General features: G+C 46.1%; 1 protein-coding gene across 2 annotated transcripts; it reads right to left on the minus strand.

The window, feature by feature from the left end:
- Window positions 1-37,261: 37,261 nt before the first annotated feature.
- Window positions 37,262-40,410, minus strand: LOC127342289 (uncharacterized). Of its 2 annotated transcripts, none has more exons than XR_011755352.1 (4): window positions 40,053-40,410; window positions 39,722-39,964; window positions 39,519-39,631; window positions 37,262-39,024 (listed from the first exon to the last, which is right to left on the minus strand). XR_011755352.1 is itself a non-coding variant. In XM_051368224.2 (4 exons), the coding sequence occupies exons 1-4, from the start codon at window positions 40,265-40,267 to the stop codon at window positions 37,552-37,554; spliced, it is 672 nt and encodes a 223-aa protein (XP_051224184.1). In that variant the 5' UTR covers window positions 40,268-40,410; the 3' UTR covers window positions 37,262-37,551. The 2 variants fall into 2 exon arrangements, 1 of the variants encoding a protein (XP_051224184.1); XM_051368224.2 differs by having other exon boundaries at window positions 37,262-37,652.
- Between the last annotated feature and the right edge of the window lie 15,878 nt (window positions 40,411-56,288).

Below are 56,288 nucleotides of genomic sequence, written 5' to 3' on the forward strand. Positions count from 1 at the left end.
TCTACCTCTGGCCAAGGCCAAGTTCTTCAAGAAGGCTTCTGGCAATCCATCCGGAATCCATCCCATATAACCAAAACCCACCCCCGAATCCTCTAGCACACATTCGGCCCCAACTCAAGCCATCCCATGGCATCTGTCTGTTCACCACGACGACAGTTGGCGCCCACCGTGGGGCTAGCAGCCGCGCTTGCTGGAGTTCATATTCGGGCGGGCCTCCTCACCATCTCCGGCGAGCGTGTGGTCACTGCGCTCGTCGACCGCGTCCTCTCGATGGACTTTATCAACGAAAACACTGGCTGCATCGCCTACGGAGGTAAGTTCCCCAAGAACGGCCGCATCATCGAGTTTGGCAGCCTCCGCGTCTACTATGGCACCGTCCCGGAGCGCCAGTGCCTCTCGCCGGTGCTGGTAGCGTCGGACCCGCCAAGATCTACAGTTCGCAGCGGCCACGCCGCCGGAAGCGTCGAGGTGTTGGCTGTTGGCGCGGCTGACGCCGACAAGGAGGTCGCGGCGGAAGGCGCTGGACAGACGAGGTCCACGCACACGGCCAAGCCGCCGACTGAGTGTGACAAAGGGGTTGCGGGTGCATCTGCAGCGCCACTGGAGACTCATCTTCAAGCGGCGATGAACGTGCTGGCCACACCCATCGCGCAGAACATCGACCCGACAGCGGCTCAGGCGGAGCTGGAGGCGCAACGCCAGAAGTTGCTCTCAGGAGGCGCGGACATCATCCGGGCGTAGCGCGAGCTGAACCTAACCCTACGTGAGTATAACGCTGCCCATGGCTTTGCTTCTGTTAGCGCTCAGGCTGCTAGAGTATCGGAAAACTATCTTAGAGCTCGCAATCTAGATCAGGATCTGCGTAAGGAGATTCTTGCCGGAAAAAGTACCTCTGCATCTTTGAGCGTCGTAGAGAAATCTAAGTACAGTATCCCGGATAAAACCATAAAAGCTGCTAGGGCTACAGTGGAGTTGTGTGACTCGCTTACCGGAGATGCTTTAGCAAAACAACAAGATCGTGTTAGGGAGTTGCTTGACATGATTCAGGAGCAAAATGTTGAGCTTGCTAGAGTAAACAAAGCAGCTGCAGCATCGAAATCGGTGCGTTCGGCAAAGAATGCCGGAAGCAAGTCCCATGGGCAGGCATCATTCCCCCATCCGGACAGAAGAAGAGAAAAAGAAGTGAATGCGCAACAAATGACTGTGTATGATCCGGTTCTTGCCGGAAAACAACAAGTCGGGCGACATGAGGCCGGAATAAAAAGCCAAGGGGCAGCTCGTGGCTATGCCGGAAATGGTTATGCCGGAAATGATTATGCCGGTAGAGGTGAAACCGGGCAAAATTATTGTGCACCAAGAGGAGCTTATGTTGAGGAGGAAATGCCACCACCAAGGTACCGGCAGGCAAGAGCCGCGATACCGGAATGTTATGATGAAGCTGATTCAGGAACTGAAAGAATCGCGGCCTACCGGAACCCTTTGGGGGAACGCGTAGGAGAAAGATGTCTGCCAGAGCGGGATGCGAGGCACCGGCTGGACCGGCTGGACATGATCGAGGTAGAAGGTCCTCCGGGTCCAAAGTGCTTTGGCCCTCGAATCATGAAAGAGGAACCACCGGTTTGCAACTTCCAGTTTCCCCGGGACACAAAAACGTATGATGGCACCACTAAGCCGGAAGATTGGCTTGCGGATTACGTAACCGCAGTGTATGTCACTGGCGGCGGAGGAACCGTAACAGGCGGAGGAAACAGGCATTGGGCCGTGAGAATCGTACCGTCCTTCCTGATAGGACCGGCACGCATCTGGCTTAACAACTTGCCAGCAGGAAGCATAAATGGCTGGTTGGACTTTGAGGAAGCTTTCGTAAGTAACTTTAGCAGTATGTATCGGAGGCCAAACAGGCCACAGCAGCTCGCTTTGTGCGTGCAGCACTCCAATGAGACAGACCGGGATTACCTGACCCAGTGGAACTCAACAAGGAACTCCTGTGAGGGGGTGATCGAGTGATCCGTCTCCAACGTATCTATAATTTCTGATGTTCCATGCTAGTTTTATGACAATACCTACATGTTTTGCTCACACTTTATAATGATTTTATGCATTTTCCGGAACTAACCTATTAACAAGATGCCGAAGTGCCAGTTCTTGTTTTCTGCTGTTTTTGGTTCCAGAAAGGCTGTTCGGGCAATATTCTCGGAATTGTACGAAACAAAAGCCCACGATCTTATATTTCACGGAAGGTTCCAGAAGTCCGAAGGGGAGACGAGGAAGGGCAGCAGGGGACCCACACCATAAGGCGGCGCGGGAGGCCCCCTGGCCGCGCCGACCTATGGGGAGGGAGCCCCCTGGCCCCTCCGACTCCGCCTCTTCGCCTATATAATCTCACGTGACGAGAAAACCCTACAACAATTGACGAAACTCCAGAAAGACTCCAGGGACGCCGCCGCCATCGTGAAACTCCGTTTCGGAGGACAGAAGTATCTGTTCCGGCACCCTGCCGGGACGGGGAATTGCCCCCGGAGTCATCTCCATCGACACCACCGCCATCTTCATCGCCATTGCTGTCTCCAATGATGAGGATGGAGTAGTTCTCCCCCGAGGCTAAGGGCTCTACCGGTAGCTATGTGGTTCATCTCTCTCTCCCATGGTGTGATCTTTATGTGATCATGAGCTTTGTATCACTATTAATATATGTGCTACTCTAGTGATGTTATTAAAGTAGTCTATTCCTCCTCCATGATGTAATGTTGATAGTGTGTGCATCATGTAGTACTTGGCGTAGGTTATGATTGTAATCTCTTGTAGATTATGAAGTTAACTATTACTATGATAGTATTGATGCGATCTATTCCCCCTTTCATAGTTATTGTTGACAGTGTGTATGCTTTGTTAGTACTCGGTCTAAATTGCAACGGTCTATTATGCACTCTAGAGGTTACTTTAATATGAACTCCGGATGTTGTGGAGCTTGTTTACTCCGGCTTGAGGTGTGCTTTTATAGCCCTACACAACTAATGGTGTTTGTTATCCAACAAGAGAGTATGAGAAAGTAGCACAAGTGAAGAGAAATTATTTATTTATGTGTTCATTGTTGAGAGTGTCCACTAGTGAAAGTATGATCCATAGGCCTTGTTTCCAAATATCGAATCACCGTTTATTTACTGTTCTGTTACATGTTTGCTTGCTGCCATCTTTATTTCAGATTGCAATTACTACTTACAATCATCCATATTACTTGTATTTTACTATCTCTTCGCCGAACTAGTGCACCTATACATCGGACAAGTGTATTAAGTGTGTTGGGGACACAAGAGACTTCTTGTATCGTAATTGCAGGGTTGCTTGAGAGGGATATCTTTGAGCTCTACCTCCCTGAGTTCGATAAACCTTGGGTGATTCACTTAAGGGAAACATGCTGCTGTTCTACAAACCTCTGCTCTTGGAGGCCCAACACTGTCTACAGGAATAGAAGCGTGCGTAGACATCAAGCTATTTTCTGCCGCCGTTGCCGGGGAGGTAAGTAAAAGGTATTCACATCCTCCGACTACTAAGCTATTTTCTGGCGCCGTTGCCGGGGAGGTAAGGTAAAAGGTATTCACATCCTCCGACTACTAAGCTATTTCCTAGCACTGTTGCCGGTGTGTGAGTGCTCGAAGCTATTTCCTTTAGATCCTGCAATTATATCTTTTTGTTTCTTGTTTTTATTTTCACTAGTTAGGCTTAATGGAAAACAACAAAAAAATTAGAGATCTTTATGAAATTTATATTGAATTAGGACATGATGTGTTTGAAGAGAGAATTAAAAAACCAATGGATCTTTGTTTGCAAAATAGTTGTAGAAATGTTATTAGCATGAACTCTTTGAACACTATTATTGCTAATGCTATGGAAGAATTTAAGCTTGGGGAAGCTGGTTGTGATATTTTTAGTCACCCAAGTTTTGAGGAGAAAATTTTCTTTGATAATACTTTGCCTCCCATTTATGATGATTATAATGATAGTGGTATTTTGGATCCACCTACTATGGGGGATAAAGTTTATTATGATTATACCATGCCTGCAATTTATGATGATTACAGTGATGGTTGTGATAGTTTTACTCCCACTATTTCTAATAAAATTGATTATGCTTATGTGGAGAGTAATGATACTTTAATGCATGTGAATAAGAATGCTTTATGTGATAGTTATATTGTTGAGTTTGTTCATGATGCTATTGGAAATTATTATGAGAGAGGAAAATATGGTTGTAGAAATTTTCATGGTACTAAAACACCTCTCTACATGCTGGAAATTTTGAAGTTACTCGTGTTTTATCTTCCAATGCTTGTCACTTTGATCTTCATGAATTTATTTGTTTACAAGATTGCTATGCATAGGAAGCGGGTTAGGCTTAAATTTGTTTTATACTTGCTTTTTGATTCTCTCTTTGCTTCAATTCTCATCCTTATGTGAGCATCATTAAAATTACTGAGCCCATCTTAATGGCTATAAAGAAAGCACTTCTTGGGAGATAACCCATGTTTTTATTTTACTACTGTTTTGTTGTGTCTTGGAAGTTGTTACTACTGTAGCAACCTCTCCTTATCTTTATTTTATTGCATTGTTGTGCCAAGTAAAGTCTTTGAGAGTAAGGTTGATACTAGATTTGGATTACTGCGCAGAAACAGATTTCTTGCTGTCACGAATTTGAGTAGGTCTCTCTGTAGGTAACTCAGAAAAATCAGCGAAAATTCATGAGTGATCCTCAGATATGTACGCAACTTTCATTCAATTTGAGCTTCTTCATCTGAGCATGTTAAGTGCCTCTAAAAAATTCATCTTTACGGACTGTTCTGTTTTGACAGATTCTGCCTTTTATTTCGCATTGCCTCTTTTGCTATGTCGAATGGATTTCTTTGTTCCATTAACTTTCAGTAGCTTTGGGTAATGTCCAGAAGTGTTGGGAATGATTGTGTCATCTCTGAACATGTGAATTTTTGATTATGCACTAACCCTCTAATGGGTTTGTTTTGAGTTTGGTGTGGAGGAAGTTTTCAAGGGTCAAGAGAGGAGGATGATACAATGTGATCAAGAAGAGTGAAAAGTCTAAGCTTGGGGATACCCCCGTGGTTCATCCCTGCATATTTCAAGAAGACTCAAGCATCTAAGCTTGGGGATGCCCAAGGCATCCCCTTCTTCATCAACAACTTATCAGGTCACCTCTAGTGAAACTATATTTTTATTCCATCACATCTTATGTGCTTTACTTGGAGCGTATGTGTGTTTTTATTTTCGTTTTATTATCTTAGTTCTCTGAATAAATCTGATCCTATCATGCTTGTGTGGGAGAGAGACACGCTCTGCTTTTTCATTTGAACACTTGTGTTCTTCGCTTTACTTTTAATGTTCATGGCGAAGGTTGAAACTGCTTTGTTCATTGTTATTTGGTTGGAAACAGAAAATGCTTCATGTGGTAATTGGTATATTGTCTTGAATAAATTGATACTTGGCAATTGTTTTGCTCAAATAGATCATGTTTAAGCTCTTGCATCATGTAATTTGCACCTATTAATGAAGAACTACCATAGAGCTTGTTGAAATTTGGTTTGCATGATTGGTCTCTCTAAAGTCTAGATATTTTCTGGTGAAGTGTTTGAACAACAAGGAGGACAGTGTAGAGTCTTATAATGCTTGCAATATGTTCTTATGTAAGTTTTGCTGTACCGGTTCATACTTGTGTTTGCTTCAAACAACCTTGCTAGCCAAAGCCTTGTACTGAGAGGGAATTCTTCTCGTGCATCCAAAACCTTGAGCCAAAAACTATGCCATTTGTGTCCACCATGACTACCTAATATGTGATATTTTTTTGCCATTCCAAGTAAATTGCTTGCGTGCTACCTTAAAAAATTTCATTCCTTGTCTTTGCAATACATAGCTCATGGGAAAATAGCCTTAAAAACTATTGTGGTAAAGAATATGTAGCTTATGTATCTTATTTCTTATAAGTTGCTTGTTGAGCGGTAACCATGTTTCTGGGGACGCCATCAACTATCACACTTTTGTTGAATATCATGTGAGTTGCTATGCATGTTCGTCTTGTCTGAAGTAAGGGTGATTTATCATGATCAAATGGTTTGAGTATGCATATTGTTAGAGAAGAACATTGGGCCGCTAACCAAAGCCATGTATCATGGTGGAAGTTTCAGTTTGGACATTAATCCTCAATCTCTTATGAGAATATTATCTGCTGTTGAATGCTTATGCATTAAAGAGGAGTCCATTATCTGTTTTCTATGTTGTCCCGGTATGGATGTCCTGAAGTTGAGATCTATCAAAAACGAGAAATCAAATGTGATCTATCTCCTTGGACCTTTGTACAGGCGGCATAGAGGTACACCTTTGTGACACCTGGTTGAAACATATGTAATGCAATGATAATCCATGGAAATCCAAGATAATTAGGACAAGGTGCGAGCACTTTTCGTATTCTATGCATGAGGCTTGCAACTTATAGGATGTGTTATGCATAACACATATGAATTATTACTACCTTTGAAAAAATTGTTTCTATGTTTTCAAAATAAAAGCTCTAGCACAAAAATAGTAATCCATGCTTCCCTCTGCGAAGGGCCTTTCTTTTACTTTATGTTGAGTCAGTTTACCTACCTCTTTCTATCTTAGAAGCAAACACTTGTGTCAACTATGTGCATTGATTCCGACATACTTGCTTATTTGCATTCATCATATTACTTTGTGTTGACAATTATCCATGAGATATACATGTTGAAGTTGAAAGCAACTGCTGAAACTTATATCTTCCTTTATGTTGCTGCAAAACCTTCTACTAAGAATTTATTGCTTTATGAGTTAACTCCTATGCAAGTCTTATTGATGCTTGTCTTGAAAGTACTATTCATGAAAAGTCTTTGCTATATGATTCAGTTGTTTAGTCATTATCTTTACCATTGCTTTGAATCACTTCATTCATCTCATATGCTTTACTATATGATTCAGAAATTATCCTTTTTATCGTTTACCTACTCGAGGGCGAGTAGGAACTAAGCTTGGGGATGCTTGATACGTTTCCAACGTATCTATAATTTCTGATGTTCCATGCTAGTTTTATGACAATACCTACATGTTTTGCTCACACTTTATAATGACTTTATGCATTTTCCGGAACTAACCTATTAACAAGATGCCGAAGTGCCAGTTCCAGTTTTCAGCTGTGTTTGGTTCCAGAAAGGCTGTTCGGGCAATATTCTCGGAATTGGACGAAACAAAAGCCCACGATCTTATATTTCACGGAAGGTTCCAGAAGTCCGAAGGGGAGACGAGGAAGGGCAGCAGGGGACCCACACCATATGGCGGCGCGGGTGGCCCCCTGGCCGTGCCGACCTATGGGGAGGGAGCCCCCTGGCCCCTCCGACTCCGCCTCTTCGCCTATATAATCTCTCATGACGAGAAAACCCTACAACAATTGATGAAACTCCAGAAAGACTCCAGGGACGCCGCCGCCATCGCGAAACTCTGTTTCGGGGGACAGAAGTCTCTGTTCCGGCACCCTGCCGGGACGGGGAATTGCCCCCGGAGTCATCTCCATCGACACCACCGCCATCTTCATCGCCGTTGTTGTCTCCCATGATGAGGAGGGAGTAGTTCTCCCCCGAGGCTGAGGGCTCTACCGGTAGCTATGTGGTTCATCTCTCTCTCCCATGGTGTGATCTTTATGTGATGATGAGCTTTGTATCACTATTAATATATGTGCTACTCTAGTGATGTTATTAAAGTAGTGTATTCCTCCTCCATGATGTAATGTTGACAGTGTGTGCATCATGTAGTACTTGGCGTAGGTTATGATTGTAATCTCTTGTAGATTATGAAGTTAACTATTACTATGATAGTATTGATGAGATCTATTCCCCCTTTCACAGTTATTGTTGACAGTGTGTATGCTATGTTAGTACTCGGTCTAAATTGCAACAGTCTATTATGCACTCTAGAGGTTACTTTAATATGAACTCCGGATGTTGTGGAGCTTGTTTACTCCGGCTTGAGGTGTGCTTTTATAGCCCTACACAATGAATGGTGTTTGTTATCCAACAAGAGAGTGTTAGAAAGTAGCACAAGTGAAGAGAAGTTATTTATTTATGTGATCACCGTTGAGAGTGTCCACTAGTGAAAGTATGATCCCTAGGCCTTGTTTCCAAATATCGAATCACCATTTATTTACTGTTCTGTTACATGTTTGCTTGCTGCCATCTTTATTTCAGATTGTAATTACTACTTACAATCATCCATATTACTTGTATTTTACTGTCTCTTCGCCGAACTAGTGCACCTATATATCTGACAAGTGTATTAGGTGTGTTGGGGACACAAGAGAATTCTTGTATCGTAATTGCAGGGTTGCTTGAGAGGGATATCTTTGACCTCTACCTCCCTGAGTTTGATAAACCTTGGGTGATTCACTTAAGGGAAACTTGCTGCTGTTCTACAAACCTCTGCTCTTGGAGGCCCAACACTGTCTACAGGAATAGAAATGTGCGTAGACATCATCGAGGCACATGCCATTGCTTGGTTTTGCAATGGGTGCAGAAGAGGTTCTCCGCTGTGGCAAAAGCTGCAGAGAAACATGGCTGTAACTTTGGCAGAGATGATACGTGTGGCAGATAGCTATGCATTGGGAGACCAAATGCAACCGGCGGTTCAAGCTGAACCGGCGCAAACGAGCTAACCGCGCCAAGAGCAATACCGGGATAACCAGCACAACAAAAGAAGGGAGGATTTTGCGGATCGGAGGTATGGTCCGCAGCAAGTAGCCGCGGTGCAGGACAATTCTGGCGCCAGCGGAAGCCAGAGGCAAAAAACCGGATCGCAGCCGTGGGCGGGTCCTAAGAAACAATGAGTTGAAAAGAAACCGTGGCAAAATGATGAGAGATACACCATGGAATCTGCTATGGATCAGCCGTGCCGGTGGCACACACCAAATCCGGCAAGACCGGCAAACCATTTTACAAAAGATTGCACTTGGACCAAGAGGTTAATGGAAAGGGGCATGATGAAAGATGCAAGGGACCAAGGTACCGGAAGGTTACCACCACCACCCCCACTTACTGGATCAAATGCGCTACCGGTACAACCTCAGCCGAACCGGCAGCAACAACAACAAGTTCATCAGGTGGAAGATGGCAATGGACAACCACCACCGCCGGCACCTCTGGGCCGGATCATTTATAAGCATCCACACCTGTGCTGTGTTGTGTTTGTTACTGAGCCAACTGACAAGCAAAGTGTGCATTGTCATTTCATGGAAGTGAACGCGGTGATACCGGCAATTCCGAAATACATGCTGTGGTCAGATCAGGAAATTACCTGGTCATTCAAGGATCACCCAAAGATAATGCCAAACCCGGGTGGCTACGCTCTTGTCGTGGACCTGATACGTCCAAAACGTATCTACTTTCCCGAACACTTTTGCTATTGTTTTGCCTCTAATTTGTGTATTTTGGATGCAACTAACACGGACTAACGCTGTTTTCAGCAGAACTTTTCTGGTGTCTCGTTTTTGTGCAGAAATCCAACTTTCGGGAAAATCCTCGGAATTTATGCAGAAGGCCCTATTTTCCCAGAAAACTGACGGAGCCAGAAGGACAACTCAGGTGGAGGCCCGAGGGCCCCACACCATAGGGCGGCGCGGCCCAGGGGGGGCCCGCGCGGCCATGTGGTGTGGCCCCCTCGGCCGGCCTCCGACGCCCTCCTTCGGACTACTTATTGGCCTCGACCTAAAAACGCACGGGGTGAAGTCGAAGTCGCCAGAAACCCTCCAGAACGCCGCCACATCGCGAAACTCCGTCGCGGGAGCCAGAAGTCTCCGTTCTGGCACTCCGCCGGGACGGGGAATTGGAGGAGATCATCGCCATCATCACCGCCAACGCCTCTACATCAACCAGCCATGTTTCCCCCATCCATGTGTGAGTAATTCCCCCGCTGTAGGCCGAAGGGGATGGTAGGGATTGGATGAGATTGGTCATGTAATAGCATAAGATTGTTAGGGCATAGTGCCTAGTGTCCGTAATTGGTACTATGATTGATGTAGCCCCGGTCACCGACGTCGGTACACCAAGACCAACAAGTCCCCCAAGTGGACCGATGACACGAGCCCGAGTCAAAGCTCTACATGATGAGGTGAACTCGCTCCTCACCACCCTTGATCTTGGCACCCCTTTGGATGGATTGCTACCTCATGCCGACGTGCTATGTGTCATTAGGTACAAGGCGCATCAAGACCCCGGTGAGGAGGACAAGCCAAGGTCAAAGGAGGGAGAGAAGCAACTGGACATGGAGATGATCATGAAGCCGAAGCCGACGTCGCACGAAGCGCTCCAAGGAAGAGACGGACGCTGGCCGGTCCAGGGCCCGGTCCGACCGGACCTACAACCGGACGCCCCGGTCAACCGGGTGCAAACCGGGCCAGCTCCCTCGTACCGGACGACGACCGGACCCAGGACCGGAAACTTCGCAGTTTCCCGGTTTGCGCCCGGTCGACCGGACCCATGACCGGACAGCCCGGTCACAGGCTCGGTCAAACTGGACCCATGACCGGACAGCCCGGTCATAGGCCCGGTCAGACCGGACCCAAACCGGACCTAACGGGAATGCCCCACCAAACTGCCTTAATTTATCCATTCGCGTACCTGTTCGCCCTTGCTGGCCATGTGTGCCTATATAAGTAGCTGGGACCCCTCGTTAGCTCTTTAGACTTGTTTTGAACTCAAACCTACATTTGAGCTTAGTCTCCCTTGGGTATCATCCCTCTGTAATCAAGGCCATCCTTGTTGTTGATTTGGATATTGTTGACTGAGATTCTAGTACAAGCTACTCTCTCTCCCTCACCAATCTCTTCTTCTCCAACACCAATCTCTCACTGGGAATTCTGCCGCGTGCCTCTTCCGGGTGATTCTATTGGCGTGGTCCATCGAGCCACGGGGGTAAGTATCGGGTGTATCGGGTTGGTGTGCGTGCGTGAGTACCGGTGTTCTTCGTGTTCCTCGCGTTCCTCGTGTTCTCCTATCTCCACCCTTGGTTTCGAAGTCAATCCGCGAGATCGGGCCACACACGGGGTCTTAGACCTCATCATATGGTATCAGCAGCTCTTGGTTACCGCGGATTTGACCTTCCACCCACTCGATTTCGTTCCTAGAAATTTTTCAAAAAAATCCCCAAAAATAGCCCCAAATTGCCTCTTGACCGATCTGTGATTTGGTTGCGTTTTGAGTGGTTTTGGTCCGTGGATCTGGTGTTGTTGTGCTTGATCTACTATTTCCCCAACTTTGAGCCTCCGATTCCATCGTTTCCCTTCGTTTTGGTCGATTTGGTTTTGGTTTGGGGAAGAACAGGAGAGAGAAAGCTCCAAATCGTGAAACCCGGTTTCGAACCCGGTCAACCGGGCCACCGACCGGATGACCCAGCACAGAACCCGGTCGACCGGGCGGCAACCGGACAGGCCGGTCCAGGATCCGGTCCAACCGGGCCCCAGACTGGGCGCATCTTCGCGCCCCCTTCGACCTCGACTTCCGGCGATCTACACCACCACCACCACCACCACCATCGCAGGTATAACTTGCAGCTTTCACCTTGTAACCCCTCTTCCTTTTGCGATCTATCCCATCGAGCATTGCTTGTCTAGTGTTGCGAGACATTGCACGTGGCCCCGCATTGTGAGGTGTGTGTGTCGCGTTGAGTAAGGCATCCAAGCAAACACTCGTGTGGCAAGATAGCAAAAGCGAGGCTAACGCTAACATAGTGCGTGAAAAAGCCCCAAAAACACAAAAAGAGTGCGAGTAGCACCATACATCCATACATCGATACATCCATACGCCCATACATACAAAAGTGTCCACGTGCCACCAAAGATACAAACGAGTGCAAGTGCCACCATATACAATAGAGAAAAAGCTTTTAAGCAAAGAGAGATACGAGAAGAGAGGCCGCGTGTGAATCTTGTTGTCTCTTCCTTTGCAACCGAAGCTTTGGCTCTCCTTGTGTTAGTGTGACACCGAGCACTTATACATACACTTTTCCGCTCACTTTTGGTTGCACTAACCCTGCTTATCTCGTGTGTGTGTTCCACAACTTTTTCCGTGTTTATAGTGATCTTCACATTGACATTTGGATTTTTGGACCTCACCCACTTTTGACAACATACTCGATCTTGGATTTGTCATTTGGTTTTCCACAACACTCGCCTAACACCATATTTGCTAGCTTTTGCGTGTGGTTTTGCGTGTGTTCCCGATACACTTGATCTTGCTTTCGGCTTGGTGGATTGCCCCAATACTATCTTACCTTGGTAAGAGTGCGAGGTAGTCTCCTTCCACTAACATACACAACATAGTTCTTGTCTTTCCATCATGGATAGGAACGGAGATACCAATAGGGATGAAGAGATCCTCCGCAACACCGAGAGGTTGGCTACTCAACACAACCTATGGACGCAACGACAAGAGTTCAAGGAGCAACTCACCCTCTTCGAGACGCGCATCGATGAGCAATACGATGAGGTGGCTCACAACTTCTCCGCCGTGAACCAAGACTTGGCTCTTCTTCGTGAAGCTACGGACAACTTGAATGGCCAAATGGCGGCCAATGATGCAAACATGGAGCGGCGCATGGATAGCCTCGAGCGCGCTATCACCAACTTGGGTCGTCATCGTCGACACCGCTCTACTTCCTCTTCATCAAGCTCGCCACAAGATTACTATTCTCATGGTGGCCTTTCGTCCTCAAGCTCCTCTTCAAGGCATGAAGACCATCATCGACCTCATCGCCCACAAGCTCGTCATGAAGACTCCCGCTCCAACTCTAGGCGTGGAGAAATACATCGCCATGCTCGTCCTCATGAGCATCCTCCACAAGACCAAGTCCTACAACAAGATCGTCACCAAGCGGATCGCCATGCCCACCATGGGCGTGATGGCCATCCCCAAGACCAAGGTCCTCAAGATCAACCTCGGCGAGATCTTCGCCGCCACCCTCGCCATGACCAACGTGGACGAGGAGAACCACAACATGATCAAGATGAGAGACCCAACCTTGAGCATCGTCAACAACCACGACAAGATCTTCAACCACATCCTCACCGTGAACCAAGTGAAGCAAGTGTGCACCTCCAACGCCAACCCAATGCTATGGTTGGCCGTAGAAGACCTCCTCTTCCTCCTCAAGCCGCAAGAGAAGAAGTCGCCCCTCCTCGTAGAAGAACCTTGGAGGATGAAGAAAACATGTTTGGAAGACTCAAGTTCACCATGCCAAAGTTCAAGGGAGAAGAAGATGCCGAGGCCTACCTCTCATGGGCACTCAAGGTTGACAAGATATTCCGCATCCACAACTACTCCGGTGCCAAGAAGGTGGCTATGGCGTCTCTTGAGTTCGAGGACTACGCCAACACTTGGTGGGAGCAAGTCCTCACTCTTCGAGAAGAGAAGGGTGAACCTCCAATTGACACTTGGGAAGAGATGAAGAAGGAGATGCACGCTCGCTTTGTCCCAACGCACTACATGACCGACCTCTTCAACAAGCTCCAAAAGTTGAAGCAAGGCACCAAGACCATTGAGGAGTTCTACAAGGAGATGGAGCTCACTATGATGCGAGCCAACATCCAAGAGTCCGAGGAACAAACCATTGCTCGCTTCTTCAATGGCCTTACTTACCCCATCAAGAGGATCGTCGAGTTCCAACCCTACTCCAACATGGTTGAGTTGGTCCACCAAGCATCGAAGGCCGAGCGCCAAGTGATTGAGGACATCAAGTACTCCAAGGCCAAGACCTATTTCTCCACCAAGCTCGCTACATCAACTCCTCCTACTACATCAACTCCGCATGCTACAAGTGCCAAGGCCGACGCATCCTCTACACCATCCAAGAAACCGACTATCCAAAGTCGCATGAAGCAAACGGTCTCCTCCACCGCCTCCTCTAAGGCATCCACGGGACCCTCTAGTGTCACTTGCTTCAAGTGTGGCACCCAAGGTCACAAATCGTTTGAGTGCAAGAACACCAAGGTTATGATCACTATGGAGAATGGTGACATCGAGACACTAGATGAAGAAGAATACGAGGCCCTTGTGCAAGCCGCCGTGGAAAGTGAAGAAGCTTATGAGCAAGAATGTGGAGAAGATCCTCTCTTATGTGAGCATGACCCAAGTCCCTCACTTGTGGTCACTAGGGTGCTAACAACACAACCTCATGCTATGGAAGAACAACGGTGTAACATCTTCCAAACCCGTGCCGGAATTGGTGGCAAGTCGATCAAGGTCATCATAGATAGTGGAAGTTGCCATAACCTTGCAAGCACCGAGTTGTGTGAGAAGCTCAACCTCACCCTCCGCAAGCATCCTCACCCTTACCATATCCAATGGTTGAGCGACAAGGGCAACGTCAAGATACAACATACCGTCACCGTCACTTTCAAGATTGGACCTTATGAGGACACTATCGAGTGTGACGTGGTACCCATGACGGTGTGCCACATGTTGCTTGGCCGCCCTTGGCAATATGACAAGAAGGCTATACATGATGGACTGTCCAACACATACACCTTCAAGGTCAACGACAAGAAGTTCGAGTTGCGCCCGATGACTCCTAGCCAAATCATCGCGGATAATGCGAAGGCTTTAGCGAGGACACAACTCCGTACCCACCATAGTGAGATGAGAGGAGAGGGAGCGACCCACCACAAAGAGAGTGAGCGCCACAAGCCATATATGAGTGAGTCCAAGAGTGTCCTTCTAGCCACCAAGAGTGAGTGGAGAGAGCTCCAAGATAACCCATCCACCATATTGCACTATGTGCTCATATGCAAAGGACCCTCGTCGGCGGCTAACGACTTAACCAACGTTCCTCCGTCTTTGTTGTCTCTTTTGCAGGAATTTCAAGACGTCTTCCCCGATGAGCTCCCTCATGGACTACCACCACTCCGAGGCATAGAACACCGCATCGACCTCATACCCGGCGCTCCGCTCCCAAACCGTGCCGCCTACCACACCAACCCCGAAGAGACAAAGGAGATACAACGCCAAATACAAGATCTCCTCGCCAAAGGGTACGTCCGCGAAAGCCTTAGCCCTTGTGCGGTTCCCGTGATTCTTGTGCCTAAACCGGATGAGACGCAACGGATGTGTATGGATTGTCGCCCCATCAATGCCATTACCGTCCGTTACCGCCATCCCATTCCGCGTTTAGATGACATGCTTGATGAACTTAGTGGTGCCACGATTTTCTCTAAAGTCGATTTGCGTAGTGGTTACCATCAAATCCGCATGGCTATTGGTGATGAATGGAAAACGGCATTCAAGACCAAACTCGGTCTCTATGAATGGCTCGTTATGCCTTTCGGTCTTTCCAATGCTCCATCAACTTTCATGCGCCTCATGAATCACATCTTGCGTCCTCTCATTGGCAAGAGCGTGGTTGTCTACTTCGATGATATTCTTATTTATAGCAAAAACCTCGAGGACCATGTGCAACATGTGAGAGAGGTCTTGTGCATCTTACGACATGAAAAGCTTTATGCTAACCTCCCTAAATGCACATTTGCTCAAAACAAATTGGTTTTCCTTGGCTTTGTGGTTTCCGCTAATGGGATTGAAGTTGATTCTTCCAAGGTGGAGGCCATCCACAATTGGCCTACTCCTACCAATGTTGGTCAAGTCCGAAGCTTCCATGGACTTGCCGGGTTTTACCGCCGCTTTGTGAAAGATTTTAGCACCATTGCTTGCCCTTTGAATGAGCTTACCAAGAAGAATGTTCCTTTTGTTTGGGGCAAGGCCCAACAAAATGCTTTTGATGAGTTGAAGAAACGCCTTACCGAAGCTCCCCTTCTTGTTCTTCCAAATTTTGCAAAAACTTTTGAGATTGAGTGTGATGCAAGTGGGCTTGGTATTGGTGGTGTTCTTATGCAAGAGGGCAAACCCGTGGCATACTATAGTGAGAAGTTAGATGGCGCACGCCTCAACTATCCTATATATGACAAGGAGCTCTACGCTTTGGTTCGTGTTCTTGAAGTTTGGCAACACTATCTTTGGCCAAAAGAGTTTATCATTCATTCCGACCATGAGTCCTTGAAATATTTGAAAAGCCAACACAACTTGAACAAACGACATGCAAAATGGGTCGAGTTCATTGAGTCCTTCCCATATGTGATCAAATACAAGAAGGGCAAGGACAATGTTGTAGCGGATGCTCTTTCCCGCAAAAACACCCTTTTGCTAACTCGTTTGGATTTTCATGTTTTGGGACTTGAAGAGATCAAAGAACTCTATCCTTCCGATTCTTTCTTTGCTCCAATTTTTGAGAAGTGCTCCGTTGAACGAGGAGTGGATGATTTCTATTTGCATGATGGCTACTTGTTCAAAGCTAACAAGATTTGCATTCCCAAGTCTTCGCTTCAAAAATTGCTTTTGCAAGAGTCACATGGAGGAGGTCTTATGGGTCACTTTGGACGTGACAAGACATATGCCATGCTCTCAACCCACTACTATTGGCCAAAGATGAAGCGAGATGTGGAACGCCTTTGCCGCCGGTGCACCACTTGCTTACAAGCTAAGTCTACCTCCAACCCTTATGGTCTTTACACCCCATTGCCTATTCCTTATGCACCATAGACCGATATTAGCATGGATTTCGTTCTAGGCTTGCCTCGCACTAAGCATGGTCATGATTCCATATTTGTCGTAGTGGATAGATTCTCTAAGATGGCTCATTTCATACCTTGCCATAAGAGCGACGATGCTTCACACATTGCTTCATTGTTTTTCAGGGAAATTGTCCGCCTACATGGAGTACCGCAAAGCATTGTGTCGGATCGAGACGTCAAGTTCATGAGTTATCTTTGGAAGTCGCTCATGGCAAAGTTTGGAGTGAAGCTCCTATTCTCATCATCCTCGCACCCGCAAACGGACGGCCAAACGAAAGTGGTCAATCGAAGCCTCTCCACCCTCCTACGCATCCTCGTGAAGAAGAACTTGAAGTCATGGGAGGAGTGCCTTCCCCACGCGGAGTTCGCCTACAACCGCGCCAAGCACAAGACTACGTCAAGGAGCCCCTTCATGGTCGTCTATGGCTTCGAACCTTACACGGCACTCGACATACTTCCGCTTCCCCTCCACGAGCGCATCAACATGGACTTCGACAAGCGCACCGCCGCCGTCAAGAAACTACATGAAGAGACAAGGGCAACCATACAAGAACATGTTCTTCGTCAAGCCAACCGCATCAATGCCAAGAAGAAGGCAAGAATATTCGAAGAAGGAGACCTCGTTTGGATCCACCTCCGGAAGGAACGGTTCCCTCATGAGCGCAACTCCAAGCTCAAGCCAAGAGGAGATGGCCCCTTCAAGGTCCTCAAACGCATCAACAACAACGCTTACATCATCGACATACCGACATCCAAGTACTTGGTGAGCAACACGTTCAACGTCTCGGACTTGTCACCCTATCATGGAGATGAGGAGGTGCAAGAGTCGAGGGCGACTCTTTCCCAAGGGGGGGAGATGATGTAGCCCCGGTCACCGACGTCACTACACCAAGACCAACAAGTCCCCCAAGTGGACCGATGACATGAGCCCGAGTCAAAGCTCTACATGATGAGGTGAACTCGCTCCTCACCACCCTTGATCTTGGCACCCCTTTGGATGGATTGCTACCTCATGCCGACGTGCTATGTGTCATTAGGTACAAGGCGCATCAAGACCCCGGTGAGGAGGACAAGCCAAGGTCAAAGGAGGGAGAGAAGCAACTGGACATGGAGATGATCATGAAGCCGAAGCCGACGTCGCACGAAGCGCTCCAAGGAAGAGACGGACGCTGGCCTGTCCAGGGCCCGGTCAGACCGGACCTACAACCGGACGCCCCGGTCATAGGCCCGGTCAACCGGGCGCAAACCGGGCCAGCTCCCTCGTACCGGATGACGACCGGACCCAGGACCGGAAACTTCGCAGTTTCCCGGTTTGCGCCCGGTCGACCGGACCCATGACCGGACAGCCCGGTCACAGGCCCGGTCAGACCGGACCCATGACCGGACAGCCCGGTCACAGGCCCGGTCAGACCGGACCCAAACCGGACCTGACGGGAATGCCCCACCAAACTGCCTTAACTTATCCATTCGCTGCACTGTTCGCCCTTGCTGGCCATGTGTGCCTATATAAGTAGCTGGGACCCCTCATTAGCTCTTTAGACTTGTTTTGAACTCAAACCTACCTTTGAGCTTAGTCTCCCTTGGGTATCATCCCTCTGTAATCAAGGCCATCCTTGTTGTTGATTTGGATATTGCTGAGTGAGATTCTAGTACAAGCTACTCTCTCTCCCTCACCAATCTCTTCTTCTCCAACACCAATCTCTCACCGGGAATTCTGCCGCGTGCCTCTTCCGGGTGATTCTATTGGCGTGGTCCATCAAGCCACGGGGGTAAGTATCGGGTGTATCGGGTTGGTGTGCGTGCGTGAGTACCGGTGTTCTTCGTGTTCCTCGTGTTCCTCGCGTTCTCCTATCTCCACCCTTGGTTTCGAAGTCAATCCGCGAGATCGGGCCACACACGGGGTCTTAGACCTCATCATTGATGATATTGTTGCAACTTGTTATGCTTAATGCTTGTCACTAGGGCCCGAGTGCCATGATCTCAGATCTGAACATGTTATTGTTTCATCATGATATTCATTGTTTATTGATCTTACCTGCAAGTTGTATACACATGTCGCTGTCCGGAACCGATGGCCCCGAAGTGACAGAAATCGGGACAACCGGAGGGAATGGTAGCGATGTGAGGATCACATGTGTTCACGGAGTGTTAATGCTTTGCTCCGGTACTCTATTAAAAGGAGTACCTTAATATCCAGTAGTTTCCCTTGAGGCCCGGCTGCCACCGGCTGGTAGGACAAAAGATGTTGTGCAAGTTTCTCATTGCGAGCACGTACGACTATAATTGGAACACATGCCTATTGATTGCTTTGTACTTCGACACCGTTTTATTATTATCTGCAAATGCCCTGCTATGATTGTTACATGAGTTTCTCTCATCCATGCAACGTCCGTCATCCGTCCCCGTGCCTACAGTATTTTAATCCTGCTGTTTACTAAAATCACTACTGCTGTCTTTGTTACTCTGCTGCTGTTATTTCACTACTACTACTGCTATAAAACTGTTACTACTGATAAACTCTTGCGAGCAAGTCTGTTTCCAGGTGCAGCTGAATTGACAACTCCGCTGTTAAGGCTTCCAAGTGTTCTTTGTCTCCCCTTGTGTCGAATCAATAAATTGGGTTTTACTTCCCTCGAAGACTGTTGCGATCCCCTATACTTGTGGGTCATCAAGACTATTTTCTGGCGCCGTTGCCGGGGAGCATAGCTTTATTTGGAAGTTCACTTGGATTAATATTGTTCGCTGCAAATTCTCCATCATGGGTAAACCTCGCGATACTAAGGTCGCCATATTACCATCCACTACAAGAAAAGGTACAATTCTGAATACCTCCGCTACACTTGATTCACCATCTGTTATTGATAAACTTGTTTCACCGCCACATGCTTCACATGCGGGTACTTCTGCTGAATCTGAAAACTCTCATAATATTGATAATATTTCTGCTGTGCTTGATGATAGTGGTTCATTGGGATCTTTTCTAGATGCTACAATTGCTAGGTCTAGACAAATTGAAAATACTGAAACTCCTAATGCTACTACACCTGTTAATTCACCTGAACTTGATTATTTTAGTGATGATCCTGATGAAGATTATGTGGAGCTTAATGATGATTTTATTGAAAAATGCAATGCTACTACTGATGCAAGAAAAATTAAAAAGTTGCTTGCAGAACATGCTGTTAGATACAAACTGTATCCTGATCCTAAGTTTGCCACATCTCCTATAAACATTAAGGATAAAGATTATGATTTTTCTCTTGATCTATCTCATATAGCTATTGTTGAGAAAACACCCTTTTGTGGTACTGAAAAAGAGAGTGCTGTTGAACACATGATTGAGTTATCTACTCTAAGTAGCTTGTTTTCTGATGATGTCAAGATGCGTACTTACTTTGTTGCTAAAATTTTTCCATTCTCATTAAAGGATGACGCTAAAACTTGGTATAATAGTTTGCCACCTAATTCTATTAAAAGTCCAAAAGAATTGCTTGATGTTTTCTTCTGTAAATACTTTCCTGCTAGTGCTCAACATATTGCTTTGCAGAGAATTTATAATTTTAACCAGGAAGATGGAGAGAAATTGCCTGAGGCTTGGGCGAGATTTTGCTCTCTTATTAGAGCTCGGCCTGACCATGATTTGGAAAAGCATGATTTACTTGATATATTTTATAGTGGACTAACCATTCAGTCTAGGGCATACCTGGATAGTTGTGCTGGTTGTGTTTTCAGGAAAAGAACTCCAGACGACGCTGAAGAATTATTGGCTAAAATAGGCCGGAATCATGATGATTGGACTACGCCTGAACCAACTTCAACGCCAATATTGAAGAAGAGGGGTATGATTAAATTAAATGATGAAGATATGAGGGAAGCCAAGAAGTCTCTCAAGGAGAAAGGTATTAAATCTGAAGATGTGAAGAATCTTCCTCCCATAGAAGATATATGTGAGATAATTCCCCCTTCATCCATGATTGAGGTAAACTCCCTTCAACGCTTTACTAGGGAAGATATTCCGTATTCGAAACCTCCTGCACAATGCTTAGATGAGTTTGATAATTATATTGTTAAACAAGAAAATTTTAATATGAGAGTAGAGAATCATTTAATGGAAAATTCTCGAGCTATTAGTGAATTGCATGATATTGTAGAGAGAACCTCCAATGATGTTAAGATGCTTGTTAAACATTTTCATATGATTCAAACTCAAATTGATCAACTCACTAAAGTGCAAAATGACTTGTTGGGGAATAATTCTAAAGAGAAACATGCTTATGAAGTAACAACTAGAGGTGGTGTCTCTACCCAGGATCCTCTATATCCTGAAGGGCATCCCAAAAGAATTGAACAAGATTCTCAACGCATTGAACCTAGTGCTCCTTCTAAGAAGAAAAAGAAGAAGAAACATAAAAATGTTGTAGAATCCTCTGAACCTGCTAATGATCCTAATAGTATTTCTATTTCTGATGCTGAAACTGAAAGTGGTAATGAACATAATAAAGATAATGATAAGAATGATGCTTCTGATAAAGAAGAAGTAGAAGATGAACCTGAAAAGCATGCTAAAAATAAAAAGTACACTAAAGAAGATTTTATTGCTGAGAAACATGGTAATGAAAGAGAACCTTGGGTGCAAAAGCAAATGCCTTTTCCTGCTAAGAAACTAAAATCAAAGGAAGAAGAACACTATAATAAATTTTGCGATTGGATGAAACCTTTATTCTTGCAAATCCCTTTGACTGATGCTATTAAATTGTCTCCTTATTCAAAGTATATGAAAGATATTGTTACTAACAAAAGGAAAATCCCCAATGAGGAAATTTCCACTATGCTTGCTAATTACTCTTTCAATGGCAAAGTTCCAAAGAAGTTGGGCGACCCAGGTATACCTACTATTCCTTGTTCTATTAAGAATAATTATGTTAAAACTGCTCTATGTGATTTAGGAGCCGGTGTTAGTGTTATGCCTTTTTCTCTTTATAAGAGACTTTACTTAGATAAGTTGATACCTACTGATATATCTTTGCAAATGGCTGATAAATCTACTGCTATTCCTATTGGTATATGTGAGGATGTTCCTGTTCAAGTTACTACTAACTGCTTGATATTAACTGATTTTGTTGTGTTGGAAATGCCTGAAGATGATAATATGTCTATTATTCTTGGGAGACCTTTTCTTAACACCGCAGGGGCTGTTATTGATTGCAATAAAGGAAAGGTTACTTTCAATGTTGATGATAAAGAGCATACCGTCTATTTCCCCAAGAAGATTGAGAAAGCGTGTGGAGTTAATACTATTTCTAATGTGAGAACTATCAAAGTGGGAACTATTGATTGTCCTATATATGAGCCTAAGGAAGAATATCAAACTCTCGTGATTGGATCCATATCAATACAATTCAAGGTAACATGATTGATTTGAGGTTTATTTCTTCTTATGCTATGTAAAATTTATTTGGTGGCAAGACTTGATCAACCTTGTTAACGAATACTTTTTATATGCATAGAGGAGGTAAACAACATCTCTTTCTTCCTCCATTTGCTCTAGTTGCTGTAGCATTTTTAATTTGCAAAGTTCCTTAGTTAATTGGAGATTTCAAAAATTTTCCTGGCCAGTAATAATAAACTTAATACCCAGAAATGTGTATTTTTCAATGTTTTCAAAAATTCACAAAAATTATACCGTTGGTCCTATTTTTCGACGAGGCACCTGGGAGCACCAGAGGATGACCTGTGGGGCACCACAGGGTGCCACACCACAGGCCGGCGCGGCCAAGGAGGGGGGCGCGCCACCCTGTGGTGTGGGCCCCTCCTTGCCCCACTATCTCATCTCTTTCTCCCAGCATCTTCTCTCTCCCGAAAAAACTCGAACCAGCTTTCTCTCACTCGCGTTTTTGCTCAAGAGCTCAGGATTTTTCGATCTCTTTGCTCAGCCCAGATTTCTGTCTGAAATTTGGCATATTTGCTCTTCGGTATGTGACTCCTCCACCCATCCAAGTAGAATTTTGTTTGGTTGAGTATATCTTGAATATTTTGCTACTGTAGGTAACATGTTTAGTGAGCTTGCATGTTTGTTCTAAGTTGTATAAACTAGTTTTGATGCATGATTAGTACTCTAGCAAGTTCCTATAGTAGTTCCCCTTGATTATATGTCACCAAATCAAATTTTTATATTGTTTATTGAAAATTTCAGAAAATGGAGTGGAATAGATATCAATTGAACCAACAAGAATTGGAGGTCCAACAAGTTATGAGAGTGAACCGTGAAGAGGGAGTATACCCCTCCTACTACCCATGCGCAGATTTCATGAGAAGCGCGGGAATATTTGAAGATGTTCAAAGTCTAATTTCTCGTGCAGGGCTGAGTAATTTTGTTGAGGGAGAGCCAAGACAATATGCAAAATTAACTATGTCTTTTGTGCAGGACTTTAAGTTCAATTGGTCGCGATCTAACCCCACGGTCCAGTATAAAATTTACAATAAAGCTGTCAACTTGCCATTGAGTGATTTTTGTGCAGCAATTAGAGTACCGCAATGGGGATCATGCGAGAAGATAAGGGGATCGCCGCAAGAACTCTTAAACCTCTTCAAGATGATTTGCTATGGAAGGAGTTTCTCAGAGGATAGTGGTAAAATCACTAGCATTCAGCTCCCGGCTATCCGCTACTTTGCCTATTTTATTACTAAATGGGTTCTTGCTAGAAAGATTGGCGGTAAACTATCTATCCCGGATTTAGCTTTTCTAGCTGCGGCACTGCAAGGTAGTAGGACTTATAATTTGGGGGCATTGATAGCTTATAGACTTGCTACTAACCGTGAGAAAGGTGGAATTTGTGGAGGTCTCATCGCCTCTCGTTTACTAGCTTTTCATAATGTAGAACCTCATCATTTTGATATTCCATTTCCCATAGAAAAACTTGACATAGCCTCTATGATTAAACATGAATTTGTTTTTGATTCCTCCAACTTGGGTAACCTGTTTTACAAGATGACATTTTATAAGAAAGTCTGGAGAATAACTAAGAAAACTGAGAAACTAGTAAGATTGCCTGCGCCTGTTCTGTCTAACCTTGATTCCAGGGGAGATTGGTCGGTCACAGAAGGTGCACTGGATGCACACATAGAGGGAGGAGGCCATCATGCAAGAGACGACTTGGAGGTCGAGGAGCACCTCGACTCATCATCCGATGCAGCAAGTTCCTCGCATCAACCTGTTGGACATGTGGAGCCTCCACGCTTTTCTTCTGCACAGGAACTTTACTATGACTACTCCATGAATTATCCACCAGCGAGAAACAGCGATCCTCGTTGGGGTTGAACTCCACTTAGGCCAAAATCCTAAGCTTCGGGGGAGGTATACCGGCATCACTCATTCTTTGCATATTATGATTGCTGGATACTTGTACATATTTGTTTTGTTCGTTTGAGTGGTTTTCTAATGAGAGGAAGATGATATTTGGGGAAGTGCTGCCTGAAAACAGATTCTGGACTGTTACTAGAAAAATTCGTGCGCACAGCCAGAACGTTATTTGGAGCTTCCAATTTTTGTGCAGGTTCCCCAGGTTGTTATCTAACTTTCATTAGTTGAACACTTTTCGAGCTGAGCAACGTAAGATTTTTGTAAAAATCGATTTCTGTACTGCTGTCAGGTTTTGGCAGATTTCTGCCATCTCGCTTTTCTGTGTTTCTTTTAGTTTGCTATTTCTTGTTTTTGCTTTGTTTCTTTCCCAAAACACAAAAAGACCAAAAATATTTCTGTTGTTTCTCTTCACCATTTGTTTGCTTTGGTTTCTTGCATTTGTTTCACTTTATTTGCTATTGCTAGTTTGCTATAAGAAAACCCAAAAAGATTTTACTTTGTTTGCTTGTTTCCTTTTGTTCTCGTTTGCAATTCGAAAACACCAAAAATATTTGCTGTTCTTCTTTGATTTTGTAAAGTTCTTTATGAGTTCAATGGTCTTCGGTGGCTGGAGCGTGGTTTTCATTTCATATTATCCAAGTTGCACAAGTGAAAAGGCAATAATGACGATCTACGACAATTGGATTGTGGTGAGAGGCTGGTATGAACTCTATTTGTTTTCATTTTTGTACATATACTCATCCATGTGAGCATGCTTAGTTGGTTCATGTGAGGTATATGTTATTTGAGAAAGTCTAGTAGTTTATGATCTCTCATGTTTAGCTCCAATTTATTAATATGAGTAGCATGTCATGGATGTTTGCTTGCATTGTTTTATTCATAAGTAAGTATGGCATTGTGGTATCCTTCTCTGAATAATTCATTTATATCGACTTGGCACATGCTCACGCATGCATATGACTGAACAAAAAGTCAATTAAGCCTCGATGATCTATATTGCTTCAGAGTTCTTGTATCACTTTTATGCCTTCGTTAATTTATTTTGCCGCAAGCATGATTATGACAATTACTGCTCTCTTGATTTGTCGCTCCCTAGTCTATTGCCAGCCTTCACTTGTACTGAGCGGGAACGCTGCTCGTGCTTCCAAACACATGAAAACCAAGTTATTCCAGAGTGTCAACCATAAATACCTATGCATGGCATTTCAAACCATTCCAAGTAAATTCTCATGCGCTACCTTTTAAAACCTTCAAAATGCTTCTCAATTTGTGTTTATGTTTCATAGCTCATGAGGAAGTATGTGGTGTTTAGCTTTCAACCTTGTCATTTGCTTCTGACGGACTCTCATATGGACTAGTGGCACATCCGCTTATCCAATAATTTTGCAAAAAGAGCTGGCAATGGGATTCCCAGTCCCGAATTAATTAACTTAAATAGACACTCCTCCATGGTTTGTGATTGTTGGACGGCACCCGAAGGATTCGGTTAGCCATGGCTTGTGTAAGCAAAGGTTGGGGGGAGTGTCATCATCATAATAAAACTAAAATAAAAAGGCACTCCTTCATGGTATGAGATTGTTGGCAGGCACCCGAGGATTCGGTTAGCCATGGTTTGTGTAAGAAAGGTTGGAAGGAGTGCCAAATAAATATGCAATAATTCATGGGAACCGCTCTTGGGAGTCCGGTTGGCGAGGTAGTTAGTGTACCCATTACCATTCGTTGACAACAACAAACACCTCTCAAAATAATTTTACTCCTGATTTCAAAAATGAAAAGCTCTAGCGCATGTTAATCCCTGCTTCCCTCTGCGAAGGGTCGATCTTTTACTTCTATGTTGTGTCTCCATTATTTCTTTGAGCACTATCTTGAGAGCACAACTGCCATTCTTAGTATAATATGCTTGTCTCAAAATATGATTGATTGTGGTATAACTTTGATGCTTTTATCTTTGACAATCACTACTTCTAGTCTTTCTATGAACTCCAGAGGTGCCCGGGCATTTATGTTTTGCCAATCAAATACAGGCAAGCGAGATACCACTTTATCATACTCTCTTATGAACATTGCAATCCTGCTTACATACATGATTCATGATGCTTATTATTAATTGCTGGTACCTCTCCATGATTGACATAGCTGTTAGATGATCTTATTTGCATGTATCTCATTATGAATTGCTTAAGTATTAGCCATAGCATGAGAATATATACATCATATGAGCAAATGTGTTCGTGAAAGTTCTTTTATCGCTCAGTTGTTAACTGAATTTCTTGAGGACAAGCAATAAGCTAAGCTTGGGGGGAGTTGATACGTCCAAAACGTATCTACTTTCCCGAACACTTTTGCTATTGTTTTGCCTCTAATTTGTGTATTTTGGATGCAACTAACACGGACTAACGCTGTTTTCAGCAGAACTGTTCTGGTGTCTCGTTTTTGTGCAGAAATCCAACTTTCGGGAAAATCCTCGGAATTTATGCAGAAGGCCCTATTTTCCCAGAAAACTGACGGAGCCAGAAGGACAACTCAGGTGGAGGCCCGAGGGCCCCACACCATAGGGCGGCGCGGCCCAGGGGGGGCCGCGCGGCCATGTGGTGTGGCCCCCTCGGCCGGCCTCCGACGCCCTCCTTCGGACTACTTATTGGCCTCGACCTAAAAACGCACGGGGTGAAGTTGAAGTCGCCAGAAACCCTCCAGAACGCCGCCACATCGCGAAACTCCGTCGCGGGAGCCAGAAGTCTCCGTTCTGGCACTCCGCCGGGACGGGGAATTGGAGGAGATCATCGCCATCATCACTGCCAACGCCTCTACATCAACCAGCCATGTTTCCCCCATCCATGTGTGAGTAATTCCCCCGCTGTAGGCCGAAGGGGATGGTAGGGATTGGATGAGATTGGTCATGTAATAGCATAAGATTGTTAGGGCATAGTGCCTAGTGTCCGTAATTGGTACTTTGATGATATTGTTGCAACTTGTTATGCTTAATGCTTGTCACTAGGGCCCGAGTGCCATGATCTCAGATCTAAACATGTTATTGTTTCATCATGATATTCATTGTTTATTGATCTTACCTGCAAGTTGTATACACATGTCGCTGTCCGGAACCGATGGCCCCGAAGTGATAGAAATCGGGACAACCGGAGGGAATGGTAGCGATGTGAGGATCACATGTGTTCACAGAGTGTTAATGCTTTGCTCCGGTACTCTATTAAAAGGAGTACCTTAATATCCAGTAGTTTCCCTTGAGGCCCGGCTGCCACCGGCTGGTAGGACAAAAGATGTTGTGCAAGTTTCTCATTGCGAGCACGTACGACTATAATTGGAACACATGCCTATTGATTGCTTTGTACTTCGACACCGTTTTATTATTATCTGCAAATGCCCTGTTATGATTGTTACATGAGTTTATCTCATCCATGCAACGTCCGTCATCCGTCCCCGTGCCTACAGTATTTTAATCCTGCTGTTTACTAAAATCACTACTGCTGTCTTTGTTACTCTGCTGCTGTTATTTCACTACTACTACTGCTATAAAACTGGTACTACTGATAAACTCTTGTGAGCAAGTCTGTTTCCAGGTGCAGCTGAATTGACAACTCCGCTGTTAAGGCTTCCAAGTGTTCTTTGTCTCCCCTTGTGTCGAATCAATAAATTGGGTTTTACTTCCCTCGAAGACTGTTGCGATCCCCTATACTTGTGGGTCATCAGGACCCAATCATGCATGGGCCAATGACTCAAGTCAAATTCAGCAAGGTGCTGATAGACAATGGGAGCAGCATAAACATTATGTACCGGCACACCATGCATACGCTGGGAATAACAGAGAACATGTTACAGCCAACTCACACTACGTTCCACGGAATCGTTCCGGGCCTGTCCTATTCGCCCATGGGAAAAGTCCGGGTGGATGTGTCGTTTGGAGGACGCGACAATTGCCGGGTCGAAAACCTTTTGTTCGAGGTGGTGGACTTAGACAGTCCTTACCATGCACTGCTGGGGAGACCGTCATTGGCGGTGTTCATGGCCACAACTCATACGGCGTACCTAAAGATGAAGATGCCGGCACCTCGTGGGCCCTTAACTGTCGTGGGAAAGTACAAGGTCTCGCTAGAAACCGCTTTCGCCAGATCAAACCTGGCAGAATCGCTGGTGATCGCAGAGGAAAAAAGAAGGATGCAAACTGCAGTTGCGCTGGCTCAGTCCTCACAGTTGAGCTTAGCGGAAATGGGTGGCAACTTGGGAACACCGGCATTCAAGCCAACCAAGGAGACAAAGGACATCGTGCTGGACCCGGCGTACCCTGAGCGTACCGTTCGTATCGGTGCCGGCCTCAGTGAGGCATAGGAAAGTGCGCTAGTCAACTTCCTCCATGAGAATCAGAATATCTTTGCCTGTTCTACTGATGACTTGGTAGGTGTTCCGAGGGAGTTGGGTGAGCACTCTTTAAATGTCCGGAAGGATGCAAGGCCGGTAAGACAGCCCTTACGCCGGTTCGCTGAAGACAGGAGGAAAATCATTGGAGAAGAAGTGACAAAGTTACTGGTTGCCGGTTTCATCGTGGAGGTACTGCATACCGAGTGGCTAGCCAATCCGGTGCTAGTCGAGAAGAAAAAAGAGGAAGACCCCAAAGCTACAAAGGTGTGGCGCATGTGCATCGACTACACCAACCTGAACAATGCTTGCCCGAAAGATCCGTTCCCCTTACCCCGGATTGATCAAGTGATCGATTCTACTGCTGGCTGTGAGCTGTTGTCTTTTCTGGATGCTTATTCCGATTTCCACCAGATTCCCCTGAAAAAGGAAGATCAAATAAAAAATGCGTTCATTACCCTGCACAGGGCGTATTGCTATGTCACTATGCCTTTCGGTTTGCGCAACACTGGTGCAACGTACCAGCGCAGTATGCAAAAGTGTTTGTTTGATCAAATTGGAAAGAATGTGCAAGTCTATGTGGACGATGTTGTGATAAAAACTAAGGTAAAAGAGACCTTGATCGATGATCTGAGGAAAACATTTGACAACTTGAGAAGGTTCCGGATGAAACTCAATCCGGCGAAATTTACTTTCGGTGTACCTGCCGGAAAACTGCTTGGCTTCCTGGTATCAAGCCGCAGTATTGAAGTTAACTCGGTAAAGATCAGGGCCATCGAGAGAATGACAATACCGCAAGATCTTAAGGACGTGCAAAAGTTTATCGGAAGCTTGTCATCGCTAAGCCGGTTCATAAGAATGTTGGAAGAAAAAGCTCTGCCACTATATGCCTTGATGAAAAAAATCCAATACCTTTGTCTGGACCCCTCAGGCAGACGCGGCGTTTAAAGAGCTAAAAACAATGCTAGCTACTGCACCAGTGCTGGCTTCGCCTTTGGAAAGGGAACCCATGCTGTTGTACATAGCAGCAAACAACCGGGTCGTGAGTGTTGTGGTTGTGGTGGAAAGAGAAGAGGAAGGAAAACCCGTGCAGAGGCCGATATACTACCTGAGCGAGGTGCTCTCCCTCTCAAATCAAAACTACCCTCACTTCCAGAAAATGACCTACGGTGTGTTCATGGCCACCACAAAGCTCAAGCACTACTTTGAAGAGCACCCCATGAAGGTGGTGAGTGAGGCACCCATTTCAGATATCATGTGCAACAAGGATGCTAGCGGCAGGATCGCCAAATGGGCAATTCAGCTATCACCGTATGTACCGGTATACGAGAGAAGAGATGCCATAAAATCGCAAGCCTTGGCTGATTTTCTGGTCGATTGGGCGGAAATGCAATACAAACCGCCGGAACAAAAAATAGAGTACTGGAAGATGCACTTTTATGGATCCAAGGTCAAAGAGGGTCTAGGAGCCGGTGTAGTTCTTACTTCACCAAAGGGAGATCATCTCCGGTACGTTCTGCAGGTACACTTCAGGGCATCAAAGAATGTCGTTGAGTACGAGGCTCTAATCCATGGGCTCAAGGTCGCAAAAGAAATAGGTGCACACCGGATCATTTGCTACGGTGACTCGGATCTTGTGGTGCAGCAGTGTTCCGGAGATTGGGACGCAAAGGATGCCAACATGGCCTCATACCGGTTTCATGTGCAAAAGATTGCCGGATTCTTTGAGGGGTGTGAGTTTCACCATGTGCCGCGGGCGGAAAATGAAGCCGCGGATACACTCTCTAAGTTGGGCTCCTCCAGGCAAGAAATCCCTCCTGGAGTAGCTTTGGCTCACCTAAGGACACCATCAATCAAACCAAGTCCGGAGTAAGAATCAATCTTTGTACCAGAGTCACACGTTGTGCCGATGGACATTGACGAAGGAAACCCGGGGACTATTCCGGTAAACCCGGGGACTGAGGGGTCCATGCCGGAAGAAGCTATGCTGGTAGACAATATGGAGATAGACGTGAGAAGCACCAACTTGGGTTGAACCCATTAAGGAATTCCTGATCAACGGTACTCTGCCGGTTGACGAAACTGAATCAAGAAAGATCCAGAGGAGGTCCAAGGCCTACAGTATCATCAATGGTGAAGTGTACAAGAGAAGTGTTACCGGTGTCCTTCAAAGATGTGTGGAACCGCAAGAGGGAAAAGAGATGCTGGTGGAGATTCACCAAGGGGAATGTGGACATCATGCCTCCTCAAGGGCGCTGGTGGCAAAAGTGTTTTGGCATGGGTTCTACTGGCCCACTGCACTGGAAGATGTCGAGGATCTGGTACGGAAATGCAATGGGTGCCAGAGGTACACCAAGCAAAACCATACCCCAGAATCCGGTCTGAAGACTATACCATTAACTTGGCCATTCGCTGTTTGGTGCCTCGACATGGTTGGCCCATTCAAAACTGCAAGGGGAAGCATGACCCACATCCTAGTGATGGTGGATAGGTTCACCAAGTGGCTTGAAGTGAAACCTATCGCAAAATGTGATGGGCATACGACGGTGAAATTCTTGAAGGATGTTATCTTGCAGTATGGATACCCGCATAGCATCATCACTGACAATGGGACAAACTTTGCTCAAGGAGAGGTCAAACGATTCTGTGAGGATATCAACATCCGGTTGGATTTGTGTTCAGTGGCACACCCGCAAGGCAACGGCCAAGTGGAAAGAACCAATGCTTTGGTGCTTTCCGGTATCAAACCAAGACTCATTGAACCACTGGAAAAGACACCGGGGTGCTGGCTCGATGAGCTGCCATCAGTGTTGTGGAGCATAAGAACAACACCGAATCGGTCTACCGGATACACTCCATTCTTCATGGTTTATGGGGCAGAAGCCGTGATACCAACCGACATTATCCATCACTCACCACGGGTTCAGCTCTATACCGAAGAAGAGGTAAAAGAGGCCCGAGAAAATGATGTGGACCTACTCGAGGAAGCAAGAGAGCTAGCTTTGGCAAGAACAACCATATACCAGCAGAACCTCAGACGCTATCATAGCTGGAAGGTTAACCCGAGAGTGTTCCGGGAAGGAGACCTGGTGCTACGCTTAGTGCAGCGCACTGAGGGACGCCAAAAACTCTCACCTCAGTGGGAAGGACCATTCATTGTGAGCAAGGCTCTACACAATGATGCCTACTACTTGATCGATGCACAGGAATCAAAGAAGGGAAAGGCGGACAGGTCAGGAGAGGAGACCAAGCACCCATGAAACATAGCTTTGCTGCGTCCTTTCTATTCCTGAAGATGTGCTGTAAGGAGTTCTTTTTTTGTACCTTATTTGATATGAATAAAAGATGTCGGCACCTCGAATAAATCTCGGGGACTGCCTCTACCGGAATTGCATGCAATGTGTTTATTTTTTCAGTATACCGGTTTGGGTGTTGGACATTTTCTTTTTCCGGTTTAGTAACGTGCTAAACCTGCCGGAGTCTTCGACTTTGCTGCTGTACGAAACCTGACTTCATGGAAAGCAAGATAAACCGGAAGGATCTAAGCACGTGAAACACGCAAAGAGAGGTTGAAAACAAACAATCCGAAGAAAGCTTGACTAACCCCGGTTATACTGGTTTTTTGTGAAAAAATTCGAATTATTTCTAAGTTCAAGAAAATGCTTGCTTGGCAAAAGAACTTTGTGACTCATACGCCAAAAAACCCAGAGAGGTAGGAAGAGCCAAAGCAAAAGAACCAAGGGTGCATCAGATTGGATGCGGAAGTAAATTCGGAATCTTCACAGTGCAAGATCAAAGCAAAACAGTAAAGGAAAGTTGCTAAGGTAGCACGCAAACATAACTTAATAGGTTACCGGTATAAAAGATACCGGCATAATGAAATGTAGAACAACCAAAAGAACTGCAGAGTATTATGTTACATCAAATACCCCGGCATACCGGGGTAGAATTTAATCGACATTGTTTTGAGGCAACAGGCATGACTAACACATGGTGAGAGCACTCAAGCAACAGGAGGCTAGGGGCCAGCTTCAGGAGGTACCAGAGCTTGCTCTGGAGGGGCATCGCCTTCCTCAGCATCCTCCTCCTCGTCGTCGCTGGCACCTTCTTCCTCGTCGTCAGAAACTTCGTCCCTGATATCGACATGAGGAGGGATGAAGGTGCCAATGCCGGCAAACTGGGCGACCCGGTACGCACCGTCCTAGCGCTTGGCAGTTAAGACCGGATCCTTGTCGGTAGGAGCATCACCGCGCAGGCTGTGGAGGGCGTCGAGGTCCAAGTCCTCGTACCAAGAGCAGGCAACGCGAAGCGCTGCGTCAGCTCCGGCACGGGCCGATGAGCATTTCCATTCACGGAACCTCCTGCCAGGGTCCTTCAAGCGATCAGACATGAAGAAAATGCTTGCTTGACTAATGTAACATCCCAATTTTTAAATCAATGAAGAAGAAGAATTTCAAATACTCAAAATTTAGAACCAACAAAAACTTTTAAGTGCATATAGTGCCATGCATAAGTTTTGTGCATTATTATATGAGATTGCCATGAGGATTGTTTGTGTGATGATTCTTAGCATCTAAAACCCTAATTGGATCTTTTGGAGATCACAAAACAAATCAAAGAAAAAGAAAAGAAATAGAATGGAAAAATCACAAAACCCTCACATATGGTTTATGCCATTTTTGCAAATCTTCAACCTAGACCAATTTGGCTTGCACCATTAGTTGTATAATGTTACTAAACACTTATTAACACTTTTGGAATCAAAGAAACTCAAATCTAATCAAATTTGAAATCAAATTGTGCTCACATGCACTACTGGTCAAATCTGCCATTTTTAATCTGATCACTACTTTGAGCCTCTGTATTTAGAGATTTTCAAACCAAACAATTCCAACTCTTTGCACCTCATCCAAGAACACATCAAGGTGAACAACTTTGGTAAAGACCACCCCTGCAAATTCATCCTAGATTCAAAACTATGCTCAAGCAAAGTTGGAACTTTTTAACAGATTCTAGTTCTTACCCAATTTGAAATTTTGCAATTCATTTTATTTTTGAATGCCACGACCACCAATGTGTGTCCTTGATCATATGAATAAAGTCCAACAAGTTTCATTCAAAATTTTAAAAATTCAATTCGTGCGGCTATTTGTACAAACACATGGTGAGCAAATCAAATCAAATCTCAAATTCACTATTTGAAATAGTGTCTAGCCCAATTTTTGAACCCAAATTGCACCACCTTGTTCCCTGGTCCCCTCTAGCCCTAACCCATGCATAGAAACCCTAGAGGAAGGGCAGGGATGGCCATGCCAAGGGCATGCCGGCCATGTTCCCCATGGACATGCTCCCCCTCTCTCCCCTCATCTCCAACCCTGGCCACCTTGCCAAAACCCTCCACCTCACTCTACTGAGCATGCCTGCCCTAGCCCTGATCGGAGAAATGCATCGCAAGCGCCAGACACGGGCGCTCCCGCGACGCCCAGGACCATGCCGATGATGGCATGTGCGCGCCCACGGACGCGCTCAGTACACGCGTCGCCCCAGTCACTCGCAGCACCCCTGGCCCCCTTTCCATCGCCTTAAGCTTCCCCGCAGCACCAGGAACCCCACAGACACGCTCTTGTCACCGACCCGCGCCCACCGTCGCCGGAGATGACCAAACACTCCGCCACTGCTGCGCAGTACGTCGCGACCGCCCGACCGAGTTAGGCACCGCCCGACCGCGCCGTTGCCGCCAGGAGAACCGCCTGGACACGCAGCACAGTGCCACGCCATCGCCTACCTCCCTAAGCCGCCGTAACGCCCGCGCCATGGTCGACTTGGCCGCAGCACCCTGACCCCCTTCCGCCACTATAAATACAGGCCTCCCCTCGTCGATTTCTTCACACCACCTCACTCCCCACCTCTCACTCGACCTCCTCGACCACCTCCCCGCCTCGATTAGCCACCGTAGCCAAGCAATTTCATCGCCGGAGGCCGGCAGTACCGCAGCTCGCCACCGTTGATTGGAGCCATCCCCGGAGGCGCCGCCTGTACCTGGAGCTTCGCCGCGCACACTGCCAGCCCTTGCCGCGCCGTCGGTGAGCCGTCGACCCCCCACCTGCGCCGCGCCAGAGAACCTCTCTCGCCGGCGACGACGATGAATGAGATCCGTTGGATCTCATTCTAATCGTGCGTCCCAGAAACCCCCGTACCCTTTCGCGTTTTAAGTGTGGCTGACGGGTGGAGCCCACCTGTCAGGCAGCCCACGCGCGCTGGACGCATAGTGGGCTGGTTTCCCATTTAAATCCAATTCGGCCTAGTTAGTTTCCCGCGCAGGCCCAAACATTTGAATTGCAAATTTCTGTTTTAAATCAAATAGCTCTCAGATGCTTTTTCAAATTTAAATAGAATTAGTTTGGCTCAACCAAATTTGATGAATTACATACCGTTGGAAAGCTTATGAAATTTCCTAACGAACTACACAGGTATCATCACAAATTTCTTTGTAAAAATAATGTGACAAAAATAACAAGGCAGGGACTTTTGCAACTTCAAACATTATTTAAAATTCAACCAACAATGATTGTGAGTTGAATTCAACTCTCATAGATCACATTTCACATACTCTAATTGATTATGTAAAAATATGGCATGGTTACTTTGTGTGATCATGGTCTAGTTTCAATAAAGGACTCTATGGCTATTTTTAGTCAATTGATATTGTCCAAAACTATATAATAAATCATATGAGATGTTTTCCCTCATTTAAATCTTGTCCCAAGTAACTTCATATGAGGAAGTGACCATGGTTTACATAATCTCATATTGTGTTAGTTGGTGATATTAAATCATAAGTATGGTAGTGTTAAATTGCACGAGGTACTCTACCTCATCTAAATCATTTTCCCAAATGATGATTATGAATGGTTGACCTTGGTCAACATGGGTTCATGCATTCTTATTTGACGAAATTAAATCTTAACAAGATTCAATGAGAGGAAATTATTTCCTCAAGGAACAAAAGAGAAGCACTAGTTAATAATTATAATGAGAGGATATTATTTTTCTTAAAGTAAGAAAACAAATTTCAACCCACATGTTGTGAATGTGATGATGCTAGAATAGTTTGTGTGCACCCATTGGTGTGCTTAGTATAGCTCTTGAACCTTGTTTGGTGATTGTTATCTCGTACCCGTTTTTAGACGCTAGTACCGAGGAGTACCAGGAGGAGGAGGTCTACTTCCAGGAAGAGGAAGACCACTTTTATCAGTACACCAACCAAGGCAAGCTAATATTCTTGCAAGTGCAAAGCTCTATTGGAGCAAGGCACCATTACTCTTACCTTACTTGCAATGATCCCATCCAAAGTTTTTACCTTACAAGCTTTTACTTTGTTTACTAAGGATTTACTTTTATAGTTAACTTTGGTCTAAGTATAGAGTGTTACAAGAGTAGTAAAGTTAGCCTCAAGCTGGATAAGCAAGATAGCACCCCTCATGATTAGTGCTAGTGCTAACAAATAAAATTGACTACTCTAGATGGGAACTTGTGATTTGAAATGAATTTGAAAACCTTGGAATGATGAGTCATTCTATTGAAAGATCTTTGAAGCTGAATATGACTTGAATGAGATGGTGAATTTTGATAAAAACTGATGTTGGGTTTGGATGCGATACCTTTCCAATTTTTGAGTACCCCCACAACACCTGATTATGGGTAGGGCTTAACTGGAAGTTTATACATCTTAGTATGGGTTCCCTCTGAACAAGCATCATAGGGGTTATGCCGAGGCTGCCTCCGTAGAATGTGAAATGAGGTGAATGTACAGCCCAAGCCCCGTGCAGTTCCCAGGCTGACGGTTTGTCTTCACTGGGAGGCCAAGCTCATGGGGAGAGGTGCCTATACTAGGGTATGTAAGTGAAAGGTTATGTTTGATGATCCGCGTACTGAGTTACGATGATTCAGGGTTATCCCTGACGGATGTAATCAAATGTTGTGGCACAAGTGTGCAACCTCTGCAGAGTATAAATCTATTCGAATAGCCGTGTCCACGGTTACAGACGGTTGGAAAGGCCATACTGTTTCCGGTGTCAGATATTTCTTGAAAATGGTTGATGAATTGGAATGGTGACTTGACTTGAAACAAAACTGAGTTGTGGGAATGACACTAATGTTTCCACTTGAGTTAGTTAGCATATGAAGAGTCTTTATGAAATGCTTGTGAACTAAAATTGGCTTTATGCAAATAAAACTATAGTTTAGCACCCCCTTACTAAAATTGATAGTACTTACACTAGTATTAGTTTGCGAGTACTTTAAAGTAATCACGGCTGTGTCCCTGGCTATTCCAATGACCAGACTATGAAGAGGAGCAACAATACCTAGGTGACGACCAGCAGGACGCCTACGACAACTAGGAAATCTTCGGACGTCAAGCGTTGTCCTGTGGACTAGATAGTCCCCTTCAATTACGCTTCCGCTATGTATTGTGTTCGTCGATCATTAGATCAACTATTTGTGTAATATTGGATCATGTGATCTGGATTGGTAAGACGACTATGGTTTGTAATGAATGATGACTTATGATATCGACTATTATGTCTCGCAACAAAAATCTTCCTAGGATTGCGATGTATGGCATAATAGGCATCTGGACTTAAAAATCCGGGTGTTGACAAATTGGTATCAGATCCATTGTTTGACCTTAGGAGACCCTAGTTAGAATGGACGTTCTGAAAAACTTAGTTTCAAAATAAAATGAAGTGAATATATCTAACAAAATTATTCACTCTCTTTTCCTTGAGATCTTTTCAAATTGATAAGTCATGCTCTTCCTAGTAATTCTACATAAAATTTTGACACACTTCTCTAACTGTGACGCCCCGGAACCGGTATCCTGAGGATTCCAGCGATCCCGCCGAAATCCGCACGATATCAATTCTGAGACGCCCTCCGACACGACGTGCGCGATGAATCACACACGTGATGCCATAGGAATTAACACGAGCGGTAACATTACAACAGGATTACAATAGAGCCCTCAAGAAACATATATATTACAACAAGGACTCCAACGAGTCAAGATACAAATATACAATACAAAGATCCAAATCGTACAAAAGATCAAATACGTCCGAGTACGGACAAGATACAAATTGGACTAAGAGTCCTGAAGATAACCGATGGCGTCCATAACCCTGCCCAGGCCAAGCCGGAAGGGTAACCTTGCTAACGTCGTCTTCATCGAACATATCTTCATACCTGCCCGGTTATATCCCGTATAAGCAGCAATAAGTACAGGTTCGTACTTAACAAGAATTCAAGACGTATAAGCATTCGTCAACCAGTCATCCTTTGTACTTGAGGCACGCAGGGGACTTAGAGGACGCAAGAGGAACGTCATAGGCAATATGGTGGGGTTAAGCGGCAGCGCGTAAGCACTAAAAACCTATAGAGACACTCTACAACAGTCGTCTAATCAGAGAAGATGAGAGAGCGCACAAACTAACAGTTCTATACTCTGCAAACATAACACAGCCGATGTGTTCCCCCTTCGCAAAGAGGTACTGGCAAAGGCACTCACACGGTTGTCAAGTTTTAACGAGTTATTATTTAGGTTGTGCTAACTTACTATGCAAGTTATTAGTATTGAAACAACAGGTGTAAGTTGTCTATGGTCGAGTCATATAGCTCCAAGTTGTCCATAACCGCGGACACGGCTTATCGATAAGATTGTAACCCTGCAGGGGTGCCCAAATGTGCCCACACGCACGATCAACCCAGTTACGACAGGTGGATATCACGACACGCACTCTCCTTCACTACAACAATGTACAGGAAGCCACCTAACTAAGTTAAACCTGTATCAGAGTCCGGCCGTGCTCCGAAGCGGACTCAGCTATTGCGTCAGCGTACTAGGTGATCAGTGCCCAGCGGGATGACCACTTCGCAGCGGCTCCGCAACCTACGAACGTGCAAGAGACAACGGGGTACAAGGCCCCAAAAGTAACATCATATCATCTGACTGTAAGGAAACAAGCTTGCACGTCCGAGAGAAACAAAGGATTCAAACTAATTGTGGCCACTGGACAAAGCTGTAGATTCCGGCAGTGGTCGAGGGGAGACCCGGTAAGCATACCCACGTGTGGTTAGAGCGCTCAGTCTCGGAACAGATAACAAGAACTCGGGTCCTAAATTATTTAGGAAACACAAGTGAGCCGTCACAAAATAAGCAGCTGACCCACCGATGCCTCCGCTAAACAAATAACAACAACTACAGTAACCATGATTCTTCCCAACATATAACCCGATAAGATAACAATAACGGTAACGAGATAAAACAGCACTAGCATGCACTATGACTCGCAAGGGCAGACTCGATAACCAAACAACAGTTGTGGGAGGTGATGGTGGCAATATGGGCTGCTTGAGGTAACAAGTGGAAAGGACACGTGACAAGAACGCAACTTAAGGATAGCATGAGTGAGAAGGCAAAATAAAATAGGAGAGCGACTCCTGCAGGGACAGGAGTATAGGGGAAATGCTTGCATGTTAAAGCTTGCCGAGGGACATCCGGAGAACTTGGCGTATCTCACCACACCACTTCGTGATCCTATCCGCGAAGAAGCAAATGCTGGAACACACATCTGATGCAAATCTTACTACTACAGCAGAAGAATCGGCATGCTCATGATATGGTATGCATGCATGACATGGCAAACATGATGCGGCGATGCAACTTATCCAAATTAAGCGGGATCGGAACTCAGACAAACAAATTATTAGGTTCGAGTTGCATTTCCTACCGACAAAGTTAAGGGTTGGATAGCATGGCATATCATGGCAGGGGTGAGCTACATCAATATTAAACGGAGCGGGGAAACCTTAGTTGGTGTCCGAAATACTCCGCATATGTGTTAGGTGAACATGCATAACTATCACGGTTCGATATGATGCGATAAGCAAACAGGTATATGTGTGCCATATTCATGTTCCTCATGTTTTTCTGATCAATTTGCATATAGAACACTTTTTACTTGGAGTTACGGATTAAGAGATATGATTTTTGCAAGATATGCACATTTTCTGCAAATTCAGAAAACAGAGAAAAGAATAATGTTTTTATACCGGAAGGGGGGCCAGCCACAGGGGCTGATGAGCGGGCCAGGGAGGAGCTGACTTGGCGCTGACAAGGCAGGGAGCTGAGGTGGCGCTGGCAGAGGATGACGGGTGGGATCCACCTGTTAGATTGGAAAAGAATTAAAAACTGGGGATTTGGCCTTCCTGGGATTCGAACACAGGATATCTTGATCCAGGAGAGCGGAACGAACCAGTTAGGCTGCCACGGTGATCTTGCAAACATACTGCTACAACCCAACAAGAACAAACAACATGCGGGGACGAGCTTCAGCATCTGCAACCATGGCGGAGGGAGATCAAGTCGGGAGTCGATCTGCTGATTCCGCATGAACCGGGACACAAAAGTTGGCTCGGGGATGCGGCTGACCATGGGAAAGCTGATGGTGGCGGTGCGGAGTCCAGGGGGTCGCCTGAGTGCCGCCGGCGGCGAGGTCCTGCGGCGGTGAATGGAGCTCAACGTGGGCAGCAAGGTAGGAAGGGTTATGGAGATAGAGAAGAGGCGCTTTAGAACGGGAAGACTACCAGGAGCATGATGCCGTGCTTAGAAACGTCGAACGAGCCTCGGAGCCGCCGGAATCGACGATGAACTGCGACGGCCAGTGTGGAGAAACGGCGAATTTCTCGTTGATTCGGAGAGCCCCGGTCGATTCCTTGTACCAGGAGGAAGAGGACGACGAGGTGGTTCTGTAGATGGCCTCAGCTCGGCGAGGGAGCGACCATGGTGACCGCAAGGTCATGGGGGAGGAGCTGGCGGTGGAGAAGGTACTGTGGGACTTTTCCTCTTGGTTTCGTTCACAGAGAAAAGAGAGAGGGGAGAGGGGTGGCGGCGTGAGGAGGGGGATGAGAGGAGGGCTAGGGTTTGGTGGGGATTCGGAGAGGGTTAAAGAGAGGGGAGGGGTGCAGGTGGTGGTGGAGGACCACACCAGGGAAGGTTCACGCCTCTCTCGTGAGAGAGAGGAAGACGACAACGGGGAAAAGGTGGGTGAAGGGGTACGGGCCGACAGCAAGGTGGGCTGGGCTGCTGCTGGCGCTGGTTGCTGGGCTGCTCCGGGGAGAAAGGGAAAAGGGCCAGGGAAGAAAGGTGGCCTGGATTAGAGGGTTAGGGTTTTGTTTTAAAAAACTCTTTCTCTTTTCTTTTCAAAACTGTTTTGTAAACTGGTTTTAAAATAGTTCAAGCAAAATTGAATTTTGAATGTTGAGGTGGAGAGAGAGAAACAAAATAGTTTGTCTTTGTAAAATAATTTTTATTTATTAAAGCATGGATGTTATGGTGCATATGCCATGATGATGCACAAAATAAAAAGAACAAAAAAATCTAATAGGGTGCTACCCAGGGCCGTTACAATCGACACCACTAACAAGGAACCTCGCCCCGAGGTTCCACCTCAAGGTACGGGGGAAGAGAGGTGAACTATCGGTTCTTCTGGCGACGTGTCAATCTCCTCGACACCACTAACAAGAGTTCTTGCTCCACGCTGATCGGGCGACACCACTAACAAGAAGTCGTTGTTCCGTTGTGGATGATGTGTTTCCATCGAGATCCTCCGAAGATCGGTCCTAATAGGATAAAGGCAAAGATCGTCCAACCCGCGTCGGAACCTAAGACTCGGAGAAACTCAGATAAGAGAGAAGACTCAAAACTCGCAAAGGTAAGAGGAGAAAGAATATAGATAAGGAGAAAAATCAGAGCTAATCAGAACTATACAACGAATTTTAGAAAATAGGTTTTGACACTAGACACAACAACGTCCGTTGGCAAGGTTATCCTACAGGCTGGACTAGTGGGGTACCGTCAACCTGAGGGTCTGATACCAACTTGTGACTCCCCGGAACCGGTATCCTGAGGATTCCAGCGATCCCGCCGAAATCCGCACGATATCGATTCTGAGACGCCCTCCGACACGACGTGCGCGATGAATCACACACGTGATGCCAGAGGAATTAACACGAGCGGTAACATTACAACAGAATTACAATAGAGCCCACAAGAAACATATATATTACAACAAGGACTCCAACGAGTCAAGATACAAATATACAATACAAAGATCCAAATCATACAAAAGATCAAATACGTCCGAGTACGGACAAGATACAAATTGGACTAAGAGTCCTGAAGATAACCGATGGCGTCCATAACCCTGCCCAGGCCAAGCCGGAAGGGTAACCTTGCTAACGTCGTCTTCATCGAACATATCTTCATACCAGTCCGGTTATATCCCGTATAAGCAGCAATAAGTACGGGTTCGTACTTAACAAGACTTCAAGACGTATAAGCATTCGTCAACCAGTCATCCTTTGTACTTGAGGCACGCAGGGGACTTAGAGGACGCAAGAGGAACGTCATAGGCAATATGGTGGGGTTAAGCGGCAGCGCGTAAGCACTAAAAACCTATAGAGACACTCTACAACAGTCGTCTAATCAGAGAAGATGAGAGAGCGCACAAACTAACAGTTATATACTCTGCAAACATAACACAGCCGATGTGTTCCCCCTTCGCAAAGAGGTACTGGCAAAGGCACTCACACGGTTGTCAAGTTTTAACGAGTTATTATTTAGGTTGTGCTAACTTACTATGCAAGTTATTAGTATTGAAACAATAGGTGTAAGTTGTCTATGGTCGAGTCATATAGCTCCAAGTTGTCCATAACCGCGGACACGGCTTATCGATAAGATTGTAACCCTGCAGGGGTGCCCAAATGTGCCCACACGCACGATCAACCCACTTACGACAGGTGGATATCACGACACGCACTCTCCTTCACTACAACAATGTCCAGGAAGCCACCTAACTAAGTTAAACCCGTATCAGAGTCCGGCCGTATTCCGAAGCGGACTCAGCTATTGCGTCAGTGTACTAGGTGATCAGTGCCCAGCGGGATGACCACTTCGCAGCGGCTCCGCAACCTACGAACGTGCAAGAGACAACAGGGTACAAGGCCCCAAAAGTAACATCATATCATCTGACCATAAGGAAACAAGCTTGCACGTCCGAGAGAAACAAAGGATTCAAACTAATTGTGGCCACTGGACAAAGCTGTAGATTCCGGCAGTGGTCGAGGGGAGACCCGGTAAGCATACCCACGTGTGGTTAGAGCGCTCAGTCTCGGAACAGATAACAAGAACTCGGGTCCTAAATTATTTAGGAAACACAAGTGAGCCATCACAAAACAAGCAGCTGACCCACCGATGCCTCCGCTAAACAAATAACAACAACTACAGTAACCATGATTCTTCCCAACATATAACCCGATAAGATAACAATAACGGTAACGAGATAAAACAGCACTAGCATGCACTACGACTCGTAAGGGCAGACTCGATAACCAAACAACAGTCGTGGGAGGTGATGGTGGCAATATGGGCTGCTTGAGGTAACAAGTGGAAAGGACACGTGACAAGAACGCAACTTAAGGATAGCATGAGTGAGAAGGCAAAATAAAATAGGTGAGCGACTCCTGCAGGGACAGGAGTATAGGGGAAATGCTTGCCTGTTAAAGCTTGCCGAGGGACATCCGGAGAACTTGGCGTATCTCACCACACCACTTCGTGATCCTATCCGCGAAGAAGCAAATGCTGGAACACACATCTGATGCAAATCTTACTACTACAGCAGAAGAATCGGCATGCTCATGATATGGTATGCATGCATGACATGGCAAACATGATGCGGCGATGCAACTTATCCAAATTAAGCGGGATCGGAACTCAGACAAACAAATTATTAGGTTCGAGTTGCATTTCCTACCGACAAAGTAAAGGGTTGGATAGCATGGCATATCATGGCAGGGGTGAGCTACATCAATATTAAATGGAGCGGGGAAACCGTAGTCGGTGTCCGAAATACTCCGCATATGTGTTAGGTGAACATGCATAACTATCACGGTTCGATATGATGCGATAAGCAAACAGGTATATGGGTGCCATATTCATGTTCCGCATGTTTTTCTGATCAATTTGCATATAGAACACTTTTTATTTGGAGTTACGGATTAAGAGATATGATTTTTGCAAGATATGCACATTTTCTGCAAATTCAGAAAACAGAGAAAAGAGGAAAATGTTTTTATACCGGACGGGGGGCCAGCCACAGGGGCTGATGAGCGGGCCAGGTAGGAGCTGACTTGGCGCTGACAAGGCAGGGAGCTGAGGTGGCGCTGGCAGAGGATGACGGGTGGGATCCACTTGTCAGATCGGAAAAGAATTAAAAACTGGGGATTTGGCCTTCCTGGGATTCGAACACAGTGATCTTGCAAAGATACTGCTACAACCCAACAAGAACAAACAACATGCGGGGACGAGCTTCAGCATCTGCAACCATGGCGGAGGGAGATCAAGTCGGGAGTCGATCTGCCGATTCCGCATGAACCGGGACACGAAAGTTGGCTCGGGGATGCGGCTGACCATGGGAAAGCTGATGGTGGCGGTGCGGAGTCCAGGGGGTCGCCGGAGTGCCACCGGCAGCGAGGTCCTGCGGCGGTGAATGGAGCTCAACGTGGGCAGCAAGGTAGGAAGGGTTATGGAGATAGAGAAGAGGCGCTTTAGAACGGGAAGACTACCAGGAGCGTGATGCCGTGCTTAGAAACATCGAACGAGCCTCGGAGCCGCCGGAGTCGACGATGAACTGCGACGGCCAGCGTGGAGAAACGGCGAATTTCTCGTTGATTCGGAGAGCCCCCGGTCGATTCCTTGTACCAGGAGGAAGAGGACGATGAGGCGGTTCTGTAGATGGCCTCAGCTCGGCGAGGGAGCGACCATGGTGACGGCAAGGTCATGGGGGAGGAGCTGGCGGTGGAGAAGGTACTGTGGGACTTTTCCTCTTGGTTTCCTTCACAGAGAAAAGAGAGAGGGGAGAGGGGTGGCGGCGCGAGGAGGGGAATGAGAGGAGGGCTAGGGTTTGGTGGGGATTCGGAGAGGGTTAAAGAGAGGGGAGGGGAGCAGGTGGTGGTGGAGGACCACACCAGGGAAGGTTCACGCCTCTCTCGTGAGAGAGAGGAAGACGACAACAGGGAAAAGGTGGGTGAAGGGGTACGGGCCGACATCAAGGTGGGCTGGGCTGCTGCTGGCACTGGTTGCTGGGCTGCTCCAGGGAGAAAGGGAAAAGGGCCAGGGAAGAAAGGTGGCCTGGATTAGAGGGTTAGGGTTTTGTTTTAAAAAACTCTTTCTCTTTTCTTTTCAAAACTGTTTTGTAAACTGTTTTAAAATAGTTCAAGCAAAATTGAATTTTGAATGTTGAGGTGGAGAGAGAGAAACAAAATAGTTTGTCTTTGTAAAATAATTTTTATTTATTAAAGCATGGATGTTATGGTGCATATGCCATGATGATGCACAAAATAAAAAGAACAAAAAAATCTAATAGGGTGCTACCCAGGGCCATTACACTAACTTACTCATCTAATTCACTTTCAGATGGAGGAAGTCAACACCAAGTTTTACCAGCTGGGGAATGGCGGGAGTCTGGTCTTCGAAAGGGACCTCGATGCCCTCTCGGATTTCCTCGGACGCCCTCACCCCGAGTTCCGTGGAGTTAAGGTCAACGACCTTCCCAGAGGGGAACTTCAGTGGATCATCACTGCTGATCTGAGGGGCAAGATGGAGCCTCCTACTTCTGAGAGGATTCTCTTCTCCTTCAGGGAGAGCAACTGGCTGGACGGACTCGCTCGTGCTCTTCAGGAAGCACTTGCCCATCTGTGCGGGCAGAACGTGGTGGCGATCCTCGCGTCCCGCTTTGCTCACCTCGTGAGGCGTGACTCCATGGGAGTACCCATGGAACTGCAGCCCCACCCGAGTTGAGGCACCACGTGGAGTATCTGGACTTTATGCTGTACCAGACGCAGAAGGAGCTGGACAACGCCCGTGTGTACGCCAACCAGACCCACGCTCACATAACTGAGCAAGGAGAGGCTATCAAGCTACTTGCCAAGGACCGCAAGTCACTCCGCCAGCAGCGTGCCAAGAAGGACGCTACCATTGCGCGTCTTCGCGCAAAGATAGTATCCTTGGAGGCCACTGTCAAGGCCCAAGAGGACCAGCTGAGGGAGATGGAAGATGAAGGTGAAGACATTCAGGGAGGAGGAGCCTTCCTGAGTGATGACGATGACTTTGAGGAAGACGAGTTCACTGAGGAGGAGGACTATGAGTTCCTGGAGGCCGGATGTCAACACCCGGATTTTTAAGTCCGGATGCCTATTATGTCATACATCGCAATCCCAGGAATATTTTTGTCGCGAGGCATAATAGTTAAGTATCACAGTCATCATTCATTACAAACCATAAAGTCTTACAAATTGGAATCACATGATCCATATTACACGAATAGTTGATCTACTGATCAACGAACAAACACAAGTTCAAATAGCGGAAGCGTAAGATACAAGGACTCTCTAGTCCACAGGCCAACGCTTGACGTCGGAAGACTCCTAGTTGTCGTAGGCGTCCTGCTGGTCATCTCCTTGTTCATCTTCATACTCTGGCCATTTGAATAGCCAGGGACAAAGCCGTGAGTACTTCAAGTACTCGCAAACTAATACTAATGTAAGTGCTAGACATTTCTTGTATGGTTTGCTAAGCTCTAGTTTATTTGCATAATGCCAATTTTAGTTCACAAGTATTTGAGAAAAGCTTATTCAAGTGCTAACTAACTCAAGTGGGAACATTAGTGTCATTCCCACCATTCAAGTGGTGATTTCAATTCAATTCACCACAAGTCATTTCAACATCTTATTTCAACATCATTTTCAAAGATATGACATCGAAAACTGTATGGCCTTTCCAACCGTTCGTAACCGTGGACGTGGCTATTCGAATAGATTGACACTCTGCAGAGGTTGCACACTTGTGCCACAACATTTGATTTCATCCGTCGGGATTACCCCGAATCATCGTAACACAGTACGCGGATCATCAACCATAACCTTTCACTTATAAATCCTAGTATGAGCACCTCTCCCCATGAGCTTGGCCTCCCAGTGAAGACCTACTGTCAACCTGGGAACTGCACAGGGCTTGGCCGTACAATTCACCTCAATTTCACATCATTTCTCAACAACGGAGGCAGCCTCAAGCGTAACCCCTATGACGTGTGTTCAGAGGGAACCCATACTAAGATGCATAAACTTCCAGTTAAGCCCTACCCATAATCAGGTATTGTGGGGGTACTTACTAATTGGAAAGGTATCACATTCAAACCAACATCATGTTTATCAAAAATCACCATCTTCTCTTGGTCATATTCACCTTCAAAAATCATTCAATGGAATGCATCATCATTCCAAGGTTTCAAATTCATTTCAAGTCACATTGTTCCCATCTAGAGTAGTCAAGTTTTATTCATTAGCACTAGCTCTAAATCATGAGGGGTGCTATCTTGCTTTGCTTGATGGAGACTGTCTTTACTACTCTAGTAAACTCCTTTACTTTGACCAAAGTTAACTATAAAAGCAACTTATTGAGAAAACAAGTAAAAACTTGTAATGTATAAACTTGGGATAGGCTTATGTAAGAAAAGATAAGATTCATGGTGCCTTGCCCCAAAGGGCTTTGCACTTTGCAAGAATATTAGCTTGCCTTGGTAGTTCTCAAAATTCTCCTCCTCCTCCTCCTCTTGGTAGCAACCTTCTTCTTCAGTGTACTCTCTGGTGCTAGCGTCTAAATTTGAATACGAGTATAATTACTCACTAATTCAATGGCTATTCCATGTATCACATATAAACACACAAACTATTCTATGCACACAAATAATCTAATTAGAGTGCATGGGTTGTGTTGTTTGAGGAGAATTTACTTCTTTTTATTTAATATGTAAATTATAGTTTCCATAAGGTTCTTGAGAAATAACTTCCTCTCATTGAAATCTTCTTAAGATTTAATTTCTCAAACAATCATATATGAACTTATATTGACCTAAGTCAAATGTTCATCATCATCATTTGAGAAGATGATTTAAATGAGGTAGACCACCTCATACCATTTAACAATGCTACATATGATTTAAATCCCCAAGTAATTCATATAAGAGAGTTTGGACCGGGGTCCAAACACCACATGAATTCATTTGAGACAAAGTTTAAATGAAGTATAAGACTTCATATGAATTACTTAATAGTTTTGGACAATATCAACTAGTTAAACTAGCCATATTATCCATTAATTAAACTAGGGCATGATCATGCAAAGTGACCACACCATTTTATTGCATAATCAATTAGTGTACGTCAAATGTGAGCTATTAGAGTTGGAATTAACTTAATATCTATTTTGGTTGATTTTTAATAATTGTTTGAATAGGGAAAAGTCCCTGCCTTCTTCTTTTTATCAAAATAATTCTACAACTAATCTGGTCATGGGACCAGTGGCATTGTGTAGATATTTTCACTAGCTTTCCAACAATATAAAATTCATTGAATTTGGTTAAGCCAATTTGAATCTATTCAATTTCAAAGTTTGGGCAGTATTGAAATTCATTTGGAATTGATTAAATGAAGTTTGAATTAAAAAGGCCGGCGGGAAAACTAACTGGGCCTAAACGATTTAAAACGGCCCAAGGCCAGCCCACCACGCGTCTGTGCCCGCGTGGGCTGCCTGACAAGGGGGCTCCACCCGTCAGCGACGTTTAAACGCCGAAACGGTATGGATTAACCAGAGGCGTAGGATTAGAACAGGATCGGACGGTGCTAGTGCATCGTCTTCTCCGGCGAGATGCCGAGGGTCTGGCGGCGAGGGTAGGGGGTCGGAGAGCTTACGGCGGCTCCAGCGAGGGTTGGTAGTATGCTCGACGAAGTTGTGGACGACAGCGAGTCTCCTGGTAGCAGTGGCGTCGCCTGGGGTGGTCGGGATCGTCGGCGATTGCTGCAGAGCTTCCGCGGCGGTGAGCTTCCGATTGGCCTTGCTCCGGCGGTGATTCAATGGGTGGAGTGGTGGTGGAGAGTCAAGGATGGGAGGAGAGGGTGATGGTGTGCCTGGATTGCTCAGGGGAGCTCGGTATTTATAGGCGCGAGAGGGTGCTGCGGGGCAGTGAGGTGGTCGACATGCTCGCGGCGTCTCCGGCGAGCTAGCGAGCTAGGCGAGGGCGTGGCACTGTTCTACGGTTCCTGGCGAGTCGTTTGGCGGCGACAGCTTGGTCGGGCGGCGTCTGGATTGGTCGCGTTGCTTCCATGTCTGCCGCGGCGTTCACGAAAGCTTGTCGTCGTCTCCGGCGCCGGCGGTCACGGGTCGCGGTCGAGGGCATGTCTGGCGGATGCGCACGTGTGCGGCGGTGCTCAACTCGTGGCGAGGTGGTCCAGGGCGTGCTCGAGGTGGCCAGGCAGCGCTTGTCCAGGGCGTGTCTGCGGCGCTCACCCGCGACGTCCTCGGCATGGTTTGGCCACCACTGGGCGCGCGTTTTCCGGCGAGTCTACGGCGTCTTCGGCGAGGTGGTCGGTGCTAGCTGAGGTAGGGGAGTGAGGTGGAGCTGTGGGACACCAGGGCCAGGTTGGGGAAGCAAGGGGAGAGAAGGTGGTGCGGCAAGGTGGTGACATGGCCGGCATGGCCATGTCCATGCCTTGCTAGCCCTCTCCTAGGGTTCTATTTGGCATTGAAAGGGTTAGAGGGAACCAGGGGACAATTTGGACTAGGGTTTAGGTAGAGTTGATGAGGTAGATCACTATTTGCAATAGTGTCAAATAGTGCCATATTGATTATGTGTGAATTTTGTCCAAATTTGGTTTAATTCAAATGGTTGCAAGTTTTGAAATGTGAGTGTCTCATTTAGCTAGAAATGATCAGAGGTGGTGAGGTGTGGTGGTGGCATTGTTGAATCTAAGTTTTTGCAAAAATGGCTAAGTGTGAGATTGTTGCACATGTTAAAATGTTGCAACTTTGTTTGAGCATAGCTAATGATCAAGAAAGAATTTGGCATGGTGATCTTTACAAAAAGTGTTCACCTTGATGTTGACTTGGAAGTGGTGCAAAGAGTTAGCAAGATTTAGTTAGAGAAAATTGAATTGCAATGGCTCAAAGTAGTGATCAGACTATAATTGGCAGTTTTGACCATTATCATATGTGAGCAAGTTTTGTATTTGAAATTCATTTGAATTGTGATTCTTTGATTCCAAAAGTTGTAATAAGTGTTTAGTAACATTATTCAACTAATGGTGAAGACCAAATTGGTCTAGGGTCAAAATTTATAAAAATGCCATAGAGCATATGTGAGGGTTTTTAGGGTTTTGCATTTATTTGATTTCTTTCTCTTTTTGGTTTATTTGGTTTGTGATCTTCTCATGATCACTTTAGGGTTTTAGGGTTTATCATATACACATAATAACAATCATCATTGCATATCAATCAAATGCACAAGTCCTATGCATGGCACTATATGCAATTTAAAAAGTTTTTGTTGGTTTGAAATTTTGCTCTCTCGAATTCTTCTAACTTTCTTTTATTGAAATTTGGGATGTTACAAACCCTTCCCCCTTACAAAAGATCTCGTCCCGAGATCGAAAAGAAAGTTAGGTACTAAAGAGATCTGGGTACTCCTTCTTCATGAAATCTTCGCGTTCCCATGTGGCTTCATCCTCGGTATGATTGCTCCATTGTATCTTCAGAAACTTGATGCTTCGGGTGCAGGTGGTTCGGTAAGCTTCCTCCAGGATGCGAATCGGCACTTCGCGGTAAGTCAGATCCTTGTTGATATCCACCGACTGGTGATCGATGTTCTTGAACACTTCGGTCTTCTCCGGGACTTCAAGGCACTTCCGGAGGAGTGAGATATGAAACACGTCGTGCACAGCCGACATTTCTTCGGGCAACTCCAGTTGATAAGATACTTCACCTCGGCGGCTGAGGACTTTGAAAGGTCCGACATATCGGGGTGCGAGCTTTCCTTTCAGCTGGAATCTTTGCATTCCTTTCAAGGGGGATACCTTGAGATAGACGAAGTCTCCGATCTCGAAGGTCATCTCCCGACGTCTCTTGTCAGCGTAGCTCTTCTGTCTTGATTGCGCCGTCTTGAGGTACTCTTGGATCTTGTGTACTTTCTCTTCGGCTTCACGAAGAACATCTGGGCCAAAAACTTGGCTTTCTCCGACTTCCGACCAGTTCAGGGGGGTACGACATTTCCTTCCGTACAAGGCTTCAAAGGGGGCCATCTGCAGGCTAGCTTGGTAGCTGTTGTTGTAAGAGAATTCTGCGTAAGGTAAGCAGTCTTCCCACTTGGATCCCTATTCCAGTACACATGCTCTCAACATGTCCTCCAGTATCTGGTTGACTCTCTCAGTCTGTCCGTCGGTCTGAGGGTGATAGGCGGTGCTGAAATTCAGACGGGTGCCTAGTCCTTCATGCACTTTCTGCCAGAATCTTGAGGTGAACTGTGATCCTCTATCTGACACTATCGATTTCGGGGTTCCGTGCAGGGCGACTATTCTGGAGATGTAGAGTTCAGCTAACTTTGGGCCTTGGTAAGTGGTTTTGACGGCGATGAAATGGGCGACTTTGGTCAATCTATCGACAACTACCCATATGGAATCATTGCCTTTGCTGGATTTGGGCAGTCCGGTGATGAAGTCCATTCCTACGCAGTCCCATTTCCATTCTGGAATCTGGAGGGGTTGTAATAGTCTGGCGGGTCATTGATGTTCTGCCTTGACTCTCTGACATATGTCACACTTGGCGATATAGCTGCCGATTTCTCTCTTCATTCCGTGCCACCAGAATTGCTCCTTCAGGTCTTGATACATCTTGGTACCTCCGGGGTGGATTGAATAAAGGGTGTCATGGGCTTCTTGCAGGATGACTTGCTTCAAGTCTGAGTCCGATGGTGCGCAGAGACGTTCTTTGTACCAAAGAACTCCGGCTTCGTCTACGGTGAATCCGGGGGCTTTTCCTGCGGCTATCTGCTTCTTGATTCCGTCAATGCTAGCGTTGTCCTTCTGGGCTTCCTTGATCTGGCTAACCAAGGTGGGTTGCAGTTCTATGCTGGCTAGGAATCCTTCACTAACAAGTTCAAGTCTGAACTGTTCAAACTCTTGATGTAAGCTGGGCTGTTCGGTTGCGAGCATGGAGTTCAACTGACACGGCAGTCGACTCAAAGCATCCGCTACCACATTGGCCTTGCCGGGGTGGTAGTGAATCTCCATGTCGTAATCCTTGATCAATTCGATCCATCGGCGTTGTCTCATGTTCAGCTCCTTCTAGGTGAAGATGTATTTGAGGCTTTTGTGGTCGGAGTAGATCTCGCATCGATTACCCATGAGGTAATGACGCCAAACTTTCAGGGCTAGGACCACGGCTGCAAGCTCGAGGTCATGGGTTGGGTAGTTCTGTTCATGTTGCTTCAATTGTCTTGAAAGATAGGATACAACCTTGCCTTCTTGCATAAGCACACATCCAAGACCAGTCTTGGAGGCGTCGCAATATACGTCAAAGGGCTTTGCGATATCGGGCATGATCAGGATTGGGGCTGTTGTCAGTCTACTCTTGAGCTGTTGAAAGCTCTCTTCACATTTGTCTGTCCACTCAAACTTCCTGTCCTTCTTCAGCAGTTGGGTCATTGGTCGAGCGATGCTCGATAAACCTTCTACAAATCTGCGGTAATATCCGGCTAATCCAAGAAAAGCGCGGACCTCGGTTTGGGTGGTTGGGGCTTGCCATTCCATAACAATTTTGATTTTGGCGGGATCTACGGCAATTCCTCCTGCAGACAAGATGTGTCCCAGGAATCCAACTTCTTCCAACCAAAACTCACACTTGCTGAACTTGGCATACAACTTGTGATGTCTAAGGGTTTTTAGGACGGTCTCAAAATGCTGTTCATGTTCCTCTTCAGACTTGGAGTAGACGAGAATGTCGTCGATGAAGACAACGACAAACTTGTCCAAAAAGTTCATGAAGATCTTATTCATGAGATTCATGAAATAAGCGGGGGCATTGGTCAGTCCAAACGACATGACGTTGTACTCATACAACCCATATCTGGTGGTAAAGGCAGTTTTTGGAATGTCGGTGGCTCAGATCTTCAGTTGATGGTATCCAGTTCTAAGGTCGATCTTGGAGAAAACTTTGGCTCCGGTGAGTTGATCAAACAAGTCTTCTATCTTGGGTAGGGGGTATTTGTTTTTGATGGTGACATCGTTAAGCTTACGATAATCCGTACATAAACGGTTTGCACCATCCTTGTCCACAAACAAGACGGGGGATCTCCAGGGGGATGCACTAGGTCTAATCAGACCTTTGGCCAACATATCATCTATCTGCTTCTTCAGCTCCACAAGCTCGGTTGCGTTCATGCTGTAGGCTCTCTGGGCTATGGGTCCAGTTTCGGGGATTAACTCGATGATAAACTCGATATCCCGATCCGGGGGCATACCGGGTAGATCATCCGGAAACACATCAGGGTAGCGACAAACGACCCTGATTTGATCCAGAGTTGGCTTGGATACACTTTGGTTGCAGGTAAATTTTCTGGGTAGTCTTTCAGAGATGTGCTCTACTACGATACCGGTGCTGCTAGTCATGGTTATGGCTTTCTTGGCACAGTCTATCAATCCATTGTGTTTTGACATCCAGTCCATTCCTAGGACGACTTCCAAACCTTTGGTTCCCAGAATGATTAGATTGGCATAGAAATCTACATCATGGATTTTGATAGGTACATTTTTGCAAAATTTTCTGGCTTTGGTGGTTGATCCGGGAATTTGAACTATCATAACATGCTTCAAACTGAGGGGTTGAATTTTACTTGTTGATGCAAAGTCTTCGGTGACAAAAGAATGAGATGCTCCGGAATCAAACAACACTCTGGCGGGGATGTGATTGACAGAAAACATACCCAGTACAACATCTGGTGCTTCCTAGGCTTCTTCGGCGTTCATGTGGTAGAGGCGGCCGTTGCGGTTATTGGGGTTGTTGGGGGCGAACTTCTTGCCGGTGGAGACACGGCGTTGCTGCTGAGCAGGTGCAACGGTGTTGCCGGCGAGCTTGGCGAGACGCTTGGGACACTCGTTGGAGTAGTGCCCCACTACACCACACTCATAGCAAGTGATGGTGGTCTTGTCCTGCTTGTTCGCAACGGGGACGGCGTTGCTTCCGATTCTGGGAGCGGTGTTGGTGTTGTTGTTATTGTTGTTGGGGGCTCTGGGTGGAGCGCGGTTGTAGTAGTAGTTGTTGTTGTAGTTGTTCTTGTTGTAGCCTCCTGGCTTGGAGTTTCCTCCACTCCGGTTCTGATAACCGGGGCGCGAGTTCTGCATCGGTGGCTTGTTGTTTCTCGGAGTGAAACCTCCGCTTGAGCTAGGTCGAAACTTCTGGGTATGGCTAGACCCACTTTGATTTGCCATGCGGCGCTTGCGGTTCTCATTGGCTTGGTTCAGCTTGCCCTCCATCTGGATGGCGGAGTCAACAAGGGCTTCAAGGTCGGCGAAGGGGATGTTGACGAGGACAGTCTGCATCTCATCATGCAGTCCGTTCAGGAATCTCTCCTTCCTCTTCTCAACGGTGTCGGTCTCATCAGGGGCGTACCTCGACAGTGTGAGAAACTTGTCGCGGTATTCTACCACCGTCATGCGACCTTGTTTCAGTTCACAGAACTCATCCCTCATATTTTTGGTAAGACCCTGGGGTACATGGTACTTGCTGAACTTTAGCTTGAAATCCTCCCAAGTCATGAACTGACCTCCGTTCATGGCACGGGTGCTTGTCCACCAAGCGCGGGCTGGTCCAGCGAGATAGTGGGTTGCAAACAAGACCTTCTCGTTGGCTTCCACTCCGGCTACTTCCAGGTTGTTCTCCACAGTCTGGAGCCAGTCATCGGCGTCGAGGGGTTCCTCGGTTCTGCTAAACACCGGGGGATTGGTGTTCTGGAAGTTCTTGAGCTTGGATCCAGGGTGGTCATGATTTCCATGGCCTTGGTTGGCGATGGTCTGCAAGGCGGTGATGTTGGCTTGGCGTTCAGCTCTTTCGGTCTCCCTGTCGGCAAGTAGGGTTTGCAGCAGTTGCATCATCGCGTCGTTGGTGCGATTGGGAGGGGCCATCTGAAGATATAGAAGATCATGAGATGAGAGGGAACATTCTATGGTTCATTTTGGTTAAGTTTGAAAACATTTGAAAACTTGTAATCTTTTCATGACAAACATAACATTCATTCATTCATTCAACACATAGTACAAACTAACACACACATACTCCAATGGTTTTAAGAACCATTCTCATGCTACGATACAAGGGACGGGATACAACTCACACCTACATAAGTGAAACTAGTGCAACTACTCCTCATCCTCGACATCGATCGGGACGTAGTCGTCAGGTCCTGCCTCCAGGAACTCGTAGTCCTCCTCCTCGGTGAACTCGTCCTCCTCAAAGTCGTCGTCGTCGCTCAGGAAGGCTCCTCCTCCCTGAAGGTCGATGCCTCCATCATCATCCTCCAGCTCTCTGATCTGATCCTCCTGGGCCTTGACAGTGGCCTCGAGTGACGCGATCTTGGTGCGAAGGCGCACAATCGTAGCGTCCTTCTTGGCACGCTGCTGGCGAAGGCTCTTGCGGTCGTTGTTGAGTAGCTTGATCGCCTCACCCTGATCGATGATGTGAGCATGGGTCTGGTTCGCATAAGCACGAGTGGCGTCGAGGTCCTTCTGAGTCTGGTAGAGCATGAAGTCCAGGTGCTCACCATGGTGCCTCAACTCCGGGTGCGGCTGCAGCTCCATGGGCACTCCCATAGCATCACGCCTCACGAGATGCGCGTAGCGAGAGGCGAGGATGCGCACCACGTTCTGTCCACAGAGGCGCGCAAGTGCCTCCTGAAGGCCACGTGCGAGTCCGTCGAGCCAGTTGCTCTCGCGGAAGGAGAAGAGGATCCTCTCCGAGGTGGGAGGCTCCATCTTGCCCCTCAAGTCGGCAGTGATCACCCACTGCAACTCTCCTCCGAGCGTGTCGTCCAGCTGAAACCCGTGGAACTCGGGGTGTGGGTGCCCAAGGAAGTCAGAGACGGCGTTGAGGTCGTGCTCGAAGATCAAGATCCCTCTGTTCCCAAGCTGGTAAAACTTGGTGTTGATGGGTTCATTCGGCTCCATCTGAAAGAGAATTGGATGAGTAAGTTAGAGAGTGCAAGGTGTGGCAAAATTTTAAGTGGATTCAAATAAGGTAGAACATGATTCATCAAATTTTGGCAAAGTCTCAAAGACAAGAGTGTAAGTAAATTTTCACAAATATTTTCTTTTATTTGATTTCAAAGTTAAGTTTTTCAGAACGCCCATTCTAACAAAGGTCTTCTAAGGTCAAACAATGGCTCTGATACCAACTTGTCAACACCCGGATTTTTAAGTCTGGATGCCTATTATGTCATACATCGCAATCCCAGGAATATTGTTGTCGCGAGGCATAATAGTTAAGTATCACAGTCATCATTCATTACAAACCATTAAGTCTTACAAATTTGAATTACATGATCCATATTACACGAATAGTTGATCTACTGATCAACGAACAAACACAAGTTCAAATAGCGGAAGCGTAAGATACAAGGACTCTCTAGTCCACAGGCCAACGCTTGACATCGGAAGACTCCTAGTTGTCGTAGGCGTCCTGCTAGTCATCTCCTTGTTCATCTTCATACTCTGGCCATTTGAATAGCCAGGGACAAAGCCGTGATTACTTCAAGTACTCGCAAACTAATACTAATGTAAGTGCTAGACATTTCTAGTATGGTTTGCTAAGCTCTAGTTTATTTGCATAATGCCAATTTTAGTTCACAAGTATTTGAGAAAAGCTTATTCAAGTGCTAACTAACTCAA

Source organism: Lolium perenne, chromosome 3, assembly GCF_019359855.2.
Source record: "Lolium perenne isolate Kyuss_39 chromosome 3, Kyuss_2.0, whole genome shotgun sequence".
NCBI classification, from domain to species: Eukaryota; Viridiplantae; Streptophyta; class Magnoliopsida; order Poales; family Poaceae; genus Lolium; species Lolium perenne.

Excerpts from the sequence above, each read along its gene's own strand:
- LOC127342289 (XM_051368224.2), bottom strand. The coding sequence starts at position 40,267 with ATGACCTTGCGGTCACCATGGTCGCTCCCTCGCCGAGCTGAGGCCATC. Across the intron at positions 39,965-40,052 it reads AGCACGGCATCATGCTCCTG|GACCTCGCCGCCGGCGGCAC; the intron begins GTAGTCTTCCCG and ends TCACCGCCGCAG. Across the intron at positions 39,632-39,721 it reads TCACCGTGGCAGCCTAACTG|GTGGATCCCACCCGTCATCC; the intron begins GTTCGTTCCGCT and ends CCAATCTAACAG.